At 42.2% G+C, this 72,089-nt stretch overlaps 2 protein-coding genes across 3 annotated transcripts; both read left to right on the forward strand.

Annotated features, from left to right (window-relative positions):
- Window positions 1–4,312: 4,312 nt before the first annotated feature.
- c1ql3a (complement component 1, q subcomponent-like 3a) lies at window positions 4,313–8,529 on the forward strand (the record flags this gene model as incomplete). The annotated part of the gene is made up of 2 exons (XM_083778688.1): window positions 4,313–4,999; window positions 8,350–8,529. Exons 1-2 carry the CDS (start codon window positions 4,403–4,405, stop codon window positions 8,527–8,529), a joined length of 777 nt encoding a protein of 258 aa, XP_083634814.1. The 5' UTR covers window positions 4,313–4,402.
- Window positions 8,530–38,221: 29,692 nt separating this feature from the next.
- dtx3la (deltex E3 ubiquitin ligase 3L a) lies at window positions 38,222–42,235 on the forward strand. Of its 2 annotated transcripts, none has more exons than XM_083778687.1 (5): window positions 38,222–38,456; window positions 39,035–39,129; window positions 39,482–39,621; window positions 40,717–40,928; window positions 41,815–42,235. In XM_083778687.1, exons 2-5 carry the CDS (start codon window positions 39,048–39,050, stop codon window positions 41,882–41,884), a joined length of 504 nt encoding a protein of 167 aa, XP_083634813.1. In that variant the 5' UTR covers window positions 38,222–38,456; window positions 39,035–39,047; the 3' UTR covers window positions 41,885–42,235. The 2 variants fall into 2 exon arrangements, with proteins under 2 accessions (XP_083634813.1, XP_083634812.1); XM_083778686.1 differs by having other exon boundaries at window positions 38,222–38,447.
- The last annotated feature ends 29,854 nt before the right edge of the window (window positions 42,236–72,089 follow it).

Here is a 72,089-nt window from a genome sequence, read left to right on the forward strand (position 1 = left end):
ACACATTTTGGAAAATGTTAAACGTGGTGAAGTGATTGATTGATTTATTGATTGATTGATTGATTTAGTTAATTAGTTAAAGCTCTGTATATTCTCTGATATAGTATACTATATCAGAATATACTGTACATTGCTAGTGCTTCCTATATGGTGCTTCCCTGTCATTTATGGTGCTCCCTATGGTGCTACTCCATCTTATATGGTGCTTGCTGGTAATTGTCTGTCTTCGCTTCTTGGAGCTTAGTTCACTGTGTCTTTCATCGTGCTTCCTATGGTGTTTCTCTTGTCATCTATGGGGCTTCCTATGGTGCTTCTCTCCCTGTCATCTATAGAGTATAGGGTTCTCTGTGTCTCTCCGGCTCTTTTTGTAAACGGAAGATACATTTTCAGGTTACACATTATTACATTCAATTAGGAGAGGGAACCCCACTACGATCATTCATCAGCTCGTGTTCCAACCCTTTTTTGTCTGCTAATCTATTTATTTATTCACTTCCAATTGCACTTCCTGTATTCTGTTATGAGTTGATTGATTGATTGATTGAAATATTTATTAACAGTTTGTAGAATTTACAGTACATTTTAAGCACAAACTCAATACAAAGACTGTTAACTGTGAGTGGACGACCCAATTAAGCATTACACTTGTTTACAACAGGGTCCACATTGTTCAATTCATCAAAACATTTAAAGACATACAGACATTTAGAGACATACAAATAGACATTTCTATGTAGCTAAAGTACAGAACAGGAATTCATCATATGGGAAGCAAAAAAGGGAAAAGATACAATATACAGTGAGGGGAAATGGGGGGGGGGGGGGATTCAGATTTTACAGAGGCCAGTTTCGAATTGCAGCCATCCGTAGGTGCCCTTTGAGAGCGGTTTTGAAGGAGTCAAGGGATTCACATGTCTTAATGACTGTTGGTAGGGCGTTCCACATTTTGGTGGCATAGTTCTAAAATAGTTCTCTCCGATTGGATGAAATTGGTCTCCGATCTGCACATGTTTACATGTTTACTAATGAGTGGGAGAGACGGGGACACACCTGGTTAGCCTACTGTGGAAATATAGTTATTTGACACTTATATTTCAACAAACGGTAGGCTATACTTTTAAGGCCTTATGATCTGCTTTCAACACACTGTATTCATGGCACCCCTATTTCAGTGTGTTCATGGTCAAATCTATTTCAGTGTGTTCATGGTCAAATCTATTTCAGTGTGTTCATGGTCAAATCTATTTCAGTGTGTTCATGGTCAAATCTATTTCAGTGTGTTCATGGTCAAATCTATTTCAGTGTGTTCATGGTCAAATCTATTTCAGTGTGTTCATGGTCAAATCTATTTCAGTGTGTTCATGGTCAAATCTTTAACTGCTTTTACAATAAATTAAAGTACACAAAAAAGACAGACACGGAAACGTATTCGTAAATGAATTATTCTAAAATTAAATTCAAAACAAATACCACAATCTGTACACATTGTGTGCCCTTGTATTCATTCAAATAGCGACATGGAGTGCCATGCCATCCGATTTCGGGGGGAAAAATAAAAAAATTCCCTAAGACGAGTACAGACGTCTTGGGCACACCATGCGATAATTCTAAAGACGTCTGGAGACGTCTTGGCCTGGGTGTGTGTGTGTGTGTGTGTGTGTGTGTGTGTGTGTGTGTGTGTGTGTTGTGTGTGTGTGTGTGTGTGTGTGTGTGTGTGTGTGTGTGTGTGTGTGTGTGTGTGTGTGTGTGTGTGTGTGTGTGTGTGTGTGTGTGTGTGACTGTGTGTGTGTGTGTGTGTGTGTGTGTGTGTGCAGTGTTCTGCCTGGGAGATGCAAGTGGAAGGAAACATGTTTTTACAAAAGAGGTGATCCTACTATCCAGGATATAGTTTTACCAATTAATTTCGGGCCACTATGTCGGTCACTTTTGACTGAAATGTAGATCAGCGATGCATATAGTGTGTAAATCACAGTAGCCTATATGTAGTCTGGTGCAGCCATGCAGGTGTTAGAGGTTGCTTTGCTCTCTCTCCAATGTTCGAAAGTCACAAACCATGAGATTCTCATACAGTATAGGCCTACTATACAGTATGCTGCAGTGAAGCACGGCAACATCGGGACCTTGTTTTGTTGATGATGGGATGTTGCCCAAAGTTTGATTATTTTTCTTTTCTTTTTAAATAACATACCCTCCTCTTTAAGCAGATGTGACCGTTTTATTTTCCCCACTTCTTCTCCATTCATCTCACGCCTTCCAAGGGCACAACGAGTCCCCAGCTAACCAAAGCCCATTGATTTTCACTGGGTGATTTATAGGTGCAGTGTGTGTTAGGTCAGCCCTGATTGTCTAACTGGGGCCTGCACTGTGCCACCTTAATGAGGGTGATGACACAAGGGGCTGCCACCCTGCCTGCCGGCCCGGGATATGCCAGCTCACTGAGCAGGTTCTTATCTCGAGTCCTATCTGTCTGTCTCGGTCTCTCTCACAGTTGTGCTGGTGCAGTTACACACGTGTGTGTGTGTGTGTGTGTGTGTGTGTGTGTGTGTGCGTGTGCGTGTGCGTGCGTGCGTGCGTGCGTGCGTGCGTGCGTGCGTGCGTGCATGCGTGCGCTCTCATATCTGCATGTCTAACTGCCTCTCTGACAACATATCAATGCATGACACAGGCGCACGTGCGTGTGTGAGAGATATATAAATTGAATATGGAATTTTGGGGTACCTCGACACCTGTTCGCATTGGTGACGTTTTAAAATACCAACCTATAAGCCGCCCATTTATTAAATCCTTGGGGCATGTGTGGCAGATAGTGCTGCTGTGTATTTGTGCTTATAACACCACAGTGTCGCTGCAATTAATCACCCGTATTGACCTCAGTGCCAATATACTGATCGTTCTGTTACCTTCACAGCTCATTTTCAGGAACTTGGGTGATGCATCAATGCAAGCGCTCTCAATAGCTGTACATTTAGAGGCCTAATGAACCCAACCCCGCGGTTAGTTTGATTTTAATGTCGCCAATACACAATCAATATAGCCTCGACGCCCTTGTCTTGATAGGGAAGACAAATGGGGATTGTTCCTTGTGGGCTAGGTTATGATGAATCAATCAATGGTTTTATAAAATGTTTCAAACGATATAGCCTAAATAGGCACAACATAGCTGCTCACTGGTTCTCTGATCATTTTTTTGGAAGTTTAAATAAAAAAATTAATCTGTCATTTTAGATTTTTGCATTGGCTATCTACAAGCTCACTTCTGCAATTAAAAATATTGAAAGTGTGAGAACTATATAGCCTACTGATCCAGAAGGCATGTTTATAGAATAGACCTGCATGCAGGTCATAATGTGATAATTTTAACCTGTAGCCTAATAAGTTTGCATCTTTCCAAACTCAGGCCATCACGACACAGCTATATGTCCCTTATGCTCGTTTGGTTTAGCACTACAACTATATATATAGGCCTATATTAAAATAAATAGTCAACTGCATGGCATAGTCCACACTATAAAATAATGATGCTGTCACATATATATAGCCTAGTGCTAATTGGTCTTGTCAAAGGGTGGACAGAGTGCATGGTGACATATGGCTATCTTCACTATTATTTGCGCTATCTTTCCCTCCCTCCCGTTGCCTACCTCCCTCCCTCCATCCATCCATCTCTCTCTCTCTCTCTCTCTCTCTCTCTCTCTCTCTCTCTCTCTCTCTCTCTCTCTCTATAGTCTACAGCGCGCCTGCAGCTCCGTGCTGCTAAACGCAGGCTCAGCCTCGGCGCACACAACAAAGTCCGCTGGATGTGTGTCAACAAACGGTTGAAACCAGACAGAAGGGTCTCTCACAATAAGCTCTCTTGAAGCACAGTCGTCGGGACAGCACAGCAGTGCGCGGATTAAGGAATAAGGCGCTCCGGGAGGAACTGTTAACTTTCGGACTTGTGGTGGATCAGAAAAAGGGGGGGTTGGGGTCCGACCCGAGATGTGGCTTGCATCTGAAGCGTCGTCAATCAGAGATGCTGAATCCAGTGCTTTTGGGAATCACTGACGACTAAAGCGCCCGGAGCAGCAAAAAAAAAGGCTGAACTTCAGACTGAAGTGAGACTTGAATGAGCAAACATCAGCACAAAAAGTGAAGAGGGAGATATAGGGACTGAGGTAAAAAGGGGACGCGCACGGGGATTGGCCCTGAGAAGAGAAAGAGAGAAAAAAAGAAAAAGGTTAATTAACATTAAATACCGTCAAGGCGAAGGCGGCTTCGTAGCTTTTGCTACATTCTTTCTCTCTTAAAAGGGAACCCACCAGCCGGCAAGATTTCACCCAAAAGCAGACAAGAGGACCGTCCGGTGCTGACGAGACTGGTCGGCAGGAAGCGGCTGATCGTGGCCGGGGTGCTGGGGGTCGTCATGGTCCTGGTGCTCGTCATCCTCATCCCGGTGCTAGTCAACACGGCGGGCACGTCGGCGCACTACGAGATGCTCGGCACCTGCCGGATGGTGTGCGACCCGTACGGCACCAAGTCGCCGACCAGCACCGCTGCCGCGGCGGACACGGCGCGAGGAGACAACAGCCTGGTGCAATCTCTGCCCACATTCATCCAGGGTCCGAAAGGTGATTCGGGCCGCTCGGGCAAAGCGGGCCCAAGGGGTCCCCCCGGCGAGCCGGGGCTGCCCGGGCCGCCGGGGCCGCCCGGGGAGAGGGGAGATCCAGGCCGGCCCGGTCTGCCCGGCCCGCCGGGACCCAACGCGGCCGGAGGGGGCATCAGCGCCGCGACCTACAGCACCGTGCCCAAAATCGCCTTTTACGCGGGCCTCAAGAAGCAACACGAGGGCTACGAGGTGCTGAAGTTCGACGACGTGGTGACGAACCTGGGGAACCACTACGACCCAACCTCGGGGAAGTTCACCTGCTCCATCCCTGGGATTTACTTCTTCACCTACCACGTTCTGATGCGCGGAGGGGACGGCACCAGCATGTGGGCGGATCTGTGCAAGAATAACCAGGTATACACGAGAGCATCCACATTACGCACAGGGCGCACGCGTAATATACATGTCACATTTTTTATTTAAAAAAAAAGAACATCAGTAAAGCCTCTGTATACTTGGGAGTTAATTTAACTATATCTATGAGGATTACTTATAGAAATGGATAGCCTACATATACATTGAATTACATTTTTCTTTGTGTGTTCTTCTGTGCTTTGTTTGAAAGCGCACCATTCAAACTGTCCCGCCACTAAAGAAAGAGTTGGACGCCGGTGATAGTAGGCTACACACACGTCGCTCCTGGGGCTTTGTGTAGGCCTACTCTTAATTGATGAACAGAGAGGAACAAGTGCAGCTATAGGGACTAGATCAGCAGCGGATAGATGCTGATGAGAACCAGGCCGTATACCTACGGATTCATAGATTTAAAAAGCGTCTTATTTTTATTTTATGTTTATTCTATATATTCTTTTACCATTTGAACCATCTAGCCTATATTCTTAGTCAAACGGACCTGAGTTACACATGCACGTGGTTAAAGGTATAGTGCTTTTCTTTGGTTAATAATGGCTGTAAGTGTTGCTCTATATGTTGCATATTATAGAGTGTTTGTTTGGAGTCTCCCTGTTTCTCCAGCTCTTTAATCGGAAAATTCATTTTCAGGTCGGGATACCAATTTTTATCCAATCAGGATAGAGAAGATTAAACAAGTGAAATCAGAAGTGATGACACAAATAAACGAGCAGACGAAATTGGAACTGGAACGTTCACTATAAAAAATGTTAAGCTGATAAATGGGTTTTTCTCATGGCTATATATATATAGCCGTGTGTGTGTGTGTGTGTGTGTGTGTGTGTGTGTGTGTGTGTGTGTGTGTGTGTGTGTGTGTGTGTGTGTGTGTGTGTGTGTGTGAGGGTGTGTGTGTGTGTGTGTGGTGTGTGTGTGTGTGCGCGCGCGCGCGCGTGTAAAGTTTTCCTCATAAGATTTTCCCTGGCAGTCTCTCTCTGATCACACGGCGCCGCGGCTCCACTCCACTCCGCGCACAGAGGAGTTGTCATGGAGCAGATCTAATCCTCTTCCCCCCGGGGCCGGGGCGACCCCCCGGTGTCACCGAGGCGCTGCTGTTAGCGGAGCCGCTCTGCCAAGCGCGTCTCTCTCCCTGTCTGCTGCGCGCCGCTCCCCTGCACACTCACACACAGCACCGCTGCTCAACCACGGGCGACAGGCCTAGACTTGACTATATTGGTCAAATAAACACCACATTGTCGGCTTAAAAAGGAACATGCAGCATTGCAGCATATATAGGCCTCTATTAGCTATATACCGTTTAGGTAGCTGCCTAACTACAGTGCTAATTAGAGCAGTGGTTCTCAAAGTGCATGTTTACATATGCCATAAAAATCAGTTTAACAACTTTAAACTAATCTACAAGCCATTGGAAAAAAATGGGGGAATATTGATAGGCTAATTAACTATAACATTTGTACACTATAGCCTATACATTTTACAGTTAGGCTTACACTGAGGATTTTGCTGTGCAGGAAGGATATGGTTGCCTGCACACCTTAAGGTTAATATTATATTATATTTTTAATAGCTAAAGAACATTGTTTTTGTGAATGTCCATAATGATGGATCGTGGGTGTCTGATGATGACTTGATTAATCGTGCAGCCCTGGAGGCTGCTGATTTGAATAAACAGATTCAATCAGACCCTGATTTGTCTCGCTAGATAAGACAATCTTCTTTTAATAAAAAAAGGACTTAATGAGAATAAAGTGGCTTATAACAAATTAATTTCGGTCTATATCTATATATGAGGATTACTTATAGAAATGGATAGCCTACATATACATTGAATTACATTTTTCTTTGTGTGTTCTTCTGTGCTTTGTTTGAAAGCGCACCATTCAAACTGTCCCGCCACTAAAGAAAGAGTTGGACGCCGGTGATAGTAGGCTACACACACGTCGCTCCTGGGGCTTTGTGTAGGCCTACTCTGAATTGATGAACAGAGAGGAACACGTGCAGCTAGGGGACTAGATCAGCAGCTATAGGGGACTAGATCAGCAGCTATAGGGGACTAGATCAGCAGCTATAGGGGACTAGATCAGCAGCTATAGGGGACTAGATCAGCAGCTATAGGGGACTAGATCAGCAGCTATAGGGGACTAGATCAGCAGCTATAGGGGACTAGATCAGCAGCTATAGGGGACTAGATCAGCAGCTATAGGGGACTAGATCAGCAGCGGAGAGATGCTGATGAGAACCAGGCCGTATACCTGATGATGACTTGATTAATCGTGCAGCCCTGGAGGCTGCTGATTTGAATAAACAGATTCAATCAGACCCTGATTTGTCTCGCTAGATAAGACAATCTTCTTTTAATAAAAAAGGACTTAATGAGAATAAAGTGGCTTATAACAAATTCATTTCGGTCTCAACTCAATTTGAGCAGGGAACATCCCAGAGGTGTCTTGGTTAAGGTAACCTATACGGAGGGGAACTCGTGGCAAGCAACCAAAAGTGATATTTTGTGCCCTTCAAATAGGCTATACTGTCAACATGAAGAAAGAAAATATGGCCAATTCATACTGTGTAGTAACCTCCTCAAATTAACCCATTCTGACCCGAGATCAGATTCATACGAGGTTTCCGCCGGACACACACTGGTCTGATGAACCCATTCTGACCTGAGATCAGATTCTAAAAAATGTCAGTCGTTCTTCGATTTTTCAAAAATAGCAGACCTACAAGCTTGTATCGCGCCACTCGGTGGCGCGATATGAGCTTGTAGATCTGCTATTTTTAAATAGCTAAAGCATAACATGATGCTGACACCAAAATGGGTGCCCGGTCAGAATGGGTTAACCAGAGACTATGTCAAAGTGACATTTGATTAGATTTGTTTCGATCTTGTGTTCAGTGACTTGAAGCAAGCCTTAAACAGTGATCATTGTTATAGGAGCTGTCCATGGTACCGCTCAGGCTATACCGAGCTACCGGTATACACTATTTTACTTAGCAAATGAGAACAGTAAAACACGAACTGGAGCTTCAGCGAATGACAGATATAGATAGATATATAGTTCCATAACTAACCATTATTTATAGGCTACAGGAGAAAATCCCATTGAGATGCATCTGCATGCATTTAAAAAAGAACAGTTACATTTCTTTTTTTTCCTTCTTTTTCAGTTGTGTGTGAGTGTGTGTGTGTGTGTGTGTGTGTGTGTGTGTGTGTGTGTGTGTGTGTGTGTGTGTCTGTGTGTGCGTGCATGCGTGCGTGCGTGCGCGCGTGTGTGTGTGTGCGCACGCGCATGTACGTTTGTACATTAATCCATGTGTGTCATGTGCTCCTGCAGGTGCGTGCCAGTGCCATCGCCCAGGATGCAGACCAGAACTATGACTATGCCAGCAACAGTGCCGTGCTGCACCTGGAGCCGGGAGACGAGATCTTCATCAAACTGGACGGGGGGAAAGCCCATGGCGGGAACAACAACAAGTACAGCACCTTCTCTGGATTCATCATCTATGCTGATTAGCCTGTGGTGCACATAATTATGTTTTGGATCTACAGTGCCCAGCTTCCCCCCTGCCCTATAGCTTGGGCACCGCCACTTTTCATCTCTCCATTTCCAAAACAACTCTCTGCAAGCTGTGCACAGGGATCACTGAAGCTCCTTTGGGGGGGTTACTGGAGCAAATTCCCCTCTATACCAACCAACCCCAGGCCCCTCTCTGGTCGAATTAGGCCTTTCTGAATCTTTCCCTGTGTCACTATGGCAGCCTCACCCCTACAGTAGGCTATACCTCCCATCCCGATTCACCCTTTATAGTAACCCCTCTGGCCCTGATCCTATAACATTCAACCTAACGAGAACCCTCAGCTTTATGTCACATAGTTTATGAAAATAACTGCTCAGCCCTGAACATATAGGCTGATATCCCTCCTCCACCACAACCACGGCCAAAACCACTTCATCGTCCTATAACTCCAATCCTTTTCCCCCCCATATGTCGCCGTCCGCACTGAAAGGGGTTCCTGGATAGGAGTTTGAGTGAAATGGCTGAAGGACCTGGAGGATGTGTCTGTGCTTCCATCTCACTCCTCAACGGTGGGGCTACAGTGGCACCAATTAAGCTACTGTACAGATTCCATCTTCAAATGTCTTCTGAGTGTTCGTATTCTGGGGTTGGGGCTGCATGTGCATCGAGACACAGGGCACACGTATACCCCCCCCCCTCTGTCTCAGTCTGACTTGGGGAATAAGCTGACATGTTGGACGGTGCGGACAGACAGGGGTAAATCCTTTACGTTGTGCCTCTTCTGAATCTAATCCACCAAACAATTGACAACAAAATAAATTAGTTATCCAAAAGATCTAAGGAAAATCACAGTACACAACCTGAGTGTTCATTTAGCTCTGAGAGTGTATACATTTCTATACTCTCAGTAAAAAATAACACTTATTTTACGAGTATGAGTAGCTCAGTAGAAAAAACAAAAAGAAGCAAAGCAGCAACACTAAAGTCTAATCGTGTAAGAGTTTTGTCACATAAAATAAAGGCTGAGATGATTTTGTGCAATATTTAATATTATGAACAATATATTGGTTTAATTTAGCTATAAATAATATCAGTGAAAGAACAGAACCATAGTTTAAATCCTTCGCTATACAGTAGGAGTGTTGATTTGATATGATTGGGAGAGCATGGCAAGGAAGAGAATGCTTCTTGGAGATGCTTTTCCTATAAGTGCAAGATGTACATTAATGTTTAAAGTTTATGGCTGAAAGGTGCTGAAAATTGGTTCTAGAAACGCGTTTCTTTAATGCATATGTTTAATGGATAGAGATATAGGAGTTGGATTCCAACAACTATGCACAAGCATTACATGTGCATCCTTCTCTAATCTAATCACACAAAATGGCACTCTACTATGCAACCTATAATAGGTTGCATAGGTTCTTCAATTTGTTCTCTGACCTACAGTTCAGTATTATAGCCATCTATACCAAAAGGTTGCAACAGAAACTGATAGATCAGGTTCAATCCTCAAAAATGTGTGTATGATCAACAGCCTTATGTTGTAATACAATACACTGCAATCAGCTAAATACCTAAAGTGTTACCCTAAATGTCTTCAGCACTTATTTGAAACACGACGCTCTCAATCATAAAAGTGAATAATGTGGGTGGGAGACCAAGAAGTGCAGAGAGAAGAACGCCCACAATATTCTGAGCTCTCAACTATCCAACTAATGTTAAATGGCCGGTAGGTAATTGCCTCTGTTCCTGTTCCTGTTAAATGGCCGGTAGGTAATTGCCTCTGTTCCTGACCACGTAGGCCTTAAAAAAACATCCAAGTGTGTACGTATAAATGTCAAGAGTTGTTATAAGTGGTTGTGGCTAACACAAGCACAGTTACCTTATTTTTTGTTCCTTTGTGGTAAAGGCAAATCAAAGGTTCAGATGTATCCACTGTGGTCTTGTTCAAAGAATACCGTATCCTAACTACTTGCAAACATCAACAAAAATCGAAACAAGACTGCTCAGTATCTGTATAACCAGCCAGTATGAATAGTATAACCGGTATAATCAAGGGAGGCTGTCCTAACCGACCATAAGAAAAGGCTAAAATGCACTTCCTTCCTCGCTGTTGAGCGAGTGATTATTTGATTATTTGAATTGTTTTATTTTGGTCAGCCATCCAGAGAGAGACATTATTCAAAGAGAGCAACACCTTTGCACACCTACAGATCAGCAGTGAAGACCTTGGGCCCACTAATACAGAAGACTTACAGAATACAAATTCAAATATTTATTGGGAACAATGTTTTGCTCCACAGGCCGCGTACCAAAATGTTCCCAATAAGCATTTTTTATTTGCAAGGGAAGAAGATGTGTGCAAGAAGTGTGCAGGAGTCGTTTATTCAACATATTTATGTTGCTGTGGAAAAAGTATGGATTACTTTTGGAGTCGGACGCGTTCGACGCACTCATAGTTAGGATACAGTGCATCAGTGTGAAGTACAGTATTGCAATGTGAATGAAAGCTATGCAGAGGTTGAGAATGACCATCGACCTTGTACAGTACCAGTGTATCTTAGCCTCTTAAACCCCTATATACATTGACGTATGTCAAATAGCGGAAAAAGGAGATCTACAAGTTCACAAAACATCACATTGTGATGCGTTTGCTGTTTTTGCTGTTTGCCTATATTTTGCTGAATGTTTGCCTATTTTTACCAAATGTTTGCCTATTATGACATGCCTACAATAGGGATGTTATAGGGTTCATGTATCTTAATGATAGTTGGAGACCTCGGTGATTAGCACCCCTTACTGAAATCATGTGTAAATATTGTAGTGACTCAAGATTGTTCTTATTTTTCTTCCTGTCCTCCCCTCTCGATGTACAAAATATTCACTGAGCGCAGGAGAAACAATATTATATAGTCTATTAATCAATGGGACATTCATGCATTAATCATCCGATTGTCTGCAAGTCTTATCTTTATTGGTGTGCGTGTGTGTGCGCGTATGTGTGTGTGTGTGTGTGTGTGCGCGTGCGTGCGTGGAGAGAGGTGCAACTCGTGCATGTTGGGCACGAGTGTTAAATATGAGCTATGTGGGCATCACGCTCCTTTTCTGTTCACAGGATGCAACAGTCACTTGTGTACAGTTGATTCCAAAAGTATTTCCATTAAATGGACACAACTCATCACGTCACATCTATGTATCGGCTCCATTTGTCCTGAATCACACTAACTTTATGTTATGCGTACAGAGATGGTGACATTGGTATAGAATGACTGACATGAACAACTGACACCTGATACATGTGTGTATGTGCGCGTGCACACACACACACACACACACACACACACACACACACACACACACACACACACACACACACACACAAATACAAGCTTCACAACACGCAATATGAGCTTATGTACAGTATATGCTGAGATCAGATTCTAAAAATGTCTATTACATCCTGACAGTTTCATTATTAACCCATTCTGACCTGAGATCAGATTCTAAAAGTGTCTTCGATTTTTCAAAAATAGCAGACCTACCTACTTGTAGATCTGCTATTTTTCAATAGCTAAAGAATAACATGATGCCAACACCAAAATGGGTGCCCGGTCAGAATGGGTTAAGAAATATTTTGTCTGTGTGGGTCTGTCTGTGTTATTTTATACTTAATCAATGAAAAGTATTAACGAAAATAATTACTACATTGGATCAATTAGAACATTCAGTGCCACCTGTAAGGTAACAGTTTTGGACATGCAATTTCTGCCAGACAGCAACAATCAGCAATACAGCAATGTGCATGGTAGTGTATCACATCGGGTGTCTGATATCTGGGTTTTGTAAACGGGTCACAGTGGAAAAGTAATTTCATGCTTTTCTCAAAGTTTTGCCAACTTTATCAGTGGACAGTAATTAGGCATTTAGTTGTTTTTATTGATTTAATGTGGTTACCAATGGTAACGGGCAGCTGGAAGTAACTATACTTAAATATTATGTGTAAGGCGTCTGCTTCAGTTTCAGCAGTAGTTTACATTATATAAGCGGCTCAGAAGCACCTATTTAACAATAAATCCATAAAGTCTCAATACGTAATATCTTTTGAAGGCTTATGGTCACATATAGACATTCCGTCAGGAACACTCACGTCAAAGTAGATGTCATCTTTTATTGCAACAAATAGAATACAGTTAAACTTGGCATTATTAACTCCGCTCTTTAAGATGTTCCCTAAATTTTGCAAATCCCTGCATGGGTAATGGGTACAAGAGCAGGCCCATAGCAGACAGATTAATTAGAGTCATGCAAACTTTAATGCATTTTAACATTAAAGCCATAGAACATTGAATGAGTTTAGATCTATGAAACATTTAATTCCAGTTTACCTTAAAGCCATGCACACATGCATTTCCAATCAACATTCAGTTTAAACGTTTGAGTGACTCTAAACTGTAACGTGGAGGCTGGGGTTCTGAAGGCAAGCCCACTTGGCCATTCAAAGCATGTGTGCTACAAATGTCTATGTCCTGTAAGTAGACTTAGAAATAAAAGTAGACCAAGCATTACAAGTGGCTCTTATTTTTTTTTTTTTTTTTTTAAGATATTTTTTTGCGGCTTACGCCTTTTATTGATTTTTTTTGAAGGGACAGACAGTAGGCTGACAGGAAACGGGAGAGAGATGGGGGGATGACATGCAGTAAAGGCCGTGTCGGGTCCGGGAGTCGAACCCGCGGCACACTGCGACTGGATTACCAGTCCGGTGCCCAGACCGTTACGCTACGGCCTGGGCTAGTGGCTCTTATTTTGAAGAGGAAGCGGAAGTCCGTTTTGTTTGTAGCCAAGACATGTTATGATGCCGGAAAGCACTATAGTATACAAGAACCACAAGCTTTTAGCCAAAGTTCATATATTTACGATATGAACACCATGCATCTGTGACTTAGACAATGTACACACTTTGGAAGTACGTTAAACACGGAACCTCCGCAGCATTAGGTGAGTAGTTCAGTCTCATGCTGGCTCAAGCTGCCTGTATGGTCAAATCATCAACAGCTGCCCAAAAGAAGCATTAACAGGTAGGCTACACTACAGTAGGCCTACTGTCACACTGCCTGCAAGAATGTGATGTTATTAAATTGAAGTTCACTTAGCCTGCTTAAATAGTGTTTGCATTAAACTGTTTGTACTAACTATTTGGCCGCCGTGCCAATTCTTATTTACATTTTAGTTCATTAGTTGAAGACAAGTGGTCCGCTGTGCACGGTGCACTGTGGTGCTGAAGTCTTACTGTAACTGCAGTAGCCGAGGCTTGTAAAACCTGCATTCGCAGGGATGCGTTTGTTTTAAAGTGATGTAAAGTCAAGCTTTGATGGGTTTTTATATTGCACTATAATGTATCGCCATAATATAGCCATAATGTTATCACATCATACAATGTGTGTGGGCAATTCGTGCGCTCTACAGTGTTAAATCAGGAAGCAGTCCACCTGCATTTAACAATGTTCAGTCACCAAAGTGAAAGAGTGTCTTGGGTAATCGCTTCAGGTGTGTGTGGTGACCGACAGTGGTGAACAGGTGATGTCACGGGTCAGGCTGACCATATAAGCAGAGGAGGCGGAGGCAGAGAACTCTTGTGGTATCTTTACTGATGTAGAGTTGTGTGTGTGCTGTACAAAGGAAACAGAAATATACAATATTTGGTATTAATAAACATATCCGATAAACAAAACAATAGCAATTCAATTCATATTCAAGATTGGCAATAATAAATAATAAATAATATTCACAATGAAATCAAACATCATTCATAATCATCAAGTCATGATGCAATTGGTCAAATAATTCATATCATGTAATACTTAAAGTCTTAAAGCATCAAATTAGATTAGTAAGTCAGACTTACTCAAGGTTAAATATGATAAACTATAAGCAGGATAAACATTTCATTATATATTAAATAATCAATAAACCAAAAGTGAATAAACATAACAAATGCACTGCTTATGATTTCAGGTTAGAACAAACAGTTCAAGTCACAGCTCAAACATACTGTATGTGCAGTCCATAATGAAGGGACACTGTCCCTTGACGTGTGTGCTCATTAACTGACCTGAGATCAGATTCACACGAGGTTTCCACTGGACACACACTGGTCTGACGAACCCATTCTGACCTGAGATCAGATTCTAAAAATGTCAGTCGTTTTTTCAAAAAATAGCAGACCTAAAAGCTCATATCGCGCCACTCGGTGGCGCGATATGAGCTTTTAGGTCTGCTATTTTTCAATAGCTAAAGCATAACATGATGCCAACACCAAAATGGGTGCCCGACTGCCCGGTCAGAATGGGTTAACCCCCACTGTACAGGGGAGAACAAACAGTGGCTAAATGATCCAGACTCACGGTGGTCCTTGGACGCACACAGGTTTGGAGGGTTGCAGAAAGGTGCTCTGCCCTCTACTACCCAAACCTTGCAGCTTCAAAGATTTCGCAGAGTTCAACAATAGTGCAAAAGACTGTGTAAAGAAATGGGAAAGTGTCATCTAACCACATGCTTCAAAGACACGAAAAGAAGAAGACGGTACAAGTTACAGTACACACTGCAGGAGCTTCATTAAAGTGTCATTAAACCCTGTTGCTTTAACAGTTCATGTTCAGTTCATGTTCCATTCTATAGAGTACTTTTTCTACCCATAATAAGGAGACCTACTGTATGTAAAGTTGCATAGAAATACATTTCCTTTACTTAGACAGCAGGGTTGAAGCATAGGAGCTGAGGGACTTGGAGAAAGACATCTGTTTTCAGATTCACACATTTCTGTGCTCCATATTACATCACTGATTGAGATGTTTTGTGCATTTGTCTTTGACATGTTTTAGTGTAGCAGAGTGGTTAATTAAGTGTGCTTTAAGCTACTTGGCTCGCATCACAGAATCTAATCTAATCAACTTATTGTTTTGGCGTTGTTGATTTCATCACTTGATTTACCTTTTACACAAGGTCGATACCTGACAGTGACGCAGGTTATTTTCACCAGCTGAATGCTGTTTCTCCTTTAAAAATGACACTCGTTTTTTTTAATATAAATCACACTTTGGTCTACCTCGGCCACCTGCATAGGGCCATATGGATGTCTTAGTTACAGAGCAGTGAGGCAGAAAACCTCCTGAGACAATCTGGGCAGAGGAGAAAAGAAGGAAGGACCCTGAGGAAGAGGAGGAGGAGGAGGAGGAGGAGGAGGTGGTGGTGGTGATGGTGATGGTGAGCTTAAGGAATTCTGATGAAGGAGCTGAGAATAGAGAAGGCTTCAAAGAGGAGAGGAGTGGAGGTGAGAGAAAAGAGGGGGTGATGGTGATGATGATGATGACGACGACAACATGTGTTTTGATGTAAAGTGATTTAATATAGGCTAATATAATATTACAATGGTTGGAAAAGAGTGCCAAGGTCTCAACATTGCATGCAGTTACAGCCATACCTCTATATGAGTTACATGAAGAATACGCAAAGAGAGAATAGTGAAGATATAAAAGGATATGAAATTAAAATACAATTAAAATAAGAAGTTAAAACTGAAAGAGTGCAGAGTGCAGAAGAAATCGTTTAAATAAAATCTCAGTAAAAGTCAGTGGCAGACAGAAAGGTCTTCAGCTTTTGTTTTAAATAACTGAAAGTACCAGACCTGCAGTTTTCTCTTTCTTTGCTTCTTCATGCTTAGTCGTGACTCTGCAGAAAGCGTGCAGTCCTGTGACGGTCTTATGATGACCTGAGAAGTCTGGATGTTTCATTTTGTAGTACAAGATGAGAATTGTTATGCTCTTCAATGCTTTATATAAACCAATTATTTTTTCAAAATCGATTCGTTGACAGACAGGAAGCCAGTGTAAAGATCTGAGAACTATATAGTGTGATGTTGATCCACCTTCTTGGTATTCTAAGAACTCAACAGCAGCTGATCAGATTCCTTTTAGGAAGACCTGCAAATACGCTGTTACAATTATCCAAGTTTACTGAAGTTGAATGTGTTGCAGAGTAAAGAGCTTAGCTCAGCCTGAAGTCCAAAAGCCTAAATAAATATCTCCCCTGGCCAAGAAAGGGTTTCCTCGTAGTCTGGCGGTAGTTGTTTGGTTTACCAAACAGGAGACCTGGGTTTGAATATATATATATATATATTTTTTTTTTTATTCAGCACAGTATAAAAACAACACAGTGAACATATAAATATGAGAAGGTTAAGGTGCTAGGCTGAGGCAAAAAAGCCCAAGGGGCTTATACGAGGCCTCTACCTATATAGATTATAATGAAACATTGTACATGAGATATAGAATATCCAGAAAACATGATTGCAGTATATAAAACATAAACAAAACAAAAACACAACAAGAACATGATTAGAACTTTTTGTTATTTACATGATTAGAGAAAAGAATAGATGATACAAAGAAATATAATTAGGTGATCTGGTCAATTAAGTGGGTCCTCAAACTTATGTTTGAAATGTTTTAATGAAGTAGAATTTGATGAATACATGAACGCATGAACAATCTTTTTGCTGATTTGTAATTTTGTTAATGTGGCTGGATTCAGATCTGAATCCATGACTACACCAAGATTTTCACTAACTTTACTAATGAAGCAGAACACAGAATTTGAATCATTCCTTCCATGGCTCCAGAAATGATTACAGATCTGTCTGTTTAATTGAAGACAACTCTGGCACAGCCAATCGTAGATGCATTCAATCAGTGCTTATATTGGACTGGTGATAAGGGTATGTAAATGTGTGTGTAATCTGTATGGGTAACATAATATATTGTGTTGTGTTGATTGAGAGCAGACTATTAAAGGCCTTTATCGTCCTCAAAAAGGCTCTAAAACGACAATAAATTCTGCTTCTAAATCTAAACAAAATGACATACATCTTCTTCAGCCAGGCATAACTGAGATGTGGTGTTTTTTTTATACTTTAGTCGTTAAGTATAAGTATAACGTTTAAATATGAGTGTGAATAGCAGCTGTAGAGAGCAGTGAAGGACAGGGAAGGAGTGGTGCTGAAGACAACGCTCACACCTCCGGTTGCGATCCAGATGGAGAGCGGAGCCTGCAGCAGGCTGGTGGTATGGAGGCTTGTTCGGGACAACACAGGACACGGCATCTTGGGGTGATAGCAGAACCCCCCCACCGACGCACACGCACACACACACACACACACACGCACGCCCCCCCCCCCACACACACACACACAGTTATTGCCTTTCGTTTCAAGTCACCCCATCCCCAAGCTGTTTAGTGTTTACTGTTTACTGTAGATTTGTTTATAATGACACGTATCACATCAGAAAACCATACTATTTGAAGCGTCTGAAAAGAAACAGGACTGCAAACCGAGCACATCCATTCTGTCTTCATAGTCATACGATGCAGAAATGAATGTTGAAATCTAATCAATGATTTGAATGTCAAGATGGCTCAGTAATTGCTTTGCACCTTTGACGGCTCACTAAGCACTTTCAAACCAATCAACTCAGTCAATCCAGAGTTAAAACGTTACTTATAATTTTCACCCAAACATCTATCCAATCTAAATCGCCACTTAAACCCTCTAGTCTAGACTTAGTAAACTGGACCTGAGTTGGATCAGAATCTGATTTTCTTTTTTGTCACTAGTCATACAGTACAAGTAATGATGTAAATGCAATTTGGGCGATCTACAAGCCCACAACACGTTGTGTTTCCCCCCCCCCCCCAGAGTATGAATGCTGGGGGTTCATGTGGTTAACATCCCCCTCCCTCCCTGCCTCTCTCGCTGATGGAAGAGTGTAATAATACTACTAATGACTCTGAGGTTGTGATTGTTCCTGCCTGGCTGTCATTCATCACGCAGCCAGGGTCCAAGTGTGCTTGGCCACCTGTTCCAGAGGACCGGCTCTCACAATGTCCTTCACAACACTCCGTCTGTCCTCGCATCGGTATTGCGCACGCACGCACGCACACACACACACACACACACACACACACACACACACACACACACACACACACACACACACACACACACACACACACACACACACACACACACACACACACACACACACACACACACACACACACACACCTAGGTCCCAGACATCCAACAGTCGCACGCCTTCACAGCATGTAAAATCATATGACATACGTCGATCCAGCCAGGCTCCACACATACAGAAGCACCACTATATAGATGCAGCTTCGCCTCGGAACTGAACAAAGCGACAGATGTGGCGACTCACAGTCGCGGTCACATTCAGTAACTGAGAATAATTTGATGCATGGCGTCTCAGTGACGTTATTACACCCAGGATGGGGCTCATCTCATGCAGAAGCGCAACCTGGTACACTAGCCCCATTTCCCTGCTTTCCCTGTCCCAGAAACCATGTGCCTCTTTTGCCTCTCGGCCCCTCTGTGTCTGTTAGCTCTGCCTGGGGCCTGACAGGTGCATAAATAACGGTAGCCCCCGGTTAGGGGTCCGGATAAAGACATTATCAATTCACAATCAAGTCACTGCCTTTGACACATTCTTGGCACAGAAGCTGGCCACTGTGGCGAAAAACAGCGGAATAATCTTGGTCAAGAAGTGATTATGCACATGGGTGCATCTCACTTCAGGGGCGCACCTTTCATCTGATATTTTTACACACACATTCTTCTACACGACTACTAGGCTACTACTCAGATGAGATAAATGACTCAACCTATTGGGCACACCGACACCGTTAATGTAGTTGACCAGTGAATGTCTCGACCATAAATGCGACATCAGTGGTCCAGTACTGGCATTGCTTGTCAAATACAATTAAATTCCGCAACAAACAACAAATCAAAAATATTTAGAATATTTCCCTAAAGTTAACCTTGAAGACCCCCAGTGGCGTGCACAGACATTTAGAGGGGCAGGTGCTCAAGTGGAAAAAAAGGGCACCTTGTGCAGCGCATTTTGGGGCGGGAACCCATTTTGGTGCTTTAGCTATTGAAAAATAGCAGATCTACAAGCTCGTAGCGCGCCACCAAGTGGTGCGCTACGAGCTTGTAGGTCTGCTTTCTTTTTTTTTATCGAAGAACCACTGACATAGAAACATAGCTTTAGATTGTGGGGGCCTAAATAATATAGTAGAAGCGTTTTTTTATCAAGATTGGATCAATGTCACCGCATGGTCCACACAGGCACACACTACACATTAGGGAAAAAAATAAAAGTTTTTTATTTATTTATTTTTTAGCACATTGCCAAAAGGGCAGGGGGTACTCTAGCACCCCCTAGTGTCTATCTGTGCACACCACTGAAGACCCCCTTCTTGCAGTTTTTGTTCTCCTTCATATCTCTCCTGCAAGTACTAAATGATGGAGCACGCACTCACTTCCTTACACTTTTCTCTCTATCCTCTATACCTCTCACTCTTCTCTCTATCCTCAGAAGGATACACAACCCAGGATGCACACTCACACAGAAACACACTAAACTCAGATCCGTCTTGAACACATGACTGCAGAGAAACTGCAACGATGTGCGGGATTGTTGGACAGAATCTGGAGGAGTAATATAAAAAAATTGTTTTACAAAAGTCGGCCTCCTGGTGGCGCTATAACAGGTCGTTCTAGAAAATTTGGGGCACGCACACATGCATGGACGGAGTGCAAAACATACTCTCTCCCCATGCCTTCGGCCGGGTGGAGACAATAAGCACAAACACAGTGCTCACGTGCCATTTAGTGATGAATAGCAGAGACCTCTCTTGATAAAAAGCAATATTGATAATAAATAAATAAAAACACCTGGGGTGTCCACTATCTATCTGTAGGGAAGGCCGTTCAAAGATTCTAGGCCTAAAATCTGGGCGAGAGGAGCCATCGATCAATCCACAGCTCTCTTTTAGAGTGCTATTACAGTATATCCGAGAGAGGCATCCATAACTATGACATGTTGCTCTGGTTAATGTGCAAAGTACAACAAACAGCCACAGGCTAAGAAGAGAGTCAAGAGTCTCACAGTGAAGCTCTCTGCCTTTTGAGTTACAAAATAAACACAGACGTTTCTTTTACATTGGGAATACAACCATCACTGACGGTGAAGTGTTTATCACTGGCAGCAGTGGCCAGGCCAGGGTCAGGGTCTGAAGATGAGATGGAGGTGAGTCAGAAATCACACAAATTCACTCAGCAGCAGCATTCCCCACAGACAGAGACTGTATGTCAAATATAAACTCAACAATACCATGACAGTGGACTGTGAGGTGGGTTTTTATTCATTCATTATTTTCAGGACAAAATCTTTTACTCCGTGGCACTTTAATGGAGGGAAAAAAAAACATTCGTCCCTCAACTGAAATAAGCATCAGAAAATAATAAAATATGCATATTCTTGCATGCACTTTGTTTTTGTATTTGTAATCTTGATTACAGATATAATATGAGGCACCCAGACCTGTACAGAAGAAATATTATTATTAAAATAACTGAGTATAAAACTAACTTTCAGCATTTTACTTGGAATTGGAATATGGTGGTTGAGATAAACGTAGCTGAGTGGGTGGGATGGAGAGGTCTTGTATTGTCTTGTAATCACAAGGTCACCCGTTCACACTATAGTCCTATGTGTCGAATTGTCTCTGCCACTTACATCAGATCAGCTTTGTTGTCATCAGAAATGGACGTCACTATATGTCATGAGTCATGTCCCACTTCTCTGAACAATATTTAATCGCTGGCTCGTTTCCTGGCATTCTCGATGGGACGCAAGGACAGTGATGGAGAGACGAGGATGTAATTGATCTGTCCGATTTTTTAACATCCTCATGACTGGTGAATTCCAAACGTTTTTGGCCCACAATAACCTACCTGACCTGGTGGAGACATGTGCTCCGAGGATCACTTCTTCTAGTTGAAGGACCAAGCAGTCCTGAAAGGACTTCCTTTATTGTTAAAGGACCAAGCAGTCCTGAAAGGACTTGGTCATTGGCCATTGGCCAAAGGGTAGCGCTATAGCACTCAATTGAAAATGCAAACTTTGACCCCATATAGCTCATGAACCGTTTGACCGTCGGCAATAAATATTTGATACACATTTGCGTCTCCTCATGCCGAACAAGTATCGTGCTCTTACTTTTGACCTCTGACCTCTAGATCACCCGCCATTTTGAATGATAGGAAAATCAATTAAAATGCATCTCCGAAATGTTCTACACGTGAACTTTGGACCGATACGGACATGGGAAAGTATAGTACGTTTGTTTATGTAAAACAATATAAGGTTTTATGAGCCAATGAAAATTGCCGTTTTGTGAAAATTCTTCTTTATTTTGTTCTGTTGCAGTGCTGTGGCTTTGCTGGTCTAAAGTACCTCACCTGTCAATCAGCTGAGGGCTCTGGCTGCCACACCCTGTGTCAGCTGTTCATGATTAGTGGCAGACTATATAAGCAGCTCATTGTCTCCCAAACACCCAAACTGAACAGTTGTGTTCCCTTTTAGTTTGCATCCTTTTGGCGTTTGTTTTTGGTTAGTTTAGTTTCTTATTTTGCTTTGGTAGTTTATGGGGAGTCTGGGGACTCCGACATGCACATAGTCCCCATATAGCGCATATAGCTCCCCAAGGCTTATTAGTTTACCAGCCCATATTTTTGTTTGTTTGTTTAGGATGCTTAGTTAGGTCTTTAGGTTTATCTTTATTATTGATTTCGGCATTTGTTAATTAATTTAGCCCTTCATTCTTTCAGTGATTCAGTATTCTTGTTGTGGTGTATATTCATTCAGTCATTCATTCTAGCACATCATTCCTTCATTCCTTTAGGCATTCAGTCATTTTGTCATTCATTCATTCTGTGGTTTTGGGTGTCCCATCAGTCCCTGTTTTGCAATGCCGGATTTTAAATACATTTGTAATATTTTTGTAAACTTTTGATCTGACTTCGTGTCGTTTTATTATGTTATGCGAGCCGACCCAGAACTCTGAACCTCCGCCTTCCCCCCACAAATGTGGTAATCTGGTTCTCCAAATTGGAGAAAGACTGATTTCCCTTTTGAACTAAACTGGGACTTTTCAAGTCAACAACTTAAAGTGGCCCCCATTTGCTTGTTGTTTTTCATGAATGTTCAAAGCTGTTTCTTTTCTGTGAAGTTTAATAATAACTTTTCAGTTAACCTTTAATCCTTGTTTCCGACACATTTCATTGGTCACTCATTGTGCTCCTCGTCCGAATCTGGTACATTTTCTCGTTTATACGCAGTCAATTCATTTATCTTTATACCCACCTTTATCATTAGTTATCTTTGCGCAACTTGCTACAAAAACACTGAATGATTTTGCTGTTAATAATGGAAGAACTGATTGTTTCCAGTTAGCTCGGTAGGTAGAGCTCTTGCCTTTGCAACACACAGTCATGGGTTCAAATCTGGGCACCGCCAACTCAGTGTCTTCAATAACCCTGTCACGATTCCATGGTCTTTTTCTCAAGTTTAGTCTTCTATGTTTCTATGGCTTACTGTGCATTTAATACTCTTATTGCTTTTATATTGCCTTCCTGCTTGGTCCTGCCTTATCGCTGGATTCTTTTCCTAGTTTATATTGGATTTGAATTACAAGGCTGAGTGATTTGTCTAGTGAATGTGTCTACGTCCCTCGCTTTCTATCACTTAAAGCTTCTTTCTATCACTTAAAGGACAACTTTAGTTTTTTTCAATCAAGGTTCATGTTTTAGGTTATTAGAGAAACTAAAAGATGAGTGTTCTTTTTTTTCCATTTGCTGCTTTCTTTCGTTTTAGGGATTTTAGCTGTTTTGTACAGGGGGGGCGGGGCATTCGAGCATGGGGCTAAATATGTATTTTTTTACAAAATATTATGGAGATTTATTTTTTTATTATTTACTATAGTCCTAATAAAATAAATCACAGGATCTACTGAATGTGAAGGTAGCCTACTGGGGGGAAGCCACACTGTGTCATAGGCTCAATGTCAGTTTGACACATTCAGTAGATCTCGTGATGTTTTGTGGCCAGATGAAATTTCCAGGGGTTTATTAGGACTATAGTAAATAATTAAAAAAGAAATCGCTATAAAATGTTGTAAAAAAATACATATTTAGCCCCATGCTCGAATGCCCCCGCCCCCTGTCAAAAACAGCTAAAATCCCTAAAATGAAAGAAAGCAGCAAATGGAAAAAAAATAACACTCATCTTTTACTTTCTCTCATAACAACCTAAAACATGAACCTTGGTTGAAAAAAACTAAAGTTGTCCTTTAAAGCTTCTACCTACACTTCTTTACCCACAACATCTTCCAGCTGAAAATGTGAATCCTATAAAATAAAACCTAGGAAAACAAAATAAGCTGCACTGGCCTGACACACAGCCCATCTCAATTCTCAATCCCTCTGGGATGGTGTTAAACGGTATCTAGCACTCACTCTATTTCGCGCTCTGAAATCCTTTGTTGTTGAGGGGCAAAGCCCAGGCTTTCTCTCTGACGATCTTGGAATGATCTTTCTCCTCCGGAGCAAAGACAAACCCTCCGAACTTAAACCTGTGTTTTGGAAAAACTTTGCGTGGAGCCATGGAAGCCCCTGTGGATGGGAATGTATCCTGGTTTTTGTAAGCTATAGTGACACAGCTCTGTTACACATACCCATTCATTTTATTTATTTGAATTATTTCTGTACATTTACTTGATTTATGTTTTGTTTCATGTTTGCTTTGGCAATGCAAACATGATTTCTCATGCCAATAAAGCCCCTTTGAATTTGGGCTGAATTGATACCAGGGCGGTCCTTGGACGGAGTCTGACAGGCCTCAAAATCCTCCTCCAGAAAAGTCCACACTGTCCTGCTTATACCTCTCTATCTCTCTCTCTTCCCTGTAGCCCTGGCCCATCCTTTCCTTGTTTCCTTTTCCCCCTCCCTTGTTCTTCTCGCCTCTTGGCACCACTCCCACCCATCTCACCTCTCTCCAATTTCCCTCCTCTCTCACTGGGCCAAATGTGTCTACAGGTTCTCTCCCAAACATTTTGTCTGTCCACCCTTCCCTTTTCTCCCCCCTCCTTCATCCTCACTCTTCTACTACAACCCCTGAACAAGGTCGCAAACGTGGATCCCTGAACAGACTGGGAAAAGAACAATGCAGGGAAAGCCGACCTGCAGGTACTGTTCCCTTTCCTCATGATATACTATAGTAAGTATGTTTTCCACGGACCCCCTAATGCCTGAGGTACCCTCCTGCTCTAAGTAGGCCAAAACAGCAGCCTGCAGGGAGTCAATGTTTGGGCTCTTGCCTTGCAGGAAGTTGACAGAAGTGTCACAGAGCATTGCCTTCACAACAGCATGCTTTGACGTCTGTCTGATAGATCCCCATAAGCAACTGGGCTGATGCTACGAAAAGTACAGAGCAAATATGTTCAGTTGGGCCCTGGCCTCCCCCGTCCACCATAATTTATGTACAGCAGCATTCCATGCATTCAAAGCATGATCACATGAGGACACCCCACGAAAAAAACAAAATAAATGCCAATGTGATTGGCAGACACTCATTCTCTGCCAATCACATGTTTTGACGTGTTATTTCCAAAGCCCACACTGTGTTTTTAGTTTTTACCCCATGGCACTCTTCGCTAACCTATATATAGTTAATCGTTTGAGTCTCTAGCTCCACTCCTGTATCGTTCCACTTCCGCGTCCACCACCATTGCAATTTCGACGGACCTTAAATTGGACCGCATGGACCGTTTGACAAACCTTTCTTTCTCGCAAACGCAAAGCACACCTAGATATATTGTACCAGAATCAATTGAAAAACCCTTTGTATCAGTTTCTTTGGGTTTATATGATGTTACATTTGCTCATGATGCTGATTACTCAATTTCTGATCAAACAGTCACTCGTAGCTCTCGACATACGGCAGAAATGGATTCAGCACATAAAAGTGCCTACATTTTCTAAAGGAACACACACACTTAGGCTTCACCTCAGCCTGTTATTTTCTCTCCTCGCTGTATTAGCTATAGGTATAGCAGGCTGCAGTGATGTGATCAGAAGTGACAAGTGCTGTGCAACTATTTGCACTGGGATGTGATCCACTTGGCTTTGCTGCTGATCAAATCTCCCAGAGAAGAGACTATTAACTCCAAGCAAATTGTGCCAAGTAGCTTAAAGGGGCCCTTGTCTGTTCTAATATCACTGATATCTCCATTTGTTGTCAGGGTATAAAAAGACCTGTCGGCGTGTCACAGTTAGCTGGGGCTTGATAGCGAAAGCACATTTTGTCAGGTTCTCTCTCTCCAATGTTATTAGTGTTTCTCTCTCTAACACACGCACTCGCTTGCGAGCATGCGTGTGCGTGCCATTCGTAAGGTGTTATAGAGAGCCAAAATCCTGGCGTCACTCACTCATGCCCTGGTTCACGAAAGTAATTTCTCTATGGAGAATCACGGGGGGTCATCTTAAAATCGTTTCATATAAGCATTGTGGTCCAAAAATAAACAAGCTGTCTCTGTGATATTATTGTCAGGGAGGTTTGTCTGTATCGTTTGAGATCAGTGAGTTGATTCTTCATATCCATATGAGTGAAACGGCCAGGATGACATGTTTATTTTTCAAACAAGTTCTTATATGAGGCGATCTAAAATCCTGGGGATTACAATGCAAATAAAAAGTACATGAACCCGTGGATTTGCGCCCTCTACCGATATTGACGTCAGACTTCGGTGCTCTATTGACTGAGGTGTTATATAATATTTCTGATACAATGTCCATAAATGTGTAATATTGGCTGTATAGCCTATTGATGGAATGCCCTCATTAAGGTGTTAACTTGCTAAAGTAAACTCACTATCAGAACACACTTTGCAGATGCAACAATGTTATGCTGAGTGTGTGCTCCAAATACCCTGCACATGTTTACACCTGAAACAGGCCAACATTAATACTTGAGCCAGGTGTGTGTGTGTGTGTGTGTGTGTGTGTGTGTGTGTGTGTGTGTGTGTGTGTGTGTGTGTGTGTGTGTGTGTGTGTGTGTGTGTGTGTGTGTGTGTGTTGGTCCTCACAAGTGCATGCACGTGCGTGCGTGCACTTGTGAGGACCAGTTAGTTAGGATAGACATGTAGATGTTAGGTTTTGGGGTTAGAGATAGAACTTCGATTTATTACATTAATTTTCCTGCTTTACTCTTATGGTTAAAATGGTTTGTTTTGAAAAAAAAACAATGGCATAAAAATGGCATAAAATAAAATCGCTGCGTGTGGGCGTGCTTGCGTGTGCATGCGACGTGCGCGAACTGTGCGTGCATGCGTTTGTGCATGCAACGTGCATGCGTACGCGTGCGCTTGGCCTGCCAGTGGCTCCGGTGGGATGGGCCCGCGTCGGCCCTGTCACATGTGCATGTCAGGGGCGTCCATCACGGCCGACATCAACGGGGCTGTCCGTCCAGCCGGCAACACGAGACGAGACAGAGGAGGGAAAGCAGCCCTCCCCTGTCTGTCACCAACAGCTTGGACATGACAAGAAGCAAGAAGAGAGGGTTAAAACAAGAGCAACGGGACCTTGTGACAGTTGACCACGTTGTGAGGCAAACGGCATTAGCCCTAGAACGGCTCTTATTTCACATACAAGAGCCATAGAACACCCTCCTTGAAATCTGGTCGAACTTTAACATATGCGGCATAAATGTGATGAATGCTCCGTTTGTACTCACCCATTAAATAATTCCAAAGACGTGGTGTGAAAAATGGTCCTCTAGTTTTATATCCATGTGAAAGTTCTGGCACAAAACGCGTATTTAGTGAATTATCTCCACTTTTTCAAGAGATGCACACGGACATCTTTCTCTCCGGGCGAGGGGGGCCGGAAAAATCGATGAACTGATTTCACAAATACGTCCTTTTTACCGCAGACGTCATCACCAGTTGACCAGGGAAACACAAAAGTTTGCGGTCACACAATTGGCAGGTGCTTTGCGATAGGTGCTGGGTAATTAATCACACCACCTGCCAATTGTGTGAACGAAAACCTTTGTGTTTCCCTGGTCAATTGGTGATGACGTCTGCGGTAAACAGGACGTATTTGTAAATTTGTATTTGTCACATGGATATAAAACTAGAGGACCATTTTTCACACCATGTCTTTGGAATTATTTAATGGGTGCATAATTAAACTAGAACTGCACACTGTCGAGTGCATACTTGCTTGTTGCACACTAGTAGGCCATAAATGGCCAACTAGTGCGCAAGCAGAGCGCGCAAGTCCTTTCGACCGCTGTAAACTGTCAAATCTCAGTATCTCTGTGAAGGAACGTTTGAAATGTATAATTTGTAGATGTAACTATTTGCTACCTACCTACTTTATGCATATAAACACCTAGTATTATTAAGTATGATTCAAGTTTCTATCTATATAAGAAATACTGTTTTATCGATGTAGATATATTCTGGATCCCTTTTTAGTTTTTCAAAGACAAATAAATCATTGATATGTGATGAAAAAAAAGGTATATAAACTGAATTAAAATATTTTATACAGTATAATTATTCTGTAAACGGTGGAATCTCAATATCTCTGTGAAGGAACGTTTGAAATGTCTAATTATTAGGTGTAACTATTTGCTACCTATCTACTTTATGCATGTAAACACCTAGTATTATGAAGTATGGTTCAAGTTTCTATCTTTATTTTCAAAGAAAAATAAATCATTGATATGTGATGAAAAAAAGTATATAAACTGAATTAAAATATATTATACAGTATAATTAATAATTATTGTATTACTTATTGTAAATTGTCAATTGTTTTAAATGTATTTCATGTTGGACTATAGTGATATTAATACTAAATCATAATCAGAGTAATATGTGTCTCTAACTTCTATTTCTGTAATAATACTTTCACATTTGTTAAAATATACATGATCTAAAATACTTCCGTAATCTGTAGTTGGATTTGTATTTAATTGTTTGCACACTACACTAACGTTAACATTTATGGTTAACTTTTTGACACTTTCGTTACTTTTATACACCCAGAAACATAATGTTGTATTACTTACGTCATCATTGAGAGCAGTTATACAATAGCAAATTGTGCCTGATCTGTCTGATATACTATATGGAGTATGTAGTTGTAAGTTAGTTGATTAGTGGTATACTGTCGTTACTTTGCGCCAAAAACCGTGACAGATTACACAAATGACCATATTTCTTACGTCATTATTGAGAGCTAGTCATACATATACACACCACGTACTCTGGTCCCAGCAGATCAGGCACAATTTGCTATTTTATTTTTTACTGATTATGTATGTAGTATACGTATGACTAGCTCTAAATGATGACTTAAGACATACGTATACATATATATACTATATAGAGTGTGTAGTTGTAAGTTGATTAGCGGTATACTGTGGTTACTTTGTGCCAAAAACCGTGACAGCCGTCCCGCCATTTGATGTTTATGCAAGAAAACAGCAAATCTGTGCCTGGTTTGCTGGGACCAAACGACCACAAATGACCATATTTCTTACGTCATCATTAAGAGCTAGTCATACATATACACACCACGTACTCTGGTCCCAGCAGATCAGGCACAATTTGCTATTTTATTTTTACTGATTATGTATATAGTATACGTATGACCGGGCGAAATTATTACTTGCACGCGCAAGTAATTATCACAGGCATTCTAGGTCTAAAACGGCATATACTTTCCCCTGAGTGAAACGGCGTGAGTGGTCCACTTAACTCTAGTCTAATAACAAATTACAACTTGAATGGATCTGACAAAGCATTTGATCCCAAGGTCTTTCCGTTTGTCGCAGGCACTAGGAGGAGTCATTCTCTACAGTGCCAGGTCTTCTATGGGGAAAGAATGAAGCCACACTCAACAGGTTATTAGACGTTTAGAGATTTTGGTTGCTAGGACAACCCCATCAGCCGGCTCAAAGAAATGGAAGGGATATAACAATTTCCTTTTTCACAACCAGAGATGAAAGGCATGAGAAACAAGACGATATGATCTAAAAGATGTTGTCCAATGTAAAAAATAAAATAAAAATCCATTATACATCTTGTCGTCCAATGTAACAAATACCATGCTACACTATGTTGTCCAATGCAAAAATCCATATAAAAATGCCATGCTAGTGATGCTACATACACTACTGTATGTCGTCAAATGTACAAACCGTCAAACCATAAAAGAAAATGCCACAGTACATTATGTCTTCCGATGTAAAAATCAGTGGAAGTACTAGGAAAGCAAAAAAGGAAAAAAGAATGCAAGAAAAGGAGATGTGACCCTGAGAAGCTGAAAGATCGAAGTCACTATATATACCTGTATTATGGCAGTGCTGTGAACGAGTTGAAAGTATTCGAAGGTTAAAATAAAGCACATGTATTTATGGCCTATATTGAAACACAATGAGCACCGAACATTCGTTCTTTATGTGTACGAAGCCTCAGGGTGCTACAAATGTTTATCTGCAATCCTGTACGTAGACTTAGAAATGAAACTATAGTGTTGACTAATCATTACAAGTGGCTCTTATTTTGAAGAGGAAGTCTGTTTGGGTTGTAGCCGAGCTGCCATGACATGAAGTTGTTATGATGCCGGCAGTCTTTTTTTGAATTATTATCTTTCATTTGCTTTTGACATTTCATTTACATACAGTTGTAAAATGCAAGTTAAATACATTTCCTAACTGAACAGTTACAAACCCTTCCCCGACCCTTCCTAGTACAAGAAAACTATCAAATGCATGATTTACTTTATGACCATGATTATCTGTGCTACCACATAAAAAGCAGACAAAAAAAAAAAAAAAAAGACAACAACAACAATCTCTGTTATGCTTCAATTAGCTCTCTCCAGTTCTTGTCCCATATTTGGTATGTAATCCATTGCCCGACCCCAGATCTTCTGAAAGTGTAATAATTTTCCTTTCACATTATACATGATTTTTTATAGGATAAAAGTTCTGTCCACCATTGATTAGTCGAGGGAGGGGGTTCAGATTTCCAATGACAAAGAATACATTTTTTTGCAGCAGACATTGCTAACAGGGTAAATTTCTTCTCAAAGATGTCAAGGTTACTCAGCATAGAGGCATCACCCAAAATAGCTATTTGTGCGTCAGGAGTCACAGTTTTTCCAATAATTTTTGAAAGTTGTTCAAATTTCCAATAATAATTTAGCTTCCGGCAAGTCCAGAACGTGTGGATTAGGTCTCCTTTAACATTTTGATATCGAAGACAATTGGGTGATGTCTCGTGGCTAAATTGATATAATCTGTGAGGTGTATATAATACATTCTGTGTAATGTGTTAAATTGGATTAACCTATGGTTGGAGCTTGTTAAAGTTGTTTGGGAGTTCTGGAGCAATGACTGCCATTCTTTCATGCAGGTATATTTGTGTTTAATGTCTTTTTCCCATTTATTTTTTTGTTGTAGCATCTTATCATCTTTCTGCTCAGTGTTCATCAGTGTGTACATTTTAGATACAAGGATTTTGTAGTGTTAAACAGTTTCTCTATTGGTGTTTCAGACATATGGGGATAGCTATAACTGTTATTTTTTACCCAATTCCGTATCTGTAGGTATTTAAAAAAGTTGGATAAAGGTAAATTATATTTAGCTCTCAGGGAATTAAAATCAGAAAAGATGCTTTGGTTATACAAGTCTCTTATATTTCACTGATTCCCTTGGTTCTCCAGTTTTCAGATATTCCATCACTAATAATTTTGGGGACACAAGGGTTGTTCCACAGAGGCATGCTCATTAACAAGGTGTTTTGTTTTCCCATTAGTTTAATAGTTGCTTTCCAACATGCAAAGGTGTGATGTATAATCTGGTTTTTAGTGATAGAATTAAGGGTTTTTTGCGTGTCTATATAGGGGATTACCTGTGGTAGAGTAGGATGGATTATGTTTTCTTCCAGTTTAACCCATGCTGGTGTGGGCAGCCTCTCACTGTTGAGCCAACACCAAATAACACGTGATTGACAGGCTAGGTAATACAGTCTGAAGTTGGGGAGGTTTAAGCCCCCTTTATTCCCCTATAGATCTTTCCATTTGTATAGGTCGGTTTTGATTTTTTCCATAATAGGTAAATAGTTATTTTGGTATATTTGGTTCAAGTCGTTAGATATTTGGATTCCCAGGTATTTGAAGCTTTTTGGTGCCCATTTGAAATGGGAAACCAATGGGTGGGTATTGTGGGTGGTAACACTATTGAGTGGCATTATTTCACTCATGATGCCGGCAGTCTAACACAAAAGAACCCATGTGGATTAAACACAGGCTTTTAGCTTGAAAACCATGCATCTTTGGAAGTACGTTAAACATGGAACCTCCGCAGCATTAGGTGAGTAGTTCATAAGTCTCATGCTGGCTCACACTGGTAAAATCATTATCAACAACAGCTGCCCAAAAAACATTAACAGGTAGGCTACAGTACAGTAGGCCTATACTGTTACTGTCACTGCCTGCAATAATTTGATGTTAAACTATGTTTTGCTGCTGCGCTGTGGACTCTGAATAAACAACATCTTGGAACATCATCTCGTCTGTTTGCCGTGCACATTTCTCTCCTGTATATATTTTAATATACGACACCTGCTTATAGTGCTTGTACTTGCAACAGTTTGGCCGCCGTGCCAATTATTATAAGCATTTTAGTAATTAGTTGAAGTGGGTCCTCTCTGTGCACTGCTGAACTCTTAACTCTCTAATGGTTTGAATTTGTGTGAGAGAGGGGGGCCGGATCATGCGCTCTGCTCCCCTGGCCCGATATTGACTTGTTCCGCCAATATGAGAGAGACAGAGAGAGAGAGAGAGAGAGAGAGAGAGTGTGTGGATATTATCTTGATTTATTCTGAGAAAATGGAAATAGTGTGTCCAACACGGCTTGAGAAGAGATCAGAGGCCAGATGACAGAGTAAAACACCTGTGACACTCTCTCAATACCAAATAGGTTCAACCTTCATCTGATGAATACTATGTGAACAATGTTGGGGACTTTCATGTCTGTTTGTGAGCCATGCTAACCGCTCCAACATGTGACTTTCTGTTCAGGTGTCTATGCATTATTATTCCGCCCCCCTGGGGGGTCCCGACACACAGCTTGAGACTCAGAACCAGTGCCTCAGTGAATAGTAAAGTAATAAGGTCACTTGAGCTTTGGGTGATACAAAGGGGAGGCAGACGAGGGGGAGACAGATGGACAGTCTAATTGAGGACAGTGAGTTGTTCATCAGGAGTTAGTTGGGTCCATGTGTCTATTCAGCTGATGACTGCGAGGAGACGAATGCTTCTTCAGTGACAGTGAAATCAATGAACACAACTGTGTCACACTATCTGGCTTGGAGACGCAGAACAGAGATGGATGGCTTTCTTTGGTTTGGTACAGTGGACATTAGATTGATATTGAGTATTTATTTTTCGGATTGCCAAACCTTCCAAGGTACTGTAGTGGTTCTCTACTACTCTAGTTTTCATCGTATTGTCTTGAAAGGCCACTCCTGTGTTAAGTTTCTCCACAGTGTGATTGCGTTTGTGTGTGTGTGTGTGTGTGTGTGTGTGTGTGTGTGTGTGTGTGTGTGTGTGTGTGTGTGTGTGTGTGTGTGTGTGTGTGCGTGTGATGTGTGTGTGTGTGTGTGTGTGTGTGTGTGTGTGTGTGTGTGCGAGCGTGCGTGCGTGCGTGTCCGTGCGCTTAAAAATAAAATGGCTCCCTATGCTGCCTTTGTAGAAAGGCAAATCAATTGTGACATTCACCGGACAGCGCACAACACACTTAATTAGCGCAAAGACACGTCGGCGAGAGGCAAATTATCCAATAACTCAGGAGCAGACGCTGCCTACCCAGGCCAGGAGGAGATGAGGCTGGCATGGCAGCACACAGCTGGGGCCTCCTGTCCATTTATTTGGCACTTTAGCCCAATTTCTCACAATTACACACCAGTAATACCTGACAGCAGCTCTGCGGCTAATTGCACCGAGCGCATGATAAAGTAGTCCGTTTATCTGCCTGTGTGAAAACACAAACACTTGCACGTGTGCACCATAGAGTATTAAAAGGATAGAGACTGGATAGAGACCCCCCCCCCCCCCCCCCGCTATTCATTGAAGTGGAAGTTTCTCAGTGGCGCTTTTAAGCACCCGGAAGAACCGTCTACTTCCGCATTTGACCAAATGCGTCATGAATCCACGGGTCCGCCTGCAGTTCACACTCCAACCACTAGGGCCGAGTGCTTCAACGTTGGAGAGCCTCACTGGGGGCTTGGGTGTACACTAACCAGCACGCACGGCGCACGCACGTATACATGTCTTTTTACCACACACGCACGCAAGCACGCACGCAAACACGCAAGCACGCACGCACACACACTGAAGACTCAAGAAAACATAGGCTATACACGCATATGTATTCAATAAAAGCACGGTTAAGGGGGTTACTTGTGTGGGGAGTTGGTTTTATTGCTTGGAGTCCCCTAACATTCAGGAATAGACAGACTGCGCACGCATGCATGCACGCACGCACACACACACACACACACACACACACACACACACACACACACACACACACACACACACACACACACACACACACACACACACACACACACTTGTCCCTTTTCTTCTGGACAGTGCTTGACCAGATAATGCCACCAAGCACTTATTTCTGTGTCGCTGCCTGTCTTTCACCTCCGTCTCAATTCCGTGGGTACATCAACAATTCCTTCCCACACATTTCATTGTCTTCAGTCTCCTGGGGCCACCCAGCCATAGTCTGGAGATCAATATCTCTACAGCCAATTTGTTAGCTGCAAATGCCTGGCGATATCTCCCCATATTAAATGCCACACAGCCCCCATCAGAGGCCTGTCCGGTCTTTCACCTCCTACCATATGCAGAAAACGCAGGGTGAAAAAAAGGGTGAGCGTCCATTCAGAAACATATTAGACCTATAGGTGTGGGATGTAGGATAGGGTGGGGGAGTAAGCCAGTGGGAATTGTAAGTGGACACCAACCATTCGATGAGGATTTGATGAATTAGACATATACTGTATACCAGAGTTCCAGCAGGATTAACAGTGACTCAATTGTATCCCCAAAACATCTGTCTGCATCCACTCCACTATCATTGATTACACATAGCATGCACATTACCAGTGATTACACATAGCATGCACATAGGTACATAACAGCAAGGAAAAGAAGATATATATGCACAATATAGAGAAAATCACACCGGTGTTAAGTGAGTGGTGCAACTCTGTGTGTGTGTGTGTGTGGGGGGGGGGGGGGGGGGGGGGGGTTCCAGACCCACAGTAACTGTACCCTGTACTGTACTGTACTGTACTGTACTGTACTGTACTGTACTGTACTGTACTGTACTGTACTGTACTGTACTGTACTGTACTGTACTGTACTGTACTGTACTGTACTGGATGTATTCACACCTATAATATTCAGCCATTTGAGATTAAATCATGAATAGATCATGTCTCTGATTCATTATTATGCTCTCTCTATTTCTCACCTCTCTGAATATTGATCAGTCTAAATGCTACAATCTATTCCGTTTATTCCCAATGTTAATATAGGATCATCACTGCTGTGATGGTGTGTGTGTGTGTGTGTGAATGTGCATGTGCTGCGCAAGCACACGTGCGTGTGTGTGTGCGTGTGAGCATGCGTGCGTGCGTGCGTGTGTGTGTGTGTGTGTGTGTGTGTGTGTGTGTGTGTGTGTGTGTGTGTGTGTGTGTGTGTGTGTGTGTGTGTGTGTGTGTGTGTGTGTGTGTGTGTGTGTGTGTGTGTGTGTGTGTGTGTGTGTGCGTGCGTGCATGTGTGTGTGTGTGTGTGTGTGTGTGCGTGTGTGTGTGTGTGTGTGTGTGTGTGTGTGTGTGCATGTGTGTGTGTGTGTGTGTGCACAGCCCGGGCCCCGGGTGCATGCATGTGAGTGTGTGTATGATATTGTTATTGTGACACAGTAGTGTGGAGCGATCCCTAGGGCCATGAGGCAATCTGCTCACCATATAGCTTATTGTGAACGGTCGCATTTAATCCATGATTTAAAAACCTATAAGGCTGAGGCAGGAACGACCTGCAGGTTCAAACCAATTGAAGGAGGGTCATTCCCAAGAATTGTTTTGAATTGACTCATACTTGCGTGCGTGTGTGCGCGCATGTGAGTGCGTGCATGTGTGCGTGCATGTGTGGCCGGGTGGTAGAGAGACTGAGAGAAATGTGCTGTACATGCTGATAAAGTAACACTTTATCTACAACCAGAAACAATAAACCATGTTGACATTGTGAAAAAAACAAGAACAACAGAAACAAAAACGTCACTCAACAGCTTGAGCCTGTAAATACCTCTCAACCCGGATTTGTGCTGAGGGCAGAGCAGCACCGGATCTGTCTTTATCCACCTTCAGCCAGTCTGAGGGCAGAGCAGCACCGGATCTGTCTTTATCCACCTTCAGCCAGTCTTCTCCTTTTTCTTCCACAAAACACCAGCTATAGGATCCACAGCACCTTAGAAGTAAATAAAACATTGATGACATTTTGTGTTATAGCGGGGGACAAAAAGCTTTGATGGACCCGGATTGATGGATTTAGCATACATTGGGGCAATGGGCCTATATGTTATATCTATATCTGTTAAATCAGTATAGCGTACATCCATCCATGAACTTTTTCTCTATTGTCTGACTAGAGACAATTGTGTGGTGAGTGGTGACTGGATTGGAGTCCCTTAATTCTGCAGATTATGCAGATTATGCAGAATGTCCCTTTTCAAGTTTTCAAATACAAATACGGCTATTTTCAAATGGCTGAAATGTATAGGGCTGAAGTGGTTAATATAATATATATATGTTTTGTAGTAATATTCTAAATCTACCTCGAGACGCCCTGAGGGCGAGAGCGAGAAGTGTAAGTATTATAAATGGGAAAGTACAAATGCCTCACAGTTGTATGTAAGTACATTACTTCAGTAAATGTACTTACTGTAGTTACTTTCCACCACTGCTTTCGATGGTGAGGAGTTTCACTGGGAGGGTGAAACTCATGCATTCGGAGCAACATTCTATCCCTTCCATTCCTGCTCCTTCCTGATAAACAGGCAGACTGTCAGACCAGTCTGACCAACCTGTTGGAGCTGCTGACCAACCTGTTGCTAGTGCATTGATAATAATTGAGTCCCTTGTTTGTGCCGAATCTGGGTTGCACATGGTTTGTTGCACTCCCTCTGGTGTTGTGGACTTCGTTAACATTAAGGAAGTATTTAGACAGGTACATGGGTATCTTGGTGGTGTATCGAATCTTGTGGACCAGACCCATTGCAAGATGCTGTACTCCAGCCTGTCAAAGTGGGCAGGGGTGAGGTGGGTTCGGGGGGTGAGGCCAAGTAGGAGCCTGACAAGTTTGTTTTCGGAAGTCTGGAGCCTTGTTTTGAACTTTGAACTAAGTTTGAGGTGCTGTGGTACCAAGAGGTGCATGCATAGTCGAAGAAACCTTGTACGAGGGCTCCTAGACAAAAACTAGAAAATATGACCATATTACACCAAAATCCTTACATTGGCTACCAGTGTCCCAGAGAATTGATTTTAAAATGTTATTACTTGTCTATAAATCTGTTTGTGGCTTTGGGCCCAGCTACATCTCAGACATGCTGAACCCTCCATAACCCTTAAGGTCATCTGGGGCTGGCCTACTGATAGTTCACCCGATAGCGGAACAAAACATGGTGAAGCAGCATTCCACCATTATGCACCACAAACCTGGAATAACATTCCAGGTTACATTAGGAAATCCCCAACAATAGCCGTTTTTAAAAACATATTTATTTAACATTGCCTATCCCAGTGATGTCTACTAATAACAGCTGGGTCTTGCATGGACTTTAAATTAGCCGTGTTTTCTGTTTCTATTAAAGGTGGGAGTATTTGTTGTAATTTATATGCTCCTATATCTTATTTTAATTGTATCTATTATAATCTGTATTCATTTTAAAGTGCACTGTTGCACTCTGTATTTGCTTTTATTCTGTAAAGCACTTTCAATTGCCTTGTGTATGGTGCTATATAAATAAAATTGCCTTGCCTTGCCTTGCCTGTTAGGGTCTTCAAGGTGTTTTTGTTGACCAGTGAGGAGATCCTGTAAAGGAATCTTGTTCTTTGGTTGACTTTTTTGATTACGTTGGTGGCCATTTTATCACCGGAAAGATTATCCTCCAGGATGGAACCTAGGTAGGTAATTTCATGTTTTCGTACGATAATATTGTCACCCACTCTAACCAGGAGGATCTGCCTATAGCTGAGATTACTATTAGATCCAAAGAGAATTGATTCAGTTTTTCCCAGGTGTAAATACCTGTTCAGAAACCCACCATTCACTCTCACTATCTCTAACACAAACAAACACAGAAACACACACACACACGCACCCCCCCCTCACCACACACACACACACACACACACACACACACACACACACACACACACACACACACACACACACACACACACACACACCACCTCGGCCACACCCGCATCTCTTCAGGTGTGTAAAAATCTAAATGCTGTCACACCAGTCAGTCCATTGAACCACAGCCCGACGGCTCGCCACACCCATTTCTCTCCGTGCCTCTCACTCTGTGAACAGACTATATACTCACTTGTCACCTGTCGTGTCACCATGATGAGCTGTGCAAACGTGGCCTAGAAGAACTGCTGCCAAGACGAAAAGGAGCAGCTAGAGAAAAGGAGCAGGGAAGTAGCTGCTGAGAAGACAGAGAGCCGCGTATAGACAAAGAGGAGAAAAGCTGGGTTGTAAATATATAGGATACATCGATAACCAAGAGCAAACTGAGCAGGAGACGAAAGCGTTGTGAAACTTCAACAGGTGAGTGCTGTACGTAAACTAGCCTTATTTATGCATGCCGTTGTCGTACACTGAAAATAGCCTTATCTAAAAGCTCACAACACCTTGCATTGCTATTATGGATTGTGCCTCAAAATGTATAATACTGTAGCAATGCCCGACAATAGAAGATGTACTTCAGATAACAATTTGTGAGCTGTAGATCTGCTATTTTCAGTGCCAGACACTGGCTGGCAGAACCAGTAGCCAACACCCTGGCTACAACACACTGCCCAGCATGAGCTAGCATTCATGCAAGGTTATTTTATAATTTAGTAGGCCTTATTTTTATCATTTCTAATTATTAAGGATGAGTAGGCTATCTTTGGTTGAATTGTGTCAAGCCACGAAACTAACGACGTTGGTTTTCTTTCTCATTTTGTAAAAACAATGTATTGCTTACAATAATAATCATTGAATGTTACTGTTATGGAAATATGTTTTTGGACACAATCACAACCCAACCCAAACATAACCATAACATAACATAACATAACCATAACATAATCCAACATAACTCAAACATCTCGATTTCCTTCCTACTCGTCTCTCTCTCTTTCTCTCTCCAGCCTGTGTGTCACTATGGGCGCAGCACAGAGCAGTGATACGTTCCACTGTAACCAGTACCTAAATGGACAGGGGCCTCCAACACTGGCACACCAAGGTACAGTACTCCTCTACCTACTGTACCTACCACACCATTAACTCTCTCTCTAGCTGCTCGCCTGTCAACTCCACCATCTCTCTCTCTCTCTATCTCTCCTTTCTCTGCCCCCCTTGGCCCCTTCTGTTGTTTCCTCCGTAATCCATATTTCTTTCTTTCTTTCTTATACATTTTAACTATCCTAATAATTTCTGAATGTCTCCCTCTTACTCTGCCTTATCTCAATCTGTGTGTGTGTGTGTGTGTGTGTGTGTGTGTGTGTGTGTGTGTGTGTGTGTGTGTGTGTGTGTGTGTGTGTGTGTGTGTGTGTGTGTGTGTGTGTGTGTGTGTGTGTGTGTGTGTGTGTGTGCAGCTATTGCAGGGCTCAAGGCTCTGGGCAACAGCCAGCCGGAGGGACAGATGACCTGGGTGGTCCTCCACAGAGATCTGCCCGGCTACCCCGAAGACAACACGTTGCAGATCAACTACGTCTTCCCTGACGGCATACAGACCGTAAGCACACACCCACAGACACACAGACACAGCACACACAGCACACACCCACAGACACACAGACACAGACACACACCCACAGACACAGCACCGAAAAATTGTTTCTGAAAAATATTGGCTCGGGGGAAAAATATATATACCTTTAAAGTCCTGTCAGGCTTTGACCCAATAAGAGAGGAGTTGTCAGTTTGTTCCCTTCAAAATGGTGCCTAAGAGCTCTGTCATCCTTCCGAGGAAATTATTTTGCTTGAACATTAAGTGCTGAATGTCACCTCTCTCCCATGCTTTGAATAAACAAACTGCTGTCCCCCCCCCGCTGTTCTGTCATCATTATTTGGGATTTTCAGATATGCCTTATGGCAGTGAAATGCCTTTCGAAGTAAAGGTGAGAGTGCCGCTCTGACATAAGAAATAAGTCTTATAGCGTGACATACCCACAGCATGATGAACTTGACACTTTAAAAATACTTCCAACATCGTGTCTGACAGCATTCCCTCCTATTAACAAGCTGAATATCGGGTTAGTCATGTTGTCACTTCAGCATCAAGGAAGTCTCAACTTCCCCTAAACTTTCCACAACCGGTGACTACAGATTCGACACAGATTCGTCTTGAGACTTATATCCGCCACTCCTAGATAATAAAGATTATACTGTAGACAACCATTTCTGCCGTATATGGTAACCAGACACCAACACACCCTGTTCCTGACCTGTTCCAAAGAGAAAGAAATTACAGCCAAATCTTTTTTTCATTGCAATTTGAAAATACAGTGAGAACCTTGCTAAGGAGAAGAGTGACAACTTAATTAACTGGTCTCTCTTTGACATTGATGGAATTGGGCATCTTAGACTGGGAGAGCATTCAGAAGTGATCTAATTGGATCTTTGGCTCATTACATACGACACAATTCACTCCTTATTCCATCATGTATATAGTGCATGTTCCTAGCATGTATTGTAGTAGTAGTGTAGTATATTGTAGTTTTTTCTGTCATTGGCTGAATGCATTTGTACTGAATAGAAAAAGCTCAGTTTAATAAATAAAAAACAGCTGCGTGAGTGTATGAAGCCTAAATGAACGTTTCTTCCCCAGGAGAAGCACCCTCACCCTGGGCAGCCATTTCCGGGCCTGCGCCAGTGGGCGTACCTCCCGGACAACCGTGACGGCAGGAAGGTCCTCAAGATGCTGGACAAGGCCTTCGGCCAGCGGCTCCTCTTCACCATCGCCACCAATCAGGAGGGAGAAGATGTCGTCGCCACGTCGCACGTGCCCCTCAAAATACAACCCGACGGAGGGAGCAAGATGTAAGTATAACGTTTGTGTGCTTTGATCCCGGAAAGGTTTCTAGAACACTGAATGTACAGTATGATGATCACATTCTACAGCAAGGGTTCCACTGAATGTACAGTAAGATGATCAGGGTTCCAGGCCGCGGCCCCCCAACTGGGATCCCCTTTGTAGGCATAGAGTTTGACTCAGTTCCACAGATAAATATTGTAAAAATAGCCAAACTACCTGCAGAAAGACGCCTGAGGGCGAGAAGTGAAGTGAGAAGTGATATGGGTGTACACCGGGTGTACACCGGGTGTACACCGGGTGTACACCGGGTTGATAAATGAGGGCCTAAGAGTTAAAGTGCTTACGTAACATATGTCGCAGTGGGACGCGTGCAAACATCTTGGTAAGAGGTTTCCAACCGAACCACCCGAGAGCATATTATGGAATGAAACTCAGTGAGTTACGAAAGGACCACTGACTGCAATTCATGTGTATGATCTACTTCCAGATTTACAACAAAGAAAATGTTAATTGCATTCTGAATGCGATAAAAGGGACCATTCCCTGGCTAGTTTTGCTCTCCTGCTACTGGCACATTTTCATGGTCCCTTTGACAATCAGGTTCTGCTGGCTTCAGCTGTTAGCAGCCATTGAAGTGAGGCGACAGTTTGTAGATAGAATGCAGACACTTAAAAAATGCAAAGGTTTTAGATTATGCAGTATCTATCTATATCGGCATGGCATAGACTGGCAATCTCGCCGATACTGATACCAATATTTTAGGCAGTATAGCGGCAGCTTTTCCCGATACTGGTATATCGGTATCGGAACAACTCTAATGTACACATAGCCATTATTATCAATCTTTGCGGCCATCAAGTTTAATTTGACTCTTGTTTTTGCACCATCCAGTGACAGCTATCCGGACCCGGACTACCTGAAGAGTGTCAAGAAGATCCTCAAAGCAAAGGGCATCGAGTGACACGTTGATGGATGGATGGATGCCTGGAGAATGAGTGACATGAACGAAGGAGAAAGGATCATCTGATGGTGTTTAATGGGGCCGGTTGGTCTGGAGCTAAAACCGAACTGCTCTGCAGTGTCAACGTCATCTTGAGGACCCCTGGATGTCCAAAAGCAAGCACGACGTGTGTGCAGGAACATTTGCGACATTATGTGCTACACTTTTATAATGTGACTTTATTGTCTTTTATGTACAGAATGTGACTTTTTAAGTTGCACAAAATGGATGTATCATATACGCCTAAACTCTTTTCTATGTACAGATTATGCTACAAGCTACATTACAAAATATATTTAATATATAAAACCTTCAGCTCAACTTTTGTTTTTTTTGTCTTGTGGATTCACTGCACCTACAGTAGTGATATTGTCAATATGACAGCGATATAAAACTGTGACAAATGAATCCACATTTAATTTAATGCACAAACATATAAAGATCAATGCCAAACTGTCTGAATATAAACAACATAGGCATACTGCATTCATTATAGACAGTCCATACACTCACTAAAGAGAGCATACCTCCCCTCCTCTCCTGTCTCCTGGAGGAGCTTTAAGGAACGTCTCCTTTTATTGTCCTTATTTTTCTTTCCGTGCGTTTTGCCCTTCCTCGCCGCCGCTCCTCTCTCCCTTATTGGTCCAGATTGCAGAGTGTGAACTTTCCTGCAGGGTGATGGCAGGTCCCTTCTGTTCTCCTCAAACTGAATTACATTCGGGCCTTCACACACACAATAAAGTCTAATCACATTGGGCGCTCCCATTTGGGAGGCCCCTGTCATCCAGGGGCGCCTCTTAAACCACTTTCTCGCGGACGCTCTCAAACGCCTCATCTGTCCGCCACTGGCAGACCGACTGCTGATGCAGGTGACACAGAGATCATCAAATCTGTCTTCACCTCGACACGCGCGTTGTGTGCACACACGAATGAGCGCACAGCCACACACACACACAGCATGCAGACGTGCACACGCGCACACTGATTGCTCATAGGCATGCAAGCAAGCGTGCACACAGGTTTATACACCAAGAGAGTGCATGACTAAATGCATGCTCACTGTATGCTGGTATTAGTGACCAACATTTAGTGTGACACTAACACAAGTCCCATTTCTATTTTAGCTGTTTAATGCTAGCTGCAATCATATTTTATATTCATCTGTGTGGAGTGACGTCTTGTTCGTTTGCTGTGTCATAGTTGAATTTAAAGATGACAAGGAGGGTGCATTACTGATTACTGCATGGTCAGCTGCATGCAGTTAGCCATGCTTTATATTGATTTTCACTGCCGTTGCTTTCTTCTAATGATCACTAGGTCTTGTTAAGGAGAAGTAAGTGGGGGAGTGTGAACTGATATTATTGATGTAGTGATTAGTGAATGCCACTGAAGGCCACAGGAAGCTTATCATACCCATGCTACAGATATTCTATTTATGTTCTTGTATCCTTTCACAAATATCTCATTCTGTCTGTCTGTCTGTCCGTCTGTCTGTCCGTCCGTATGTACGCGCATGCATACATGCGCATGCACTCACTCACTCACTCACTCACTCACTCACTCACTCTCTCTATGTCAGTTCCATTCAATAAAATTCAAAGGGGCTTTACTTGCATGGGATACATATAATATATAATTTGCCAAAGCAAGTGAGAAAACAAAAAAAACATAAAAAATAAGATGTGTATGTATAACTAGTCTCCCCCCCCCCCCCTCTCTCTCTCTCTCTCTCTGAATTTCTCTCTCTCTCTCTTTGCCCATCTAGTGAAGTGATGAATGGGCCACAGTGCTGTTTCATTAAGCTCTTTAATTTGGTCGACAATTAGAGGCGATCTCTTTCGGAAGACAAAGCAGATTGTGGTAGTGGTAATTAAAAGATTGGGGGGGCCGGCAAGTGCCCACGGGCACTGAAGATGGATGTAGTCTGATGTGTGTCCGGCGGAAACCTCGTATGAATCTGATCTCAGGTCAGAATGGGTTTAAGCAGAGCCATGGTCCCAAGTCTCCAACTAGCTCCCAACAGAAGGACTCTTACCACTCACTCACTCACAGTCACAGTGTGAGAGCACTGATACCCTATATTTAAGTCAAAACCCTTTGTTAAACCCCTGAAACACATTTGGAGATGAATAATTACTGCTAATTACTAGGATCAAAGTAAGTGCCAGTATATGCATATTGGGTTGTGTCATTCTACTCTCTTCTCCTGGAATTACTTTTCAGATAACAAACATTCCCAAAGTTATGTACAAAATCGAAATAATCAGTAACTAATCATATCATTTTTTAAATTATACTGTAGGCTGCCTATATAATAATATATTACAATTTACAATTTAGGCATTTAGCAGACGCTCTTAATCCAGAGTGACTTACGTACATTAAGCAAGAACAAAAAAGCATATATAATGCAGTACGTAGTTCTCCAAAATTTTAATTTCAAAGCACTTAAGTGTTGTGTTCTTGTAGATATTATTGACTATTTTCGAATAGCCAGAAAATAAAATATAGGGCAAAGCTGTTCCACAGGGGACGCCATGTGCACAGTAGATAACTAAATCAATATCAACAGAACATGGAGCAATCGCACAAGCCAAGCAAAACATCACTTGGTTTACATTACAGCATGACCAACCCGAGGAACAATGAGAAATATATCTCATTGTCTCAGAAGTATGATGAGTATTCGGCTTCACACGCCGTACACTCTGAGGACCGACCGGTCCGACAAGTCAGTCCAATCTCAGTCAGACATCAGGTGGTGACGTATGGATGGATGTAATGAAGAGACGTTGTGTGTTTAAACATCAGAGGCAGAAAAACATTAGAAACTGTCCACAGGTTCACAGGATTGTTTTATAAAGTATCCAACTGAGTGGGATATATTAACCATTGCATTCTTAATGAATAATACGGATGACTGGGATTCTGGGAATTGCATAACCGAAAGTGGTTTCATATGGTGTAACTTACAAAGTTCTGCTGCTGCTACTGCTCTGAAAGGACTCTGTGATTTGTCTGGGGAGCCGCCTGTCTCATTGGCTCCACCCCTGTGGCTGTCTGTGCTTGTCTGGGGAGCCTCCTGTCTCATTGGCTCCACCCCTGTGGCTGTCTGTGCTTGTCTGGGGAGCCGCCTGTCTCATTGGCTCCACCCCTGTGGCTGTCTGTGCTTGTGGCCTTTTCATTTTTCGCGCAGACGAAATGAAAGCCTGGGTATCGAGGCTAGGCCTTTCCTTCCTTTCTGACCTGAGTCTGTCTTTCAGTCCATCAACGCCTGTATGTCTGTTCAGACAACAAATGGCCTGTTTCCTCTTCCTGCCACCAGCGTCACCCTGTTTTTTACGGAGCCCATAAAGCCAACCCAGCATTGAGGGGAGAAACGGTGAGCCATCAATATTACAGGCCTTAAAAGAACAAGAGAAGTTGCTTTGTTGCCACAAAGGCGAGCTGAGTCAATCTCGGGAGAGCATGGTTGATGGTGCTATAAATCTCTGAGAGAGATGCTAGTTCGGAGACTCCATGGTGTGGAGAATTCATGGGACGCCATCTTTTAAGTTCAACTAAGTTTTTGATTAAATCGATTTCAGGGGAAACAATTTCAGCAGCACAGGAAAACCAGCACTATATTATGGTCTATACCAGGGGTAGGCAACCTTAGGCACCAGTGCCAACATTGGCACAAAGGAGGGTGATCACTGGCACACTGGCAAGTGTGTGAGAGAGTATTTTTGGTTTTAAATAAACTTAAAAAAAAATGCAGTCAAATAAATGAAGTCCCTCACATTAGTGTGTAAATTACATCCTGCATTCTACATTCATTAAAACTGAACTCTGCCCTGAGTCTAATGATCATTATAACAACGTGAAAGAAAATATTTAAAAAGAAGGAAAAAGGAAACATTTGTTGACAAGCAAAATATGTTGGATTTTTTCCTGTGGTGTCATTAAAATTAATTAATGTTGATATGGCACACTGACGATCTAGAAAATAAAAACATGGCACTTCATTTAAAAAAGGTTGCAGACCCCTGGTCTATACTCACTCCTGCTCCTGATTCCTGTTCTATAGCCTCCTTATGGCTCCCAATATTGTCCCATTGTATTATTTTATTTTCTTCTTTAACATTTGTTTTCTGTAGGAATGCATAATTCATAAAGTTGCAACCATGTTCAGAGGGGAATTCAGCTTCGGTGAACCACGGCCACTTGTGGTGATGTCTCTTTTGGCTAAATGGAAATAGTGCTCATGGTGAATATACTTACTGTATGGCTCTGAGTGACGGATGATGGATGACAGATTCGACGGACAAAACCCTTTTCGTCTCCCCCTAAGACCCCTTCGTTCCTCACAGGACTTATTATTGTCTCCACCAGGCCGAAGGCATGGGGGGAGAGTATGTTTTGCACTCCGTCCGTCCGTCCGTGTGTCCGTCCGTCCGTCCGTGTGTCCGTCCGTCCGTCCGTGTGTCCGTGAGCAGCTAATCTCCGGCACCGTTAACCCGGTCGATGCCAAATTTTGCACACACACTCCCTGGATGCCAACGATGAACCTCTGCCCCAAAATTTCCAGAACGGCCTGTTCTAGCGCCACCAGGAGGCCGCTTTGTGCAAAACAAGTTTTTGCACAGTACACCTACAGATTTTGTCCAAACATCGCGCAAATTGGTACACAGTCTCTCTAGTTTAAATAATAATTCAGATTGTATTAATATTAACTCTACTACATACTTTCTTATGCTTACTCAAGTAATTATTTACAAACACTCCTATCCTCCTGGTGGAGACGTGTGCCCAGAAGGGCACTTTTTCTAGTTTGTATTTATTTTTCCAACGACCACAGCTGATGCCATTCAATGATAGGCCTATGACTTTGATCTGTATTTTCTTTGGGTTTTTCTCTTTTATCATTTACTTTCTTTGGCTTTCTCCTTTCTCTGTTTCTCCCTCTGGGCAACTCCTTTTATATGTCTCTCCCTCTCTGTCTTCCACATGTACTACAGTATATATCTCTCTCTTTATCTGTATTTCTACCTCCCTGTCTCTATCTCTTGTGGTGAAAAAAGTACATTTTTTAAAAAGATTAAGTAAAAGTATCAATGCTGCAACGTAGAATCACTGTAAAGGTCTGGAATTAAAATTGCTGTTTGAAATTAGAGGATCTATACAAGATCACAATGCGCATTGTGAGCTTGTATAGATCCTCTATTTTCAAAAGGACCAAAATGTATATAGGGCTGAAGTGGGTAATGTATGTTTTGTAATTATAATAAAAATCTACAAAGTAACTATAGTAACTAAAGTTTTCAAATAATTGTAGTGGAGTAAAAGTATATTTGCCTCTGAGATGTAGAAGTAAAAGTACAGAAAATTGGAAGTAAAGCTTTGGGAGGTCATCTGGTGGTCACGGCTGACCCATGTGTTTTGACAGGGACAGCTAGGGCATGTTTGTTCCTTGATTGACACATTTTCAAATCAAATTTGACAATTGACTTCAACATGGATGGGATTTAAGTGTATGCATGGCACGACATTTGTGCATGTGAGTTTGTGTCAGCCATAGACATTGGTAAATGGTGCATTTATATAGCCTTACATTTGTGATTGCATTCATTACATTCACCCATTCACACACACATTGACACACCGATTGCGGTGGAAACCTTGCAAATCACCAACCAGCACATCGGGAGCAGTTAGGGGTTCAGAGTATTGCTCAAGGACACTTCGACACTGACTCTGGGTTCAAACTGGGAACCTTGCGGTTCCCATTCGGTCACTCTACCCTTGAGCCACTGCTGCCCCATACTGTGTATACTGTATGGTTTCACTCACTGATACCAGCATTTTAGGAAGTATCGGAACAACTATAATAAATATGTTTTTTCAATCTAGGGTGAAATGTAAATAAAACCAGTCTATAGACTTTACTGTATATAGATTTTATGAGAACATATTGAATTCTAACCCATGCAGCCAGTGGAGGAATCAACAGTTCTGTGTGGGCTTTGGAAAAGTGACTATAAAACTTTGATTTGCTGTGCATTCTTTCATCCCTGACCTTCTGTCCCTCAATAGCTGGCCTTTCTCTCTCTTCCGCCCACTCGGTGACCACGATCGTATCAAAGTTTGTTCTTTTGACCACCCTTTCAGCCTCTATCTGCTCCACATTCCTTTGGCGCGGTGACGTGACCTGTCACACACACTGGGTCCTCTGTGCTCGTATACTTTGTGCCATCACAGACCTGTGACAAAGGACTAAAAGATAGCCCCTGCTGATATACTACACTAAAGGTTAGGTTATTTCACACTGTGTGTGTGTGTGTGTGTGTGTGTGTGTGTGTGTGTGTGTGTGTGTGTGTGTGTGTGTGTGTGTGTGTGTGTGTGTGTGTGTGTGTGTGTGTGTGTGTGTGTGTGTGTGTGTGTGTGTGTGTGTGTGTGTGCGCGTGCATATGTGTTCATGAAGAGCAACATTTTGGTGTAGTCATATTCCATTTTTGAGTTTGAGATAGCATCTGTGCTCCATGTCTGCTCAAGTGTTTTCCGCAGATAGAGGTGTGCTATAGCGAGCAGTGTGGTGGTTATGGGACCGCCTTTGCTCGTGTGCCTGTCCCCTCCGTTCCCCCGTCCATTGAAAAGGCCAGTCTTAATGCCAGTCTTATAACGCTGATGCCCTGTGGGCAAAACCATTCATCCTGGGCAGAGGGGGAAAGAATGAGCTCTTTGTGGCGCTTGGACCGGATGGAATACGCTTTCTTGAGTTGGACTTCAGGAGGAGAGAGAATGGAGCTAATGTTAAAGGATCATGCTCCCTGAATCTGAATGGGGTTGCAGGGCAAAGGGACCGTCACCATTTTCATGACAAATCTCTTTAATCACATAAGCCCTGAGAATATAGCAAAAATAGATGATGTATAACAATTAAGCCAACAGGTAAATCTTCTTTTTCAAAATGCTGACATTTTCTTGCATTTTTTCAAATGTTTCAATGTTATTGTTGCTTTTTTGTTTTGTTTTTGGAGATATTTGCTTATACTGATGACATGCCCAAAATAGGGTCTCAAGGTTGATTAAGAAGTGATTAGGTTAAAATAGTGCATTTTTATAGCATCTTATACAATGTGCGTTACATTCACCGACAGCGGAGGAACAATTACGGGTTTAGTGTCTTGCTGTTTTCCCCTTTATTTACTCTTTTAGGATCACACACAATGCATGCTCAGTATTATTATGTATGTCAGGTGTATTCCATCGGCCAATCAGGGACCAAGAACAGCGATGGACTGGGTATGTATGTCAGTATATATTCCGCCGGCCAATGAGGGACCATTATTCTCGATGACGTAACTAACATAAGTTTCAAAATTGGTATAAGGTCATTAGGGTATGTATAAGGCCAATCAGGGGTATGTATCGGCTAGGTAATGGGTATGTATGTCGGTGTAATCCACCGGCCAATGAGGGACCACTGTTCTTGATGACGTAACTAAAGTGAGCTTCAAAATTGTCATTCGAGGCCCAGGGTATGTAATGTATCGGCTGGATATGTATGTATGTTGGTGTCTTCCACCAAAGGCCTACAGTATCTCAGCTGCAGTATAATAGCTATTATTATGGGGTGACAAACACAATTTGAAATCATCTCCTCCTTACTGAAAGTATTGGAAAGTAATTCCAGCCTTTCTGGTCTGTTCTAAAAATCATATTGCGGCTCTGGTTGTTTGCGACTGTAATCAATAGACCGATTCCGTACCGGTTTCATGGTCGCAGCCTACGTATTTCCTGTAGGCGGACTCGACGTAGCTGCGGGGGTAAAACCCTCACCAGACGCACATCTTCCACTACAGTGAACGGCAGAGTGACTGATGTTAGTTTGCCTCAAACTTTACTCCTTTACCTGCTTTTTTACTAACACTAACATTACAAAGATGCCCAGAACATCGAGATGAACCTGTGTAGTTTATGGCTGCTCCAACAGTAGTGGCAACATAACAAATAAAATAAAACGGAATGTCTATATCCACCGCGATGGCTGAGACCAGAGACATTGAGCAATGGTTGAGACAAAGCAGTGAAAGATACATAACGCCAGTCTTACCCAATACCAAATATTTCTGTTTTATTAACACAAGGCTGCTGTACTTTATACCTCATACTTTAAATGCTTAGTATGAGGTATAAAATACAGCAGCCTTGTGTTCATAAAACAGAAAGATTGGGTATTGGGTAAGACTGAAATTATGTATCTTGCAGGATTCTTCACTGCTTTGTCTCAACCATTACTCAATGGCTCTGGTCTCAGCCATCGCGGTTTGATATTAGACATTCCGTTTTATTTTATTTGTTATGTTGCCACTACTGTTGGAGCAGCCATAAACTACACAGGTTCATCTCGATGTTCTGGGCATCTTTGTAATGTTAGTGTTAGTAAAAAAGCAGGTAAAGGAGTAAAGTTTGAGGCAAACTAACATCAGTCACTCTGCCGTTCACTGTAGTGGAAGATGTGCGCCTGGTGAGGGTTTTACCCCCGCAGCTACGTCGAGTCCGCCTACAGGAAATACGTAGGCTGCGACCATGAAACCGGTACGGAATCGGTCTATACAGTTATCATTGATGTTGTAGGTCACGTCTACGGTGTGATGAATTGTATTTTTATAACGCTTTATACAATATGGTTAATTCATTCATACATTGGGAGGTGAAGCGGGTGTGAGCATTCCAGTAAGCAAATGTAAGGGGAAAAAACATAAGAAAAAACATCACAATTGTGAGAAAGAATGACTTAATTAACCTTGAAAGTTCCCAGGAAGTGATCACTGGTAGAAATGTTCCCTGCAGGAAGTGAGGTACCAGGAAGTAGGAACAGCTATATTCAGTGGTGTGTTTTGACTTTTGACCTTTAAGGTTTTGACAAAGAGACTCTTTGAGGCTTACACTGTAATCAAGTCAGAACTTAAAAAAATAGCATATTGTGGAGGATAAACTTTAAGACCTGAATAATGGATGGATATTATGCGCTTAAACAGAAAGGAACAAAGGAATCTCCAGGAGCCTCTGCGTAGAATTGGGTGAGAGTGTATGTTTTCTTTTCATGCAATGCATTGCAAATTTCTTTTTGGACAGGAGATTTTCAGTTTTGTATATGGATTACTTTGGAATATATTTTCATTGGAATCATTCAATCAAGAAACTTTAAAGGAACATTACTTTTTTTAACAGAAGAACTTAAGGGACAAAAGACCAGGTTTGCCATTTGTAAATTGCAAATAAATGCACTGATTACCATATTTGAATTGAATTGAATTGAATTGAATTGAATTGAATTGAATTGAATTCATTCATTCATTTGTTTGAAACATTTTGTGTTATATGTAATTGCAATTACAGTTTGGGTTTTTCCTTTTGGTCTGCAACACAAGGCTTTCAGTATAAAGAATACTGATTCTTTATTTGTCCTTTTGAATACATTACAATTTATGGTCCTGACTCCGGGTGCAGCGGTTATTTGAACTGATCGATTTCATTATTAATAATAATAATCAATAATTTTATAAAATATTCCATTTATAATCTATCCCTATTTTGGGCATGTTAATATTGGCAAAAAGAAAAGAAAAAGAAAATACATCCATAATCTTTTTCACCACATGCACCTGCAGCGCAGCAGCAGCTTCTGTGACTTGCCTAATAAATGTGAGTAAAAATATCAGCAGTCTAACAAAATACTTCTTGATGTGAATCTGAGTCACTATTTTCAATATGTATTATCTGTAGTTATGCACCCAGAGCAAATGAGGCAATCGGAGGAAGTGAAGAGATTGCTGTACATTATCTCTGTACATATTGTACAGTACAGTACTTCCATATTTATATAATGTTTGAATTATGAAGTCCCTCTGAAGTAAATCTTACCCCTCCGGCCTTCCCACACCTCTTCCTCCTGTTAAAGGAGTGTGAAATGTAAGACATTGGCGGTAGTAGGCAGGGTAAAGAAAGAGAGTCATCGGGGAACATTGCATAGCTGGAAATGAAAGGCTGTGAAGTACTCAGGAGAGAGTAGATGGTAGAGAGGGTGGAAAAGATGGTTATTTTCTTGGATGAAGAAATAAAATTAATGAATGGGGGACGGCTTCTCATCTGGCTTTCAAATTGCCGCTGGTCTGGATTGAGTGATACCCGCATGACATTTATTGGAGCCGTGGGGCTCAGGAAAACTGTCAGCAGCAAGCTGCGAGGAAGAGGTGAGAAAAGAGAAAGGGAAGAAGGGAAGAGGATGGGAGAGACAGAAGAGGAAGACGGTAAAGACAGCAGAAGGAACTGTGATCTGCCAGAGTTTATGCGAGGCCTCCTGGTTATCAGGAAGACGGATCCATTGATATCTATCAGCCGTTGGAAGTGGGGTATGGGGGGAGTACAGGTGGAATCCTTTTATTAAGGAGTAAAAAGAGAGAAGTGGGCCGGCTGGCCACCATGTCATCCATTTTGGCAGCCCCTCTGCTCCCGTCACCATCACTCACCTCAGTGGCTCCTTAAAGCACAGCACAAGTGACATTTATCCAGGAAGCCAGTGCATTTGTCTCCAGAGTGCCGTGAGGCTGGGTTACTACATCCTAGAGTATATAGAAGCATGGACACTGCAGTAGAGCATCTTGGTGAATGATACTGAGGAGCTCATTATTTAGTTGTGTGGAAGTTAGCATGGTGCTGCTGAGTGCTGACAATCTTTATAGCCTTTAGTCAGCATGCAGCGAAAGCTGGGATCCTCTCTCTTTTCCACTGTTGTTGTCATGCGGAATCGATCTAGCTGGAACATGCAGAGCAGGTTTCTTTGTTTAATAAGTAAAAGTATGAGGTGGGAGACCTGCACCGTCCATACTGCAAAACACTTGTACCTTTGCATTTTCATCCTTTAGTGTTTTTAGTACTATACTAAGATTACAGACTACTCTACAATATACCCTTCACCCTCTTCCCTCCTCCTACAGTACATATCTGAACAGAATTCCACACGCTTCCCGTTGCAGCCTGAGTCACAGTTGTTGCAATCTGAGAACCCATCGTCTAAAATAAAGGAAAAGCAGCACCCAGCTCTTTTCCTTGAATTTGACGCCAGTCAACAGTCTGTCTCGAGAGAGACTGCATGTCACGTGTAGGTGAGGTAAGAACCCAAACGCAGGACAGCCAGGCATGTAGTGTTGGAAACCATTAAATGGTGTTTTAATTCAGAAGACAGGTGAACATGAAATAACTTAAAACAGACTGGTGTCAGTCTAGAAGCAACAGTACTCTTCTGAACTCAAATACATAGGTCATTTAAAAATAAATATTGTTCTTGTTCTTGATATTATAATCGTTGTGTGTCATATTTTGCTTTGCAGTCGCTACTGTGCAACTATCATCAGATTGTAAGGGAAGAGAGATGGCTCACTTCTCTTTTACTTAACTTACACTTAACACTGGAAAAACTATGGTTAAGTGCATGGAAATCACCTATGATAAATTGCAAAAAAAATAGTGATTAGTTGCTGATTCGATTAATCGATTACTAAATTAGTTGAAAACGAATTGAATAATCGATTCGATTACGATGAATCGATGAATCGTTGCAGCCCTAGATGGCATTAGCCGATACTCAGGGTAAAGTACATGCGGGAGGGGTCAGACACACTTTTCTTAACCTGTCCAATTTGGTGGCCTGCTCAAAGATGACCTGGGGGATGATCGGAGGTGTAGACATACCCATGATCTTCCCTGCCATTTTGGCTAATCTAAGGATCTCAGATTTAGTATTTTACAGTTAGGTTTCCAAACCAACTGGTGATACCATACCTTAGAATTGACTCTATGCTAGCTCTATAGAAGATCAGCATTATGTTTCTACTTACACCAAAAAGTCTGAGCCTACGTAGATTGTAGCCGCAATTTGCAACTCTAGATTTTTTTACAATCTGTTGAATCTAGAGTTGCAATACCCTCCATCCACTTCCTATTCATGATTTTCGGTTTCTGATCTGCTGGTCTTAAATGACGTTAAACTCACCAACATTGCAGCTGTAGTCCAAGCTTGAATTATCCTCTTTCATAGAAGGCTGTGTGTGATGGGGCGTTGCACTGTGTCTGCCTCTTCTTTGGGTGTCTTACCTGCGCAGGTAAGATTCTATTAAACAAGCGCTCCCCCTCACATCTTGTTTTACGGCACGTTGCAAAAATACAAATGGCGGCTCGGAAATGTCACTCTTGGAATATTTTGGACAGAAAGTAACTCATAACATGTCTACGGGGGATTTTTATGAAAAACAAGCTCGGCAGATTGAAAGAGGATAATTCAAGCTTGGACTACAGCTGCAATGTTGGTGAGTTTAACGTCATTTAAGACCAGCAGATCAGAAACCGAAAATCATGAATAGGAAGTGGATGGAGGTACCGTATTGCAACTCTAGATTCAACAGATTGTAAAAAAATCTAGAGTTGCAAATTGCGGCTACGTAGATTGGTGTTGGTGTACTTTTGCACACATACTTGTCACATGGGAGTGCCAGCTTATATCACAATCAATGTGTACTCCTAGATATTTATAGGATGTGACCTGTTTGATGCCATGATGACCATGTATGGTGATGGTGGTGTGGTCACCTATAGACCTGATGGATCCACTACAATCTCCTCGGTTTTTCTTACATTAACTTGTAAGTGATGTTCATCACACCAGGTTACAAACCTGTCCACTCCAGTTGTATGGCTACTGGTGTTACCTTCACTTGTGAGTAAACTAAGGATAACAGTGCTGTTCCTTGGAGTGGTTAAAATATAGGGTACTATCTGTAGGGCTAACTTTGTCATGGAATGTAATTGTGCAGACTGTGGCTGCACAGTATAGCTAAAGCGATCAGATTAAATCCTTTTGGTGTTGAAAGTGTTGAGGACGCACACATAACCGAGCCTCTCTGGCATATCTATAGATATACCCATAATCCCCTGTGTGTGGCCCTAGTAGACAGACCCATTTGATGTGAACAACACGGAGGCATTAGTGGTGAGTCGTGACACCGCCGCGGCCCATAGGCACTGTTCAGCTCAGAACAATCAACTCCTCTTGTTTGTTTAACCCAAGACACACCCAGCCAATATGCTGCCCTCACAGAGAAAATGATCACATTTATTATTCAATATAGACCAGCCAATCTTCTCCAGGATCTGACCTTTTGTGTGTGTGTGTGTGTGTGTGTGTGTGTGTGTGTGTGTGTGTGTGTGTGTGTGTGTGTGTGTGTGTGTGTGTGTGTGTGTGTGTGTGTGTGTGTGTGTGTGTGTGTGTGTGTGTGTGTGTGTGTGTCAGGCATGCAGGGGGGTGGCTGCTCCGCTCACATATTTACCCTCTGATTACTTAATATTCCCTCAAATACCTATTTAAGGTCCCTGCCGCACACACAGACGCACACAAGCGCACACACGCACCCACAAATACATAGGAGGAAATACAGGTCGGTGGCATGAAATATTGGATGAATGCAAATGTCAAGGTCATTCTTTGACATTTGAGGTGATTAGGTCTGGGTCATTATGCGTTATAGTCTCTGTGACCATCCTAATGGCTATCAAATGCTAAATGGGATCCGTTCTCAACATCACTTTCTACCGATGTTTTCAATTGTACACATTAAATGAGAACGCATGTGGGGAGGCGAGGAAGGTTGATGACAGACGATGATAATGGAGAAGTGGAAAGATGTAGGGACTGAGGAGAAAGGAGAGAGATTTAGAGTGCAGGGATGCACGGAACACAGTAGGACCACATCAAAAGGCTGTGCAATCACTCGAAGAGGAATGTCTGAATATGATGACCTTCAGCGTTTGTGAAGCGGTGTCTCGTCTGACGGTCATATTGAAACGGGAATGGTCACGATCCACGTCAACCACGACTTCAGTCTCCACCCAAAGTAGAACATCTTTCCACCGGGGTTGTCTGCTAGTGGCAGTTAGTATGCGCTCTTTGAAGACAGAGAGAATTAGGATTTTTATAAAAATATAAAAAAGGAAAGAAAGAAAGAAGAAAGTTATAAGACACCACAGCTTTGTTTTAACAGAGTGAAAGAGAAACCTTGCGGCATCGATTGCGTGGCACCCTCCGTCTGCCTAGTTGCCCCCTCTCGCCTCAGCCTCAGGGGTGATTTGTCACCTAAAAGGCCATTAATCACTGAAGGAGAAGGTCGAGGGGAGCTGTTTAGGGACCGAACATAGCCACCCACCTATCCAGGCCTGACACATGGGCCTTGAGAAGGTATGGTATGTTGTATGGTATGTTGGCAAAGCAGAGGTACAGAGGTACAGAGTTCACAGTGCATCAGGAACCAAGCTCTGTCTCAGTCTGGCTATCTGTGTCAGAGGTTGGAACTGAAGATGGGGACTTCAATTATCAATTATTTTCTTAGTGATTATTCTATCGATTACGGTTTGGATTAATCAAATAATCCAGGGGCAATTTTTTTTTATTATGTGGTTATTGTATGTTTTGTATTAATAATCAAAATCAACAACGTTTTCAAATAATTGTAGTAGAGTAAAAAGTACAATATTTGCCTCTGAGAGTAGTGAAAATTGGAAATACTCCAGTAAAGTTAAAAGGTATCTCAGAATTGTATACTTAAGTACAGTACTTGAGCAAATTACTTACTTAGTTACTTTCTACCACTGTTAGTCACCTTAACACTGCTCCGTGCCCCTCGCTCCTCTCCCTCTCCATCTGTCAGGACCCTGACAGAGCCCGTGCTTGTTGGACGAGTGTAGGCTCCGCCTGTGACAGGTCGTTTATGTGTGATTAATGGGCGAGCCGTCGCCAGGTGTGGGCGAGCAGGGGTCGAAGGGACATCAGAACCCACGCAAATCACTGCAATTAGTCCCAGACTGATGAGGCCACCATCGGCATACATACGCATATTGTTGTATCAAGGAAATCATGTATGCTTCCTGCTTCCCTTATCCAATCCGAGTGATCTGTCACATGGGACTTGACAACATCGAGGCAATATCTACAATCTCAATTTCTACAATTTCTATACAGTGATATGTCTTAATGTGGAACTTAGCCCATCTTATGAAACGGTGAACAAATAAGGTATTTTGGTAAATGTGCAAAGTGTATTGATTGCCTCTGTTTTCCATATGGATCAGTATTGCCCCCCGCCCCCCTCCCCCCCAAAAAAACCCAAACTATAATGAACAAAAGCCTGTGGGAGTGTTGGCGTTAAATACAATTGAATGTTCCATGTAATCGCCTGCTGTGGCAAAGCATGCACAAGTTTGTGCCTGCAGTGGTGATGGCATTATGTTCATGTTGTTCATGTTTGGCTCACTTATAAGAAACGTATTATCAATTGCATGCAAGTAATAGCTAGCAATGTGCTGAACATCCATCAGTCAATCAATAGGATCAGGGTTATATGTGGGAGTGTGGATGGGATCTGTGTCCCAAGAGCCACGGTGCAGTGCATGGAACAATCTCCTTACCTGTCAGTGACACTGTGACTGCGAGAGGTCCCAGGTGTCTGCATCCACAGATGAAACCTCTGCAGTCGGTCCCTGACCTGCATGGCTGGGCTGAACCGAGTAACAAGGCCCTCCATCATCACAAGTGATGAACTGTGTCGTTACCGCTCCATGGCAGCAGCAATACATCCGTCCATCTCCTCCTCCTTTCATGTTCTTCCTTATATTCTCTCAGTGCTCTCTATAAGCACTTTTTTTTAAATGTCCTCCGTCCATCCCTTTTCTCCATCCTAAAACGCCATCAGCTCTGTTTAAATCCTGCAGTCTCTCTTGCTCTCAGTCTTCCCCAGGGCGCCATGTGGGTGAAGCCATCTTCCTTACTCACCCGATCTCTACAAGAAAGGTGGGGGGGCACAGTGGCACAGTTGGTAGTGCTCAGAGCTAGAAGGTGCGTCCGTGCGCGCGTTTCACTTTGGGGATTTCATCATTCATTTATAAAAACAAGAAATCTGATTCAATTTCTCAAATATATATTTTTAATCTATCTATTTTATTTTATTTTATTTTACATAAATAATTATTGCATCAAATGCCACATTGTGAAGCTTTGATGTCTCTGCAGGCTGCTGAGACTATTTCCCTGTGAAGCTACTACGTACGCCTATTATCTCTGCCTTTTCATTCAACCACAGATTGCTGCAGGTGCTCCTTTGCCATCTCCAGGTTTCTACTATATGTAGTACTTCAGTCATTTCCTCTTCACTAGTCTCGGACTTTTGCCTCCGCAGTTTGTCTTGAACTTCATGTATTCCAGTCTGACCATACACAGTGTAAGTGGCTTTCATTGGCCCGGTTTCCCAAAGGACACATGGTGTAAGAGGTATGGTGTTGCACATGCTCAGATGCCCTCTAGGCCGCACACAGAAGCCTGTGAACACAGACATTTCGTGCATAGATGTGCCACGCAATGGTAGGCCTCAGGCCTGGTATGGTAGACCTCAGTCCTCAGGCCTGGTATGGTAGGCCTCAGTCCTCAGGTCTACCATTCTGAAATTTAATTTAATAATATTTGGACTGCTGGACAGCTGACTGTAGGCTTTATATATATATATATATATTTAAATAAATCCAAATATTATTAAATTAAATTTCAAAATGGTAAACCTGAGGCCTACCATACCAGGCCCCAGGCCTGAGGCCTACCATTGCGTGGCACATCTATGCACGAAATGTCTATGTTCACAGGCTTCTGTGTGCGGCCTAGAGGGCATCTGAGCATGTGCAGCACCATACCTCTTACACCATGTGTCCTTTGGGAAACCGGGCCATTGTCAGCTAACTGATGAAATTGCAACTTTTAACCGTGGCTGTCTCGTCTGCATCATGTCCTGAGCTGTCGTTTCCGTTGCTGTGTTTTTGCTCCAGCAGTTTGTTCCGCCCCCCCCCCCCCCCACCCTCTCTTTTGATCCCTGCCTGCAGGTCTCTCTTTGCCGTGTCAAAAGATGTGTCACAATTTATTCATCCATGGCTTTTGTCAGGTTCTCATCCACCACAGGCAACTCTTTCAGCTACTAGTACTTTGCAGATATTTGTCAGAGGTCTAGGCTTTTTTTGGGGGGTATTTGTTTCTTGCATTCTTCCCCCCATGTCAGTGTGGAGGCAGAAGAGTATCATCTTAGACTGTCTCTATGATTGTCCATCTCTTGATGAATCTTTTCCATTAGTGTTCCATTCTGTTTTGGATGAACAGGTATACCTTTATCCAAGCTTGCAGTCCAAAGACGGAGACTAATAGATCATTACTACTTCGCCACCCGTGACTTCGCTAACCTCACAAACACCAGCGTCTCACTTCCCCCTCTCATCCCGTGTGTATTATTGTGACCTCTTCCTGCCAGCGCTGCCCACTCAAGCCACAAGCCCACACTGTTTACACCACCATAATGTAGTCATTAGGAGGCAAGTTCTCTCCAAGGGGGTTGTGGTTAGAAGAGAGAGATTTTGAGTTAAGTAGACATAACCACCACCCTTTGTTCCTTTTAGATTCCACTGAACATAGTATTGACCATTCGGGGCTGTAATAAAAGCAATTTTACCAACTAGAAAAGTAGGAGCGTAGTGTGTGTGTGTGTGTGTGTGGAATTATAAGAGAAAGAGAAATACAATGATCTGTCCTTTAGATCCATCGGGTCAGATGGGGGGAGTTTGGTGTGGGAGAATGAGGAAGAGGGGGAGTCGGGGGACACTTAGATGGAGAGGAATTTGATTCATCGCTCTGTCTCCAAAACGGGGATTAATATTTGAATGCAATTATTGCTTTCACTGCCATTACTAACCATGCCAAATGAAATCCTATGAGGGAGAGTGAGTGCGGGAGAGAGCCCTTTTCATTAATGTTCCAATGGGAAGAGAAGAAGAGGTGATATCACATGCAGGCCCGAATGAAGGAACTATTGGACATGTCGAGTGAGAGCACCGTGCATCCTAATGGGGACAGATATCATTATCTTTAGCATTTGGCTGTTCTAATATAATTTTGTCCACATCAAATGAGGCATACATCAATGACAAAGTGGCGAATGATTGTGTGTGTGTGTGTGTGTGTGTGTGTGTGTGTGTGTGTGTGTGTGTGTGTGTGTGTGTGTGTGTGTGTGTGTGTGTGTGTGTGTGTGTGTGTGTGTGTGTGTGTGTGTTGGGATTGAATTGGATATTGCGCAGCCACTTCAATCACTATCTAAAGTGGTAAAGAGAGAACACAGAATGTGCAAGTGCACCAGATGAGGGAAGCCTTTGAAATCCTAACAAAACTGTCAGTTTGTCCGTCCATGCTCATCCATTTTTCTCCTCAGTCTGGGTTGACCAATCGATTTGAAATGGTGCATGGGCATTGACCAGGGTCTGGAAAAGTCTATTCTCTACAACTTTAGTTTTTTTCAACCAAGGTTCATGTTTTAGGTTGTTATTAGAGAAAGTAAAAGATGCATTCGTTAGTTTTAACATTTACATACAATTGGGGTGGTTGTATTATGTCTCCCTGTTCTTCTATTGAGACATTTACATCGTGTCAAAGGTCATGTCTCACAGGATCTGAAACGAATGTTGACCTTTGGTGAAGATTTAATTTATCCCCCGAGCAAGCAGGCATGCTCTATTATATTAGCTCAAGCTCAATGGTAAAAATGTCACCACTTGAGCAGGAAACCGAGTCCAAATCCTGGTTAGAAGAGGAAAGTTACATCCACTAAACTTTATTATTTATCATTCTTTTGTTACTGACAGCAGAATGGAAATAATGCCTTGCAGCCACTCATTATTCTAAATTGACCCATGCACCCATGACCCACAACAAGACAATGTGGTAAGAACATTTTTCAAAGATACAAAACTTGCTCCTATAAGTAAATCCCTGCAGATCCTGAGATGATTTTAATGATTCACTCCATGTAAAGTATTGTCCCATTTTTCACGCTCAAGAACATGTGAACAAGATTCATAAAGGAGAAGGTGCCATTTCTGGCTTAACCACTGATCCTCGGGGTCTGCTGAAATACTGTCTGAGTACCCCAGTACTAGCAAGACTGGCTGGTGAAACTGAGCGCCTACTTAACATAGCTGATGCCAACCCAAAGAAGCATCACCAACACACGACAGGAGAAATCTGTGAAACAAGGATGTGTTGACCAGCGCAAACCCCTTCTGTCCTCCAGAAAACGATGATGAAGCTGAAATTAAGTTAGTCAACTTTGTTTCCAAACAAATAATGACAACAGCAGTGCAGAGCCATGTCTTGGACATTGAGTTACGAGGGAGCAGAGCACTTGAAACTTTGGTGAATGAGAGGGTCAGAGGGGAAAAGATGTGGGACAAAATGACGAAGCTGAAGTATCTGACCTGGAAAGATCGATGCAAAACTATCAAGCTTAAGGCATCATCTGAAATAGTCAGCTTGAAAGCAACAAACTCCTTGTTTGTTCGCTTGCTTCTCGTTGCCAAGTCCTCAAGAGAACTGGACCTGCAGAACATTGTGGGAACACACAAATTTGCTGATCACAATGCCAGCTTAATGAAGTCTGATGGTTCTCTGTTGCAGACTACAGCCAAGTCTGCCCTCATCCATGAATTGGAAGGAGTGGTTTCAGAGATGGAATCTAATGAAGAATCCATAGACATGCAGAGTAGCCCATCTGCAGAAGTGTTGACCAGTATCTTGATTGACGGCATGGCTGTCGTGCAGGAGATGGTTGTTCGGAAAGGTGAAATAAAATGTTGCAGAGATCTTGCTGAATGTTTCACTCGGAGTGTTGACATAAAGGCGCAAGGCTACACAGATCTATACTTGCTATTTGACAACTATACAGTGAAGGACAGAACAAGACATCTCCGTACAGCAGGAAGAGCACAAGAAAAGGGGTATAAAATAGAGGAATGGAGGAAATAGAGGAAACCAAGGCCAGCCTCGTCCTGGCATGCGTGTGGACAGTATCGATATTAACCCAATCCTGTGTTAACTTAACCCTGGGTGAGAGTGTGAAACGGAACCCAATGGATTTGGGTCAATTATGTCAGTTAAATTAACTCAAAGGACTTTACTCATGTGCAACACGCCCATGACGAACTCCAGGCAGAATTCATCTTTGATCATCGTCATAGCATAATCCAGGGCTGGATTGTACTCATGTTAACACACAAAATAGTGCACAAGCACACAAACACGCTCACGCTGCGCTCTGAGGCAGATACAGCCAGTACAGTGCCAGTGAGTGGGCCGTACTATAGAACCCTCTATCTCTCTCTGATCATTGTGCTGGAGCTCGCCTCGGCTCAGCTCATGTTCTGTCAGTGCTAATGAGCTGGCCAGAGGTTGAGTGATGGATTGGAAGTGGCGTCGGCTCGCTGGAACCACAGGAAGACTGCTGTATCCATCTCCACCGCTTAACAGGCACTGGGGGGACCGCCGGCCTCCTCGACACGCACCAACACACATTTAAACGCTTCTTTTTATTTATTCATTCTGTGAGTGTGTGTGTGTGTGTGTGTGTGTGTGTGTGTGTGTGTGTTATAAAGTATAAATGTTCTGTGCTCTGCCTGTGTTTCATGGCCGCCCCAATGCTTTTCCAATGGAAATCACATGGTTTGAGGCGGCCATCAAACACAGGCAGAGCACAGAACATTCGTACTTTATGTGTGTACAAAGCCTGTATGTGTGTGTGTTGTGTGCAAGTGGTTCTCTGTGTGTTTTTGGAAGTTCCAATATGGACCCTGCCACGAGAACCGCAAAGATTGTGATGCCTGCTCCTGTGTGTTCGTGTATGTAAGCCTACTCTTTTAGTTGTCCATACAGATGAGTGGCTGTATGTGTTTGCACGTACGCATTTCTGCGCGTTTGTGTGTGCGGATAGAAGCACGCGCGTGCGTGTGTGTGGGCGCTCGCATTTGTGTGGTTCCATGTTCCCTTCGGACAGCCACTTTGTCCTTGAGCCCCTCACATCCAGCCAGTCAATGTCTAGTCGGCAGCTTGGGGTTGATTTATAGCATGGTATTGTTGTTGCTCTCTGATATTGTTCAATACCGTAGACTGTGATTGCCTGCTGCTCTGCTCCCAACCTCCTGCCACTCCGGACCCAGGACTGTCACTGTGGTACCCCTGAGGGCCCCCCTGAGGGCCCCGTGGACACTCTAATTGGTTTGGGAAGGATTCAGTGGCCCTTCAACTAAAGAGAGTAAAATGGAGGGTGAAACAGAGAGACTGTGTGTGTGTGTGTGTGTGTGTGTGTGTGTGTGTGTGTGTGTGTGTGCGTGTGTGCGTGTGCGTGTGTGCGTGTGCGCGTGCGTGCCGTGCGCCTGGCAGTGCCAGTGTGCAATCTGACCGGTGCGTTTGTGGATATATACTGTGATGCCATTTTTTATAGCTGCAGTGTGCTGCTGTGCAACAATAGCAATTAAACAAACACACGGAGCAATGACACCAGCATAATAAACAATGTGTGTTTCACACTCTGAGTCTAATAGACAGCATTGACATGCTCAGTAATGCACTATTTATGCGCATGTAAAGCGACAGCCCTCAAATTGGATGGAACTTGGAAGTGAAGCCGTATGAAGCACATTCACATGCAGACACCGAAGGGGCAGATAAAACGTGTCAGCCAGACAGAAAACTGTCAATTAAAAATGATCCCTGAAAGACCAGGCATTCGGGAAGTCAGTCCCTTCACGGCCTATCTCCATTTAAAGACTGATGAGAGGTTAGCCCTCATTGGGAAATCTCAACCCTTTTCATTTTTTACAAATAAAGTTAAAATACATTCAAAATCCAATCGCAATTTGAGGAAGTCCCATACATCACACTTTTGTTTGTGTCACTCACAACAGTCTCTAACAGTAATGTTGCATCAATCAAGCCTTAAAACATTTCAAGACAGGGCGAAAGGGCGAAACCTGTTGCTCAATCGGCACCACATGATAAGGAACTATATTTGTATCCTCTTTGTTTTTCTGCTCTCCAGTATATGAACAATTGATCTTATTAACTTTGGGTTAATGTCTCAGTCAGCATATGGCACAACAACATACAGGAGCCGTCGGGTAGCCCGAAGTAAATAATCAATCCAGCATAGGCCTAGCCAGAATAAAATGTTGACAGGGTACATAATATATTCAATATAAATAGATACAGGTAGTTGTGCTGTCAGATCATAATGGACTTTACACACCAAGGAAGTAGGTTGACATGACCTGACAAGCCGTACGTTGCTATAGGAACAGTAAACGGTCTCGGTTGGTCAATTTGGGGATATAATTACATCAACAATGTAGGCTCTGTGACAGAAGAGGGATTGTGAGCGAGTGAGTGACTATACCCACCAGGCAAACCAGGCATGCTTAACCCATTCTGACCTGAGATCAGATTCATACGAAGGTTTCCACTGGACACACACTGGTCTGATGAACCCATTCTGACCTGAGATCAGATTCTAAAAATGTCAGTCGTTCTTCGATTTTTCAAAAATAGCAGACCTACAAGCTCGTAGCGCGCCACTCGGTGGCGCGCTATGAGCTTGTAGATCTGCTATTTTTCAATAGCTAAAGCATAACATGATGCTAACACCAAAATGGGTGCCCGGTCAGAATGGGTTGAAAAGGTGGGTGTGGCCAATCATTTTAACACTTTCTGTATTTGTTTTAATAATCTTAGTACCTGATGATAAAGTTTTAGGGGGGGAAAGGATCGCAGCATTCCATCAGACTTCAGGCTGGAGTTCAAAGGCCATGGAAAGAAGGAAGTGACATAAACATCCCTTTCTTGGTTAGAAAACATTTGATGTATTTTGTATTTCCCTGAAAATGTTGCATATGGTTTGGTATGTAATAAATGCACTTATTTGTAAGTGCATTTATTATAAGAACATACATATTGTAGGCTAGTATTAAACATACGTAGCTGCATTATACTTGATTACTAGCTTGCAATATTATGAAAACAAAAAGACTGAATTGAATAGATTAATATCAAAGCAGCATTCTCATCAATAGAGGGTATGTGTGTGACATCATCATCATACCCAGAAGTTATGCAGGAATGAACTACTATCTGATTGCATTAAACAACGTTAAGCAACTCACTTTGCCACTCGTATATGCCACTCAATTTGCCACTCACTTCATGCATGCGCATACCCTCTATTTGCAAAGCAATATAACCTGACGCATGTACAGTATATGAGAGTCAATGTAGGCCTACATTACAAAAACCTTTTTTGTAATGAACAAAAAAGTTTTGTAATGAAGCGGAGCTTCTTTCTCTTTTGCAGCAGACTTTCAAAAATGTCTATAGTCTACTACTGACATGCCCCTCTCTCAGTGATCACTATTGGAAACTGTGAGCATCAGTCCCTTCAAGTATTAAACATCGAATGTGGTATACCTACATACATTTCTAGACGTACCTGGCATGTCTACTAATCTTGGAAATTTGAAATCGTAATATCTTCTGTCTGCCATTATCAAGATGTAATTAATCTACAGTCTACTGATATATTAATGATGTGAAACAGTGCTGCCCACAGCCCCAGTTTGGGCCTCCTCTGCCATTTGGAGCCAAATATGTGGCGTATATGTGGCCCATATGCTCAATTGGTAGTCTCTACATCCCAAGTGCTGACTAATTAATGGCAGAAAGATCACTTTGGACCCACATACATTATATTTAATTGAGTAAAACCTTGACAATCGGGATGACAATAAGGTGGAGCATCCAGGACAGGTCACCCGCCAGTCATTCCTTTCAGCCAGAGAGACAGGACATCTCCAAAGTCCAGGCCGCTGCCGTGTGAGGGTAAAAGCTCTGCCTGGTGATGGATGGTAAAGCCCAGTTGAGGCATATTGCTCCTTAATAAAAGCTGGCCGTGCAATCCGCACAGCTCAGGGTGTATTTTTCCCCCAGTCCCTTTTCGATCCTCGCCACTCCCCCACCCCGCCACGCCACACCGTCGCTTTTAGGAGCGAAAACTGGTTTAGGTGTCAGAAAGAAAGATGCCTCTCGTCAGGCTCTGACTCACCTTCGAGCTGCACCGAGGACTATATTTACACCAAGTGGATTTTTTGTTGCCGTGCGTTTCTTTCTTTTGTTTTTTATTTAGGGCCCAGGACAACAAGGCAGACATAAGATATCATCACAGCTTTACCTGGAGGCTTCCGCCACAGAGTTATGTCTCAGCCTTTATTCAATTGTTTCCGTTTGTCACAATAGAAAGCCATGTGAGTGCTGTCATTCGGATGATGGGAAAGTCATAGCGCCATAGATAATATTGTATATAATGCATGCTTAGTGGAACAACAAAGGGCACAATTGAATAGAATAATTCCAAAGAAATGTTTATTAAAAAAGTGTGAAGTCACTGTGTCATCATACACCATTTTACATCGCATTCCGTGCTCAGCCAATCAAATCATCACTATGTGGTACACACAAACACACAACTGGCCAATCAAATCATCACAAATGCGCTACACACAAACACACAATGCTGGGCCTAGGAGCCCCTCAAAGACATACATATATCACCTGTACAACACCGGTAGGCCTATATAAAAGATCTGTGTCTGTCTCTACTGTTATTGTCTGTGGCCACCCGAAAGATCTAAGTCAGAAGGCATTCTGTGTAGAATTTGGCTAAGATACATGCCATGCATGCCAAGATATGTGCCATACATGCCATGCTAAGATGGTATGCATATTGGCTTAACCGTATGGTTAATAACCTTATGGTTAATAAATGATATGCTGCCTAAACCTAACCTAATCCCTAACCTTAACTCAGCAAAACTATGACCAAACCTAACCTTAAAACTGTCTTGTACTGTCTGTCTTTGTTTTATTTGTCTTGTTCTGACCTTGATTGGGGGGGAGGGGGGGATATTTACATGTCGGATACAACAAAATGTACACATATGTTTTTTCATTTATTCATCAATAAAAATCAAAATAAAGTGTTAAAAATTTTTTTTTGCCTAAATCTAACCTCAACCTCAGTAAAACTATGCTTAAATCTAACTTTATAACCTTAGTCAAACTATGCCTAAATCTAACCTTATAACCTTAGTAAAACTATGCCTAAACCATAACCTCAGTAAAACTATGCCTGCCAGGAAGCCAATCAGACACAGGTAGGGCGGGTCTATGGGTGTGTCTTCGTATAATCCATCATTTAGCATCAGATCAGTAGACTGTGCAGTTAGCAGATGAGCGCTGGGTGCACAGGAAGTCACTGGTGATCTCTGTGTAACCCCTCACCTCAGTCAGTCCACTTCCTGTAGACGAGAGAGGGAGGAGCTAATACCAACAGCCCAAGCATCACTTTTAGAAGGGCAGAAGTTGACTGTTAGGTTTTATCGCAGTCGATGCATAATTTCAATTGCAAAGACGTTCCATTTGAATGTGATACCTCACCTGAATACAAAGGACCTCTTCTGCCCCCGAATTATGAACAATGCACAATCTCTGCTGTCTGCAGACAACCTCTACTGACATATGTGAATTCGTGGAGCACTCCAATTTACATATGGGAGAGAGGGCACTTTTAATTTTAAACCATTGATCTTGATATGTGTATTTCAATACCAAACAAACAGACAGACACAGATCGAGACGGGATGTCTGAAATATTCTGCTGTTGACCAGATAAATACAGAATTGAACATAGAACTGCACTCTGTCGAGTGCCAACTTGCGCATTGCACACAAGTAGGCCATAAATGGCCTATTAGTGCGCAAGCAGAGCGTGCAAGTTGAAATTAAATACTAAAACAACAAATACATATTTAAAGAATACCGACATTAATATAAAATACAATTGTTTTTTTTTTACTTTAGAGAAAAACATATCTTTTTAAAATGATATAATCTCTCCTCTTCAAAATCATTAAAGAAACAGTAAAGATATCAATATTTAAAGTATCTATAATTAAATATTATGCTCTTATAAACGTTTGTAATTCTTCATAAACGATTCTGAAATGTTGATTGATTACGTCATTGTCCTATTTAACACTTAATTGGCTGTTGATGGTAATGTAACCAATCTATCTTTTCAAAATAATTTGATGGGTAAAATTAATATTTTTAGTTGTTGTTGACGTAATTAAGATAACTTTCAAGTTGGGAGGGTAATAGTACACAAGTACTCAACCAAACCATATTGAAACCATTTTCTCTAGGAAAATTACATATCCAAAAAGAAATACAATATGGTCGATGGTGACATAATTACGATATGTTTCAATATTGGTTGGGTAACGGGTAACGTATGTATGTATGTACTATGTCAACTACATACGTATGTATGTATGTACTATGTCAACTACATACGTATGTATGTAGTTGAAAGTACTATACTGTGGTCGGCTGGACGTATATATGTATGGTATGCGTGGTAGGTATATATACCGGATGTTGATGGTGACATAATTAGGATATGTTTCAATGTCGGGTTATAACTGGCTGTTGATGGTGACGTAATTAAGATAGCTTTCAGATTACATACATGTTACATACGTGTACACATTACCTTTTATCCACCCGACATTGAAACATATCTTAATTACGTCACCAACGACAGCCAGTTATAACCCGACATTGAAACATATCTTAATTACGTCACCAACGACAGCCAAACCCGACATTGAAACATATCTTAATTACGTCACCAACGACAGCCATAACCCGACATTGAAACATATCTTAATTACGTCACCAACGACAGCCATAACCCGACATTGAAACATATCTTAATTACGTCACCAACGACAGCCATAACCCGACATTGAAACAGACGCCTACTCCTCCCGCCGGGCCTGCTGTCTCCCCAGCTCTTTAGTACGGAAAAAAACATTTTTGGGCTCAGGAGAGACAGCAGGATAAACAAGTGAAATTGGAAGTGATAACACAAAGAAATAAGCAGACAAATTTAAATTGGCAACCTGCACCTGAAAATGTATTTTCTGTTGATTAAATAGCTGGAGAAACTTGGCTACCCGGGCCCTGTTACTGAACAAATACTCAGCAATGATTCACTTTATTTTTTTCCTTTTTTTTGAAGAAAAAAGGCCTTGTGCACACCTACAAGGACAGGTGCGTAGGAGCTGGTAACCAAATGCGAATCGTGAGAAGAAACTGTCTTCACTTATAGAGCAGCAGTTTTATTCAAATGACATCATTTCGGTCTAAACGACCTTCATCAGGTATCTGATCTTTTTGAAAAAATAAATCTCTACCACTATGCGTAGGAGAGGGTAAGGTGCCCGACAATGAAAAGGAACAAACACCCGCACACTGTCTTCAAATGCAGTGAAAAAACTTTAATAGGGAAACAGCAACATTTCGGCCTATGCGGCCGATCAGGCTATTTATTAATTTGAGGAAAGTAAAGTACTTAAAGGAAAATATACCCTGTGGGAGAGTGAGACACAAATAAGGGCCGGTTAAATGGTTTCTTCCAGCAGTGTTTGATCTTACCTTCCATGAGGTTGTAGAGATTGCAGTAGTTGGTACCGTGGTCTCTAATGGCATACCAGCTCTCGGAAACTGACATGGCCTGCAGAGAAAGAGTTTGCTATGTCTGTCAGCATGGCAAACAAGACGGCACATACAGCGTTTGACAGGGAGAGAGACTGATGGATTGACAGTGGGGCTAATGTAGCTTATACTGTAGCTATAGGCAGAACAATGGTGAATTTGAGAGAGAGAGAGAGAGAGAGAGAGAGAGAGAGAGAGAGAGAGAGAGAGAGAGAGAGAGAGAGAGAGAGAGAGAGAGAGAGAGAGAGAGATATCTCACATTATCTAATATTCTGCCCTAATAAGAAAAGTCCAGTGTTGCCATGTCTGCTTATTACAACCAACTTTGGGCTTGTTTTACTTTAATGTCACTAAATATTGGTAGTTGCAGGTTATAGTAATTGACTGTAATTTCTAAAGTGTAGTTGCTTATTTGGGCTCGTTTCCTAATATTGTTTAATGTATTTGTCCAGGGACCACCTTCTGTGTGCCAGGGAACCCCGTGCCAGATTTGAGTTGTTAAAATTAAAAAATATATATTTAATAGGCAGCCTATTGTTTCACTTTTTTATCAAGACTTTTAAAAATAATAGCATGTATATCTACAAGCTCACAACGTATTACGGTGCATTGTGAGCTTGTAGATCTGCTATTTAAAAAGAAAATCCAATGCATATAGGCAGTGGCGTTCGAGGAATTACATTTTGGGGAGGCAAGATGTGTGATGTCAGTCAGTGTTTTTCAAAGGGAGTTGGGGAGGCAGCTGCCTGCCTTGCCTCTATTGTAAATACGCGCCTGCATATAAGGTTCAAATGCTCATGTGACCTATAGTCGCCTTTGGGCTCATTTTCATAGACCTGGTTGATTATTTCTCTCGCTAAATCTGAACACAGATGCTGACAGATTATCTCTTTTGTTTTGTAGAGGGCTACGTCACGTGGCACTGGAGGTTACGTACCGAAACATGACAGTGGCTGAAGAACCTATAAGAGACCAGCCGGAAGGTGATGTCATCCACAAACCTCTTGAAGAGAGTACCCGGAGTCGTGTGTTTGGCTGCTATGAAGTGAACAGAGGCCGTCTGCAGCTGTAGAAAGCAAACACAAGACAAGGTCAAGGTGCTAGCCTATGTATTGTTATTTCTTATCTACGGGTACATAAGAGTAAACAAGACCTATTGAGCCTGCTTGCCGGTCACAGGACTGAATTTACAGTATCTATGGATGAATACACCCATACACACACAAATATGCACAGATGTGCACTGCTCAATGGGCTTTTTTGAGACTTGTGTGCACAAAAGCATACAGTTGCCTGCACGTCACATACACTTGTACAAATTTGCTTTAATTACCTTGTAAAGGCACCTCTGTCCTCCCATGGCACAGTTGGCAATGGTTCTCCACTTCTTAATCTGTGTGACGAGGTTCGTATGAACCACTCGACAGGGAACCCCAAAGTACCTGGGGGCAAAGGTCCCACATTAACAAGTTGAATCTTTTATCCATTTCATGTTGCCTGATTTGTTTCCTAGACCTAGAGGATAAAGTTTGGCCACCTCCTAATTTAACACAACTGTATGTTGTTTCTCCACTTCCCAGTGACTGAAATGATCATTCCAGAGGAAAGTGTGCCACCTACTGGATGGGTTTTGTGAGTATTATTTTTGAATCACTTGGTGCTAAAGTCTTCACATTGGTCTTGTCACTGTTGCACACACCCCATTCCATCCAGTCAGACTCACCAAGAACTTGGTCTCATGTTGTTTTAAAGCCAGTGGACAGATCATTTGCTGACAATTGTACTGTCATTGTTGTTACGTCAAAGGAAAGTGCATCTTCTTATGCAGGAATATTTTTGCCATGTGAACTGACCCACCGGTAGATTAGACAAATGTATTTTGTCTACTTGTTTTATGTCATCACGTTTTATACACATCAAATAATTCATTCCAATCGGTGAAAGTAGCGTTGTTTCGTTAATGCCTTTAGAGATGAACAAAAATCATGAACACAAATTAGTTATATACAATATATATACTGCAGCAGTATAAAGCAGCATACAATGTTTGTATGGGGATGTACACCAATAATGTGATATTCCTTTTTTGTTATATTTTTGTGTGTGTGTGTGCTTATAATACAGCATATTGATTGTGCTTATTATTAAGAGTATAGATATAAGGAATTCCACCCACATACACACCATTAATTCCTCTGTTATAAGAAGTGGTGGAAAAAGTACTCCATTGTTTTTACTTAAGTAAAAGTATCAATACCATCATGTAGAAGTAGCCTACTCTGTTTCTGTTAAAGTAAAAGGCCAATATTCAAAACGTGGAAAAGTATTTGATCAAATTATACTTAGTGTACCAATAGTAAAAAAAAACGTCATTATGCAGAATTATGTATGAAACAACACATTGCATTGCGAGACATTGTGAGCTTGTAGATCTGCTGTATTTTCAAATAGCCAAAGTATATAGGGGTGATAATTATCAAAATCGGCAAAGTAACTTTAAAAATAACTAAAGTTTGCGAATAATTGTAGTGAAGTAAAAGTAGGCAATATTTGCCTCTGGGATATAATGGAGTAGAAGTGTAAAGTATTGGAAATTGGAAATACTCCAGTAAAGTA

The sequence above is a fragment of the Protomyctophum parallelum genome (assembly GCF_964188405.1).
Source record: "Protomyctophum parallelum genome assembly, chromosome: 12".
NCBI lineage: Eukaryota > Metazoa > Chordata > Actinopteri > Myctophiformes > Myctophidae > Protomyctophum > Protomyctophum parallelum.

Excerpts from the sequence above, each read along its gene's own strand:
- dtx3la (XM_083778687.1), top strand. The coding sequence starts at position 39,048 with ATGGGCGCAGCACAGAGCAGTGATACGTTCCACTGTAACCAGTACCTA. Across the intron at positions 39,130-39,481 it reads TCCAACACTGGCACACCAAG|CTATTGCAGGGCTCAAGGCT; the intron begins GTACAGTACTCC and ends GTGTGTGTGCAG. Across the intron at positions 39,622-40,716 it reads TCCCTGACGGCATACAGACC|GAGAAGCACCCTCACCCTGG; the intron begins GTAAGCACACAC and ends TTTCTTCCCCAG.